Source organism: Cimex lectularius, unplaced genomic scaffold (genome assembly GCF_000648675.2).
Source record: "Cimex lectularius strain Harlan isolate CLEC.00 unplaced genomic scaffold, Clec_2.1 scaffold256, whole genome shotgun sequence".
Classification (NCBI taxonomy): Eukaryota; Metazoa; Arthropoda; class Insecta; order Hemiptera; family Cimicidae; genus Cimex; species Cimex lectularius.
In genome coordinates, this window is record NW_019392862.1 from 116,172 (window position 1) to 188,260 (window position 72,089).

Here is a 72,089-nt window from a genome sequence, read left to right on the forward strand (position 1 = left end):
TCAAAACGTGATTATTCAGAAATCGTGAGATGCGGTCTGGTGTGATGTAGATTTCAGAAAAACAGTTTCTTTATCGTGCCAACGTTTCGACCGTTATTGAGATCATCTTCAAAGCCTGGGATTTACAAACATGAATGGCCCTGAAGATGTTCTCTATAAAGATCGAAATGTTGGCACGATAAAGAAAATATTTTTCTGAAACCTACATCACACCAGACCGCATCTCACGATTTCTGAATAATCATGGACTAAAGGTCACTAATCACCACACGATCATAACATGTTTCAATAGTTTTAAGCAATCGTAACGTTTGCACTTTTATGAACATCACCTAGCTTACATACATGCTGTGAAATACTGAAAATGTCTGACAAATAAAACAGCCGAGGGTAGGTGGGCCAGGATGATCGGAAGAGACCAAAGATTAAAAACAAAAGGATCATCCCATAGACCTCAACAAAAAATTTCAATATTTAATTTTCTACAATGGACGATTGGAAACTATGGAAATTAAATTTCACTAAAAATATATCTTCTCTCATTTGAAATCTTCTTAATACTCAATTTGTCTTTTTGAATGTATTTTATTAAGATTATGTCAAATTGTAAAAAAAATTTGTTTCAGGCCAATCTTATCTCGAGACAAACATCTCGGAAAGGTTGATGAAGTAAAAAAAATCCCACAATCAATTTTGAAGTACGATTTTGATATTTAATACCTTCGATAAAGATAAATTAAAAAAATAATGTCACTTTTCAATAGAGGTTATTTAAGTAATGTCATGGTCATTTTCGATAATCATCGTTTGCCTATAATCAGGTTTATCCAGACGCATTTCGGCATTTCCTCATATTTTGGAAAGAAAGACAAAAACAAACACTTCTACTAAAACGATCAAATAACATATAATAATAAAAACGACTGAAAGTTCTGGCATACTATTCAAGAAATTATGTAAAAAAAAGAATCTAAAGAATATCAAACAAAGAAATGTCATTAGTTCATTACATACCTATTATTGAACATATCTTTCTGCAGATTCATAACAACAGAAATACTAGCAAAACAAGGCGTTCTCTTTGGAAAATGAATTTATCGTCTTTTATTAAATTCTTATCTTTCTTCTAGCAGAAAATACAAAAAGTTAATTGTAATTGCCATATTCGTCAAGAATGTAAGTAATATTGGCAGAGCACAGTTGTGAGAAGAATGTGTGGTGATTAGTGACCGTTTGTCGATGATTATTCAGAAATCGTTAGATGCGATCTGGTGTGATGTAGGTTTCAGAAAAACATTTTCTTTATCGTGCCAACGTTTCGATCTTTATAGAGATCATCTTCAGGGCTCAAAGTGTTTGTTATCTGCGTAATTGTGCCATTCTTGCGTGTCGTCATTGGCACTCTCAACACGACAGAAAACAAGCACTGAGCCCTGAAGATGATCTCAATAAAGATCGAAACGTTGGCACGATAAAGAAAATGTTTTTCTGAATCCTACATCACACCAGATCGCATCTCACCATTTCTGAATAATGTGAAAAGAATATTCCATATTTAAATCTCTATTTTTAGCGAAAAACTATGTACAGAATCGTTAATTGAAATACATAAACAAAAAACATTAATATTTCACTAATCCTCTCAACACAACCTTGACACATCTACACAGAAAATTCACACTTTGAGTTAGTACAAATACTTTGATTAAACCTAAAATTTCTGTATTGTGTACATCATTGTATAAATCTATATACACATCTTACAGGTATTTCTATAATTTAAACAATATTTATAAATCCCGGGACCTGAAGATGATCACATTAAAGGTCGAAACGTTGGAACGATAATGAAAGTGTTTTTCTAAGCCTACATCACATCAGACCGCATCTCACGATCTCTAAATAATCGTTAATAGAAATGAGGACGCCGAGAAACGAATCGCTTATAAATTTATTCAATTTAAATTAATTTTAGTTATGTAAATTTACACGGTTTATCTAATTAGGTAAAACGTTTACAATTCTTAATACTGATAATGATTTGTTAATAATGTTAATGATTAGTTAACGAGGCAATAATGGTCAGTTTCGCCGATTAAGAACAACTGTTAGAGACTGACCTCAGCCCGTAGTTAAGAATTGAAGGAACTTCTAGAAATGGTGAATGATGGAGTGAGTGCGGTGTTCAATGATTCATTTGGTTTCCGTTGTGTGCCATACATTGGTGAATTATCGGAAAAAGCAAAATTTTTAAACAAGAAGATTTTAGAATAGCTTTTACAAGTACGGGTTCTCTTAAAAACATCCTCTCAAAACCTAAAGACAAGGTAGACAACTTGGCAAAAAGCGGGGTTTACCAACTCAATTGTAATGATTGTGATATTAAATATAAAGGACAATGCGGTAGAAAAATAAAAACGAGAGTAAAAGAACACCTACCTAAATAAAACAAATTTTCGGAATTTAAGGACCATCTAAAAGAAACAAAACATAATTTCAATTCAAATTTAAATACAACAGTGTTACATAGTTTCAACAAAGAGAGAACTGGATTGGTTTGAGAAATTTAAAATTAAAAAATGTCAAATTGAACGTGGAGATAAATGCATTAATAATATAATAGATTTTGATCCACCTCCCATTTTAAATATGTACATAAATAATATTAAATGTCCAAATAATTAAATTAATTATTTTAATTGGTATTATTTTTATAATAATTTAATAATATTAAGGTATTATTCTAATTTTTTATCTTTTATCTCTTAATTTATAATTAATTTCTTACAGTATTTACTATTATTATATTTTTTGTGTTATAATTCCCGTTTTTCGCACGTTTAAATTGAGCGCCATTAAAAAACCAGCTCCTCATTGGAACGTCGCGTTGGCGGGGGTATCAGCGGGTTCACTTGTGCAGTTCATGTCGAGAGATGTGGTTGTAGAAATCCTTCAACTTGATGATGAGCTAAGGGGCTCGAAATCCGGATTGTTGAAAAACAACTTACTATAAGCAGGAACTATCTTTTTTAAAAAAAGGATTGAAGGAACTTCTTCCAATTGACTTAGTTTTAGCACCCTATATAAACCCGTGTTTTCGTGCACCTCGCTCTCTTCAGCCTGCTCACTCTCCGGAATCGGACGTTCGTCATTCGTCAACACCTTCAGACTTTGTACTCTATTCTTCTAGGTTTCAAAATAATTGAGTTTTTTGTTAAAGGTCTTTAGTGTTCTGAACGTATAACTCGCGACAAGTACGTCGATCATCTAGTTGTGCTCTTGTTGAAGAAATACCATGAGCTGGAGCTTCTCGGCAAATGGTGGTTGTTTCTGTGTACCAGGATACATAAGTAGGGTAACTAAAAGGCGGACAAAGCGGCTAAGGCCAGGACGTCTCAACCTCCGGACTTAGCCACCGCCATCCGGCTCTCGGACGCTAAAATTGCAATTAAAAATACGATTAAAAAATGTGACAGCGAAATATAAATCAATAACAGAAACGCTTGAATGATTCTTTTGAAACTTGATAAATTTAAGTTCACTTTTTAATTTGTCACGTTTAGTCTTCTTCAAGGGATACAGCAAAAATACACTGTCAAAATATTTAAATAATAGACAATCTGGAAAAAAAAACATTCATGTTTACTAACGATGACACACAGATGAAAACAGCAAGGGTAGGCGGACCTGAAATTTCGGAAACGACGAAGCTACGGTTTCATCATCCCGCATACCTCAAGAAGAAATGTCATAAAGATGAAGACATGGTAAAACGCCTCCTCCTCAGTGCATTTTTATTTTGAGTGTCAACAGACGACTCCGTCTTCACTCAAAATAAAAATTTCACCTAAATTATTTTCAGAAAAGTTTCTACTTTTTTTTTCTCAGGCAATCCTTCAAAAATAGCATGAAATTTTACCATGTCTTCATCTTTATGACATTTCTTCTTGAGGTATGCGGGATGGTGAAACCGTAGCTTCGTCGTTTCAGAAATTTCAGATCCGCCTACCCTTGCTGTTTTCATCTGTGTGTCATTTTGTCGGTATTACCTTTGGCTTCTCGTCATTTCCAGTGCGGGATTTCTGTTAAGACGATAGAAGTGTGTCTTTATTCATTTGTGACTAACTTTCAGGGAAATCTTGATTTTTTTATTGTTTATATTCTGCCCTTGTGATTTTCAGTGCTTCTTCTCTTTTTAATAGTGTAAATAAATTGTGTATTGATGAGGCTGTTAGTGTTGAATGTTTGTAAACGTGTAAGTGTTCAAATATGTGCATTTTTCGTCATTTTTGTCCGCGGTTGAGTAATCCTAAGCTTGTCTTTCATGTGAGATTTGTCCTTGTGTTCTGAGGAATGACGAACTTGTGCTTTGTCTTTAGCAATCATTTTGGTTTGCCTATCCTCGCTGGGTTGATCGTTGATAATTCAAAAGCGTTTCTGCATTTCGCCATCTTCAGTGTTGTGCTTGGCTATCAGACTTCATAACAATCACCAAGAACCAGAGTATAAGAAGACTAAAACGATCGCAAATGACCAAAAGACATTATTTTCTGAAAAGTAAAAAAGAAATGTAATGTGATTTTTTAAAATTTGTCTTACTTCTCTGTTCGTTGAATCTATTTATCTGGATTATAAAAACTTTGAAAGCTTTTCTATCGTTTTATTTTTAGGTTGATGCATTGCCAAGCTTTTTCCGCCTCCTCCTCAGTGCATTTTTATTTTGAGTGACAACAGACGACTCCGTCTTCACTCAAAATAAAAATACACAGAAGAGCTTACGAAGTTTTTATAATTTTTTAAATTATGTTCTGACCTACCACATTTACATAAAAACTTTTCTCGTAAATAAAATTTGTCCAGTGTTTTTTGATGTTTCCTAGGAAGGACCCAGACACTTTGTAAAAAAGTAAAATGTATTTTTCACAAAATCTTATTTTGTGTTGTACCTACACTGATTTCACCCCTGAAACCTTGGATTGTACTTCGTTTGTGTCTCTTTTATTTCGGTTTGAAGCAAAAATTATTAATAGCACCTTTTTATTTTATTTTTAGATAGTAGCATTTCCAGGTTTTTTCCGCCTCGTCTTCAGTACATTTTTATTTTTTGTGTCAACTGACGATACCGTCTACACTTAAAATAAAAATAAACAGTAGAACTTACGAAGTTTTTATAATGTGTGGTGATTAGTGACCGTTAATCGATATTTATTTAGAAATCGTGAGGTGCGGTCTGGTGAGATGTAGGTTTCAGAAAAACATTTTCTTTATCGTACCAATATTTCGATCTTTATTGAGATCATCTTCAGGGCTCAAAGTGTTTGTTTTCTGTGTAATTGTGCCAAGTGTTTTTTGCTTTTTTTAAGAGGGAGTCTCCTTTTATCTTTTATTTTGAGTTCACTTAGGTTATGGAGTAAAAAAAGAACGAAGAAACGAAGAGTAAAGAAAGAAAAAAAGAAAAGAAGAAGAGTAATTGGGCACTATCAACACGACACACTAGAATGGCGCAATTACACAGAAAACAAACACTGAGCCCTGAAGATGATTTCAATAAAGATCGAAACGTTGGCACGATAAAGAAAAATTTTTTCTGAAACCTACATCATACCAGACCGCATCTCACGATTTCTGAATAATCAGTATTTATAATTTTTTTAAATATGTTTTGACCTACCACATTTACATAAAAACTTTTCTCGTAAATAAAATTTGTCCAGTGTTTTTTTATGTCTCCTAGGAAGGACCCAGACACGTTGTAAAAAGGTAAAATGTATTTTTCACAATATCTTATTTCGTGTTGTACCTACACTGATTTCACCCCTGAACCCTTCGGTTGTTGTTCATTTGTCTTTCTTTTCTTTCGGTTTGAAGCAAAAATTATTAATAGCAGGCGAAATGTTTTCAGCGGTGAAAAAAGAAGGTTCATAAGTCTTTTGAAAGAATCACAAGGGTGAACGACTCCGTTTAACCCTCGAGTTGAACCGGTGGTAAGCAATCTTTTTCAAGAAATCAAAACTGATTTCGATCTTGATTCGCCCTCATTGTCCTCTCCTGACAATCGTCCTTTTTTTCTCTCCACATAGAAACATGTTTGATGTATGGTTTCTAATTTGATTTTCTCGTTATGTCGCTCGACTGGGCATGAAATAAAAAGGGTGGGTTTGTTTTACAAATAGACGCCGTTGATTCCTCGAGGGTCGATCGGCCGAGCCATGCCCATTTTTACCATAGAACCATCCGCCATTGGGCGATGGGCGTGCCGGAGGCGGTCCCTCAACCCCTTCTTTAATACATGGATTATCAGCCGTTTATTAAATATTTCCAGGGTTAGTCCTCCAAGTTTCCAATGCGTTTCTGATTGTCCTGTTATTAAAAAAAAGGACACAGCCGAGCCCCTCGGTTATGTTAATTCCCTCTGGCTATGGATGGAATCCTAATATACGACAGTTTGACATATTAGAAACGACAACAAAGGCCCTTTGACAGTGGGATCTCATAGGGAAACTACTTGAAATTCTAATAGTCGACCGCAATGAGCAATCAAAATTGGATTTTACTGACTGTACACTGCTATTTTAAGATGACATCATTCGTCATTAAGAAGGAATTCCAAGCTTTTGAGCTAAAGGAGGAGTACAACTGGAATTATCTTCAACCTCATCAATCAATAACGTCGAATAAATACTAGCTGAACTGATCGAGCTAAATTTTTTGTGAAGTGCGCAATTCACGTCAACTTTATCCATCTGCAAATTCCAGCTCAACTGTATAAATTGAAATAATAAACTTTCTAAATAATTGTTTAGATATCGTGAGATGCGGTCTGGTGTGATGTAGGTTTCAGAAAAATATTTTCTTTATCGTGCCCACGTTTCGATCTTTATTGAGAACATCTTCAGGGCCTGGGATTTACAAACATTGTTTACATATTACAATTACATTTTGGATGTGGAAAAGTGAATTTATACAATTCAAAATATATTTTATATATTCAAACAAAGTATTTCTACTCACTCAAAGTGTTTGTCTGGCCCTTTTTTCACGATAACCCCCCCCCACCCAAATATGAACACATATAAGAATTCGTCACCATGGTTAATATGCATAGATCATAAAGAAAAAAATTGTTATTGTAATCTTTATGTAGGGTATTGATTGAGATAAAAAAGTCAGTGTCACGAGCGGGATTCGAACCCACGACCTTCGGCTAGATACGCTGCAGCTCTACCACTTGAACTATCGTGACTTAGATCGACTCGGTATGGAAGTACCAGCCTTCTCAATCCAACTTTTTGAATTTTCCCTCCTTTTTGCCATTTTTTTTACCTCAGCCAATACCTTACATAAAGATTAATTAATTGAAAGAGGTTATTTGGTCAATCGGACCACGAAATCTAATGGATTGTTATTATATTTAATTTTGGAATCATTTCAACTCCTTTGTTACAAGACTCAATATATTTTAAAAAATAAATAATGTTTCTATATTGATCTAATTTCTCAAAACAAGCCAACCAGGACAATTTGAAATATGAGTACATCGCAATCATTAATAACGATAAAAAATTTAGGAAGCCAGTTGTTTGGTTTTTAACACTTTTAAAATCAGAACGAGTAAATATTATTTTTGAGATTTGAAATATAATAAGTAATTGTTCCTGAGCGTGTTTTTTTTTTTTTTAAATAGACTCAAGTTGAAAGTGTTGATATGTCTTGGGGCCACTCAAAAAAATCGAAACTATTTTAAATCTCGGTGTGATTCATTAAACAAACTACACCGAGGGCTTCTTTTCACAAAAGAGGCCGATAATCCGAACACGACACCGGTCGCAATTTGTGGATTTGGCCCATGAAGGTGAGACGGAGCGTCGCGTTACGGACCCCTGTAAACGGCACGTGCATCGCGCTAATGCTTCAAATGTGACGTCGGTGAGCAACATCTAAAGTTACCTGGGCCCTTTCATACGACAAATCCCCTGCATTACTAGACAACGGGGCTGCGGGGGATTAGAGGTAATGGATACCCGGGGACAACTTTTTGCACCACTTTCGTTTGAATTGCTCTGGTGGGATTTTCCCTAAAAGAGGGGTGGTGTTGGTTTAATGTAGTGCCCAAACCAGCACGACATGCTTAATGCATCATTGGTTAACCGTATACCTTTTACACAGCTGAAAAGACGAAACTAACTTAAATCCTAAAATCAACAGAGTTTTAAGTTTTATTTAAAATAAACTTTACGTTTTTCATTTAAAAAAAGCCTGAAGTAACTAGAATCATACAGTTTAGATTAAACAACCTTTGTTTATGACTGGAATACTTTTAAGCATGTCTGTAGGCTTTCGCAGTGGTTTTATTTCATGGGTGATGGTTTGATTATCTGATTGTGATGATTGTTCGTTGTTTCTGTCTTTTATTTTCTAGCCAGTCTGTACTATGTTTTTTCTTCCCATTCGCAAGTTATTGTACAAATAAAAATAGGCATGTGATTATTTGTTTTAAATATTTTTCGAGAAATAATCCAAATTACTTTGTTAGAAAAGAACTGAACTTGGTGAAAATAAAATTTAAGATCTTGCAGGATACTCTTTCATAGTGGAGTAGAACTTTGAGTTCAACACTTGCTTAGTGCTAGTTACTTTCTGATAATACATAACATAAATGCAAAGTGCGTTAAACTGGGCTTTAAAGCTAAAAAAATTATTAAACGATTTTGGTTTTTGAGATGTTTGGTACCGTGACTGTCCTTAACGAGTTCCATAAAATTCAGGATAACCGACATTTACATCTCTATCAATTGAAAATAATAATTAATAATTAACACATAACTAATTAAATAATATTAAATATTTATTCCTTTTCCTAGGAACTAGGAAATTTATTTTACTTAATATCTCACATAATAGATCCTATTTCACAACTTTCATTAAAACATATGCCAAGGCACAAACTACGATTTTCAAGAGTCATAAGCTGGCACTCCTGAGTCCAAGCACACTATTTCTTACCCATCTGAGCTCCAGTTTGAATATCATGTATAAAGAACAGTTTTTGGACCTTTTCCAATTTAACTGAATAAATCTGCATGTTCAAACGAAACCAAATAGAAGTGAAGTAGTCAAAAATACTTCTAATGATACCAAAAAAGATAATTTTAATGGTCAAAAGTTTTCATTAGAACTTTTCATATATATGATTTTCATTATAACCGCATTTTATAGCTTTCGAATTGTGTTTATGCGGTTCAGCCAAAGGGCCAGTTGTATATAGTTAATGTGGCTTAATTGAAGGAAAGATGTATTATGTTGCTGTATTTCTAGCTATTTCTGCTTGTTTGTAAATAAAACATCTAAATATTTTAATATTGTTACACCAAAAATATACATTCTTGGGAATCGGGATTCATGAAAATTTGTACGAATTGTAAAATGTTAACCATAAAATAATCAATTTGGTAGATTTATTCCGTTTTTTCAAAAGTTGTTCCTGTAATGAGTGGGGTATAAGCATTTATGCAAGAAAATTATTTTTTTATATTCAATCAAAGTATTTCTACTCACTCAAAGTGTTTGTTTTCTGCGTAACACGAATATAAAAAAAATAATTTTCTGGCATTGTATAAATTCACTTTTTCCACATCCTACATGTTTTTGTTAAATTTACACAATGTTTGTAAATCTCAGGCCCTGAAGATGATCTCAATAAAGATCGAAACGTTGGCACGACAAAAGAAAATGTTTTTCTGAAACCTACATCACACCAGATCGCATCTCACGATTTCTGAATAATCATCGATAAACGGTCACTAATCACCACACATAAAATGAGAATGTTTCACGAACCAGGGAGGATGTATTATGGTGCATTGTGGGATGGTTTTTATCAATAACTAGGGTGATCTTGACTTTTTTCGTCATCCAATTGTGAATACGTCAACTATAGTTACATTTTTTTATTCTATATATACAAATACAAGATATTCCCATATTGTTTGCCTATTCTTTCTTTATCTTGCTATAAATTTGTATTGTTTTATTCTAAATTAATAAAAACATTTTCAATTTTGTTAGGGGAGTTGTCCCTTGCAACTACTTCCACTTCATCAAATTTGAATATATGATTTTTTTTACAGCATGTTGAGATAACACTGTTGGTAATTTTTTTTTTATTAATTCTATCAACATGTCGTTTAATTCTGATTTTCAAATTGTATGGTCTTACTAATATATAATTTATTGCATGAGCATATAATGATATATACTACGATTATTTAGAAATCGTGAGATGCGGTCTGGTGGTTTCAGAAAAACATTTTGAGCCCTGAAGATGAACTCAATAAAGATCGAAACGTTGGCACGATAAAGAAAATGTTTTTCTACAACCTACATTACGCCAGATTGCATCTCACGATTTCCAAATAATCATCGACTAACGGTCACTTATCACCACATACGATATATGCTACATTTTCTATTTATTTTTTTTAATTCCAGAAATCAACTTAACATTTTTACTCATTTTGCAATAATATTTGTTGTATTTCATCTCCTATTGTTTTTAAAGATTATTTTTATTATGCTTTCGGTAAGACGTGGTATATTTATAAAACCAAAATAGTCACAGTATTCTTCTATTTCCTTATCTCTAATGTCCTTGTTTTCAAATGTTACTTTATCGTACAAAATAGTTTTTTGATCTGTAATGATATTTTTAACCAAATTATCCGGATAGTAGTGTAGATAGTTCTTATAATTTATGGAGAATTTATTGTTTTCCTTGTTGTATATTAATAAATCTAGAAAAAGGTATGCACCTAATATGTTCATATTGAAATGTAAATTTATCAAATTCACTAGTTTCGTGGTCCGCTTGACCAATTAATATCTTACAATTAATTAAGGTTTTTAGTAGAGATAAAAAAGTCAATGGCACGAGCGGGATTCGAACCCACGATCTTCGGCTAGATACGCCGCTGCTCTACCATTTGAGCTATCGCGACCTCGATCCACTCGGACACTAACTTCCCACCTCAACCACACCTTTTGAATTTTGGCAAAATGGAGGGAAAATTGCATTTCAACGTATTGCATTTCAAATCAGAATTACTTTTTATAATTATAATTGTACACTATTGTAGTATGTGTTTTTTAATTTGTTGATGTTATCAGGTCAGGACCTTTCGATATTTCGACCTTTATTCGAGTCATCTTCAGGGCATAATGTCATATATTTGTTAACCGTTGAAATCATTAGAAATTACTCAAAATCCAGATGAAAGGGATATAGTTTGACGAAGGAACTGATTGTGAGTGTTTTTCTATCTTTCAAATTTGCCATGATCTTTTCGACATAAATATAATGTTAAGGCTGTGCTCTATCACATCAAGATTACCTCCATTTCTTGGAAATATTCGCCCTGACAATTGATCCCACATTCGCTTGTTTCATTAAATCAAAAAATTATTTATGAGAGATAAACAAGGCATTCGCCAACAACTAGAAACAACTAGAACAAGTTAGTTTAGAAACTCATGTTAACGTAACCGATCAACCCTGATCAAATCTGTCCTGCACGTTATGTTTATATGAAAAGTATAACAATTATAAACTACTAATAATAACGGTTTAACAAAGAGTTGGTTTTTCCCCCTGTACTTTCCAATTGTCCTATTTATGCCTTCGTCTGCTTTATATTGGCGTGTTGACATGTTTGGATAACTGATATTTGATAGGAACTGAAGAACAGAAATTTATTTTGTACAAAATAGTCTCTCATTCAAATTTGTATCAAAACAGTCAGGAATAGTAAAACTAGCACTGTTAGGATAGTTATGAATAACTGTGATGTATCATTTCGCATCTTCTTACAAATTAGATATGGAGTGAGTATAAATTTTGTTACTCCCTTATATTTTTTATTGGGGCTTTTCTCGGCTTTTGGCTTTTTGTGAAAATTTTCATTGAGTTTCTAATAGCTTAACTATTACAAATTGCAAAATACTCATCAATCAACATTTCGGAAAGATTTTATCGACATTGAATTCTGATATGCAAATGGTTTTTCATTTTTTTTCATTTCTTAAGCTGTTCGAATAAAAATATTTCCGAGCATAGTGTTTTCGGGAATTTTTGGAATTTTTCCCCAACTATTTCAAGACCCTATTTGTTTATGATTTTAATCTGTACAAAATTAATTGTTTCAAATTTTTTCAAACTATATCGACTAACAGGACGCTTTGGAGTAGCTTATTAAAGCACGATGCTGCTGGTGCTTTCAGTGGCGCATTGCGCAACAGCAGAATCAGCTCAACTTTTTTTTGTATATGAGACATTTTTATGTATGTATAGTAAATCTAATAACGTAAAAACTAAACTTTGATATGATGGTTTTAAAGATATGTGTTACCTATTACATTAATCTATATATGTTTAAGAGTCATAATTGAATTTATTATTACCTTATTAGCTAAGTCCAAGGGGTAAGCCGAAGGTTGTTGGTTCGAATCCAGCTCGTGACACTACCTTTTTCATCTTAACCAAAGACTTAGATAAAAAGTATAATTAATTGAAAATTTAACTTTTGATTGAAACATTTCAATTTTTTTTGGGGGGGGATTACTCAAAAGCCTCAATGATTGGCACAATAAAACAATTTGTATATTGTTTGTAAAATTCCTTTAAATTTTTATTTGTACACCAAAATTTTCGGTTTTCCAAAAATGCCCCTCCCAAAAAAAATTTTTTTTACTTCATTTATTTGAATTTACAACTGTACATGTTTTATATACAACCAGTAGATTGTATATTTTATATTTGCGGCTTTACGGGCGTTATAGAAACCTACCCATTGGCAGCCGCTCTGGATTATTAAAATGACAGTAATTTATTATTATTTATTATTAATCATAATCAAGATAAAACAGAAAGTTATTCAGATATCGTGAGATGTGGTCGGGTGTGATGTAGGTTTCAGAAAAACATTTTCTTTATCGTGCCAACGTTTCGATCTTTTATTAAAATAATCTTCAGGAAAGCTACATCACACCCGACCGCATCTCACGATATCTGAACAATTATCGATTAACGGTCACTAATCTCTACACATAAAACAGAAATTAAACTCATCTTGCATATCCTTTTTAAAACGATGTACTAAATAATTTAAAAATAATTTAACCAGCCGATCATCATTCGTACGTTGTTATCAATTTGTAATAATAAAAAGTGCTAAAACTTTATTTAAAAATGTGTGATGATTAGGGGCCGTTATTCGATGATTATTCGGAAATCGTGAGATGCGGTCTGGTGTGACGTAGGTTTTAGAAAAACATTTTCTTTGTCGTGCCAACGTTTCTTTAGTGAGATCACTGGCACTCTCAACACAATACAAGAATAGCGCAATTATGCAAAAAACAAACACTTTGAGTGAGTAGAAATACTTTGATTGAATATAAAAAATATTTTTTTACATTGTATAAATTCACTTTTTTCCACATCCTACATGTTTTTGTTAAATATAAACTATGTTTGTAAATCCCAGGCCCTGAAGATGATCTCAATAAAAATCGAAACGTTGGCACGATAAAGAAAATGATTTATTTAAAAAAATCTAATTTTTGTGTAATTTGTACTTTTTGATATTTTCTAATGTTCCATGCTTAGAAATAGACTTGTTCATTTTAAATATATATAAAATAAAAAAGTTTCTAATTATTTCGTTTAAAAGCAATTATCAATTGAGAAGCGTTTTACGAACACAATTGTTTACCCTTTTTTCTATTAAAAAATAGTACATTAATTTATTTATACTCAATAACGATATTTTATTATTTAAAGTTAACTGTCTTGCAATGAAAATTATTTGCTTTGAATTTACAGATTTTTAAGTTTACGGTAAACTATTATTTTCTATTTATAATGTTTATGTCTCTTTGTAATGGGATAATAATTCATATAGTTGTCGTTTTTCATATTGTAATTAATAAACAAAAAATTTATTAGGATTTTATAAATTAACTAAATTCCAAAATGGTTTAGTTTTATTTCTATCGGTTAAGTTATATCTCGGTTGATTTGTCTACCATTTTGAAGTCCATGGAAGACACGAGGGGGAAACCTCAAACGGCTAACATATGTCGGATCGTAATTAAAGTCACAAACGTGGCGTTATAAAAGGGTCAATTTGAATGATTAGGTTGAATTCATTGGATTTTGTTAGCTTACAATTAGGTTTTATTGGGCCGTCGACTAGAAAGTGATGACTGTTGGCGGTCGCCGAGGGGCAGGAAACCCACTGGGGAATGGAAGATTAGAAAAACAACCATGAAAAGGGGGTGGCTCTTCAATCTCAATCGGTCATACTTTAGTCAATAAAAATATTCTCGATTAACAGAACTTTTAGCTGCGATCAGATTATAAATTGAATCCGATCAGAGTATAAATTTCCAGTATAACTGGTAAAATATAATGGCAAAAAGGAGGGAAAATTCAAAAAGGTGGGTTGAGAAGGCACCAACTTCCCACCCCTAGTGGATCTAAGTCACGATCTAGCCGAAGATCTTGGGTTCGAATCCCGCTCGTGACACTGACTTTTTTATCTCAACCAAAACCTTAATTAATTGAAAAGAATAAATTTTTTTTTTGGCCTTGAACTAGTGTTCATCTAGCAGAATAAATAGAATAAATTTTAATTCACGAGTTTTCGTAGGTTGGTCAATTAATATTGCCACTTCCAAATTGTAAAGTATTTTGGATTGACTAATACTTAAAAAAACGATAGAAATGTTTAATTACTATTTTGGAGGTGTATATCGCCAAGTCGTAAGTTCTAGTTACCAGAGTGACTGACTTTGATGTTTACACGATACTTTAATCCAATTTAAAAAAATTGCAGGAAAATAGTAGAACCAGGTCACTCAATTTACAAAATAAATATATTTATTTGGACATATATTCATTGTATTGTACCTATGAATGAAAAATTGTTATAAATAATTGTTTTTCATAATAAATTAATATAGGCTCTGATCATGACTTTAAAAATAGGTCGAAAGCTTGGCAGTAAGAATTGAATTTGCTTTTTTCTTCAAGAACAGGCCTTGATCCAGAGTTATCGTGTATTCTTTTTGTTTCATTTTTTTAAAATTTTAATTACATTCTTAATTATAATTGAAAAATGGCAAAAAAGAGGGCAAATTGAAAAGGTGGGGTTGAGATGGGAAGTTAGTGTCCGAGTGGATCGAGGTCACGATAGCTCAAGTGGTAGAGCAGCGGCGTATCTAGCCGAAGATTAAAACCTTGAAGATTGAATTCTGACCAAATAATTGAAAAGAATTTATTTGGCCAAGCGGACCAAGAAACCTGATAAAATTAGTTAATAAACTTATTTTTTGAGATTACTTTAAATAGTTAGCAATTATCTTTACGTCAAATTTAACTGAGAGGGATTGTTTTGTTGGATTTTTGTTATATGAATCGGTAGCGTTATATTTGTACTGTAACAAAAAGAGCAGTTTTAATGGTGACCCGTTCCTTTGTCGCAAGATACTTTTTTTTGTTTTACACTGGCATATTATCCATGAAGTTTTCTATTTTCATTTTACTGTCGAGCGGGATCGGCCGACCAGGACCAGGTCCCCGCCGNTGTTGAGAGTGCCAGTGAGATTTTGCTGTTTCATGTTTATATATGTTTGGTTTTGAGGGGGTGGGGAAGGAAGTCGGTATATAAAAGACAATTTTGTGCAAGGCGTCGGCTCCTTTGAAGTGAAAAAAGCCGACAAAGGGGAACAATGTGTTGGTAATAGTTCGGCCAGATTAAATAACAGAAGAGAAGACTGTATTTTATTAATTAAGGTTTTTAGTTGAGATAAAAAAGTCAGTATCACGAGCGGGATTCGAACCCACGATCTTTGGCTTAATACGCCGCTACTTTACCACTTGAGCTATCGTGACTCGTGACACTGACTTTTTTATCTCAACTAAAAACCTTAATTAACTGAATGGTATTAATTGGTCAAGCGGACCACGAAAAATAGTGAATTTAACTGTATTTTATGTTTATTTATATGTAACACACATAGTGTACAAAAAGAACAGATCACGGCCTAAGACAGTTGTCGTTGTTTTGTAAGTTATCAGCTGGTTATTGAGAGTTTTTCAGAATATTTGCATATATTTAAAGACTACTTGAAAAATCTGTAGTATGGCCATTTTTCCTAATTTTGGCATACCCTCGCTGGTTTTTCCTGTTCTCGCCATCTTTAGATTATGCTGAAATGACCAAAAACGACCAAATCATCGATCATCAGGTCATCTCTTGGGATGCCTACAGAAGAAATCTCACTATTTAAGAAAAGTTATCCTTTGAATTTATTGCAATTAAGAGAGCAACGCCTGGTCTTTCAGGTTGTTGTAAAATTTTGAAATATGTTTAAATAAGTAATTTTTGTTGTTTCAGTATGTCAGAATTCGATTTAAATAAAACATATGTACATTGCCGGTAAAAACTGAAAATTGTGTCACTGAACGGGTTGATTAAATTAAACATGATTAAATAAAGATTTAAAGGAAAAGCCTACTTTACTTTCTGATCAACCCAGTAGTAACTGTTATAAAATTACGGCCTTTCTAAGCCTTCACTAAGTAATTAAATAGTAATTGTTTTTCTATATTTGGCATTGCTTGTCGCATGTTTGTTTAGCGTAATTATTCAGTTAATTAGACTTAATTTGACGTAACGGACAATCATGGAAAATCATGTAAAATTCTCAATGACATTATATCTTGGTCGGCTGTTGAAGTCTCTGCGGAGATGTGAATCCCATGAAAGATATTAACCATGCGAGGGTTTAACTCTGGTGAAAGGCCACCCCCGTCCTCTGAAGTATGGCCTAATCGGGATTTAATAGGAAGAGGTGTTAATGGACGGTGAGTTTATTAAACTGCTGTTGCCCGAAAGTTTCCCATGGTGTTTCTTTTTTAAAACGAGAGTCGCCCTACCATTAAATTATAGGTGATGATAGTTCCCCTCGGGGATGATTCACACCTCGGGCAATAAGGTGCCAGGAGGGGCACGCGGCCGGAAGTCGTAGGCGTGCCACCGTTCCTATTTTAAACTGTTGCCAAACAATGGCTTCCCTATTTTATTAGGCGGATTGTCACGGGAAGACAATAACGGAAGTGGCTCCCTATTTAGGCATGACGCGGCCACAATCAGCCTAACAAGGACGCGTGCCAGATCAAACTCTTATTTATAGCGTTTTATTCTCCCCCATGACTCTTCAAAAAGCAAGTCTCGAACTGTAATTTTCCTCTCAAACTGTTCGACAATCCTTCATTGCCTTTCTATTGAAACCGTCCACTGTCTAACAGTTCTTTTCATTTAGTCGTTGAACGTGGGAATCATTTGGAATTTCTTGTTTAAATGCGATTAAACCAACCCCCATAGAAATATGATTTGGCTGACTCTAACGAATCATCAGAAGTTATGAATCAAAAGACAAAACGTGTGCCTAATTTTTCAAAATAACCAAAACCGAAAGCTTTTTACAATTCAATTACTTAAGCTTGTTCACACTCCAACAGGTAGTGGCCAATCAATAAAGAAACTGCATTCAAATGAAAAAGAGTGATACCGATTGATCATTATATTGAAATAAATGAATAACCGGTTGATCAGTAAAACCCATTGTAAATAATTATTTAGAAATCGTGATATGCGGTCTGGTGTGACGTAGGTTTTAGAAAAACATTTTCTTTAACGTGACAACGTTTCGATCTTTAATGAGATCGTCTTCAGGGCCTGGGATTTACAAACATTTTTTAAATAAAACAAATACATGTAGGATGTGGAAAAAAGTGAATCTATATGCAAAAAAAATATTTTTATATTCAAAGTATTTTTACTCACTCCAAGTGTTTGTATTGTCAATGTGGGTACTTTAATTAAACAAAGCAATAGCTAGCAGAGACGATGTTCAGTTTTAGTGGAAAATTTAATCATTATACAAAATAACTCAAGGTTAAAGTTGTCTCTCTTTTAACTACTTAAGGTTTGCAGACATTGGGTAGCAGGTAATCAAGCAAGTCCACTGACAACAGAAAAAAATTTAAGCATTAGAGTACTAGGAGCAAACATTATTAAACAAACAATTATGATATTCATGATTACTGATTATCACTAAACTGATTTATTAATAGAGTGGTAGTACAGCTTCAATGAAATATCATAAACAATATTATTAGGTTTCGTGGTCCGCTTGACCAAATACATTTTTTTCAATTAATTAAGGTTTTGGTCGAGATAAAAAAGTAAGTGTCACAAGCGGATTCGAACCCACTGCCACTGAAAAATGGCAAAAAGGAGGAAAAATTCAAAAGGTGGGGTTGAGATGGGAAGTTAGTGTCCGAGTGGATCGAGGTCGCGATAGCTCAAGTGGTAGAGCAGCAGCGTATCTAGCCGAAGATCGTGGGTTCGAATCCCGCTTGTGACACTGACTTTTATATCTCAACCAAAACCTTAACTAATTGAAAATTATAAACAATAACGAAACATGAACTTTTTAATTTAAATGATTAATATTAACTTAAAGATATTTTTCCCTTCTCCACTCTCTCTCTCTCTCTCTCTCTCTCTCTCTCTCTCTCTCTCTCTCAGTTTTACTCTCACTCACTTTTCTTATCTTCACCCTCATTGCGCAAGTAACTAACCATGATAAAGGTTTTTCTCCTCGCTTTGACTCCCTTTATTTTTCTTTCGTCTTTCACTCTCTCTTTCTCCCTTTCTTTCTCCCTCTCACCCTATCTCTGTCCTTACCTCTCTCTCACTCACTCACTCTCTCCTTTTTCTTCAACTTTATACCATATATGAAATGAGGAAACATATTTTTCAATAAAATTTAACCGAAAAGATTTTTCTCCTCGTTTTCACTCCCTTTATATTTATTTCGTATTCTCTTTCTCGTTCTCTCTCACTCTCTCTCCGTCTCTCTCTCTCTCTCTCTCTCTCATTCTCAATCTCTCTCTTACTATCTCACTCCCCTTCTCACACATATTCGCTCACTCACTTTTCTTATTTTCACACTCTTTCCGCAACTAACTAATCATCATATTATATATATATCATACAGTATGCGAAATGATGAAATATATTTTTCAATGAAATTTATCCGAAAAGGTTTTTCTCCTCGTTTTCACCCCCTTTATTTTTCTTTCGTCTTATCGCTCTCTCTCTCTCTCTCTCTCTCTCTCTCTCTCTCTCTCTCTCGCCATATATCTCTCCCTACCTTTCTCTCTCTCTTTCTCTCTCACTCACTCTCTGATTTTTCTTCACCTTCATACCATATATGAAATCATGAAATATATTTTTCAATAAAATTTAACCGAAAAGATTTTTCCCCTCGTTTTGACTCCCTTTATTTTTCTTTCGTCTTACACTTTCTCTTTCTCTCTTTCTTTCTCTCTCTCACCCTATCTCTCTTCCCCGATCTCACTCACTAACTCACTCACTCTTTGATTTTTCTTCAATTTCATACTATATATGATGAAATATATTTTTAAATAAAATTTAATCAAAAAGATTTTTCTCCTCGTTTTGACTCTCTTTATTTTTCTTTAGTCTTATCACTCTCTCTCTCTCTCTCTCTTTCTCTCTGTCTCTGTGCGTGAGCTTTCCTAAGAGAGTTCTCTTCTCTTCCACTCCTACTTTTTTTCATCTCTTTTTCTTTCACTAACACTCTCGCATTTGGGGTATAGCTGGATCAGAGACGAACGATTTCGAACAAAACCTTAATTGTTGGGCGCGACGCTTAGATGAAAAAAGTGAAACGTTTTAATGAAGGGTGTGTAAATGCTGCTTGTTACAGTGGCTGGTATTGGTACAGGCCACCTGTGTGTACCTACAGCTGATCCTCCCTTCGCCTGCTCACATCCCAAAAGCATTCTTCGCCAACATGTTAAATATTAATTCGCCACGGGTCTCCCTAGTTGCCGCTGAAGCACCCGGGTGTTTATTACAATAAGGGGTCCCCCTTCGTTCTTCAAAGACTCCTTTTCAACGGGATTTCACGCACTCTAGTGGCCTCCTAATGAATTGCCGGGACGACAATGGGGTACAGATTCAATATTGGCCTGCCCCTCCGCATCCCCTTGCATTGCACATTTATCGCCAATCTATTGTCGCTGGAAATTAAATTATGGACGACATTAATTGCTACACGTCATTCTCATTTTTTCCACTTCTGTCTCACCGCCGATCCCCCTTGCACTGCATTTTTCAGATGTCCCTGTCTTTTATTCATGAAACTAATTCAGTGTACGTAACAGGGGGTTCTTAATTTAATTAGGAAGTCTTAAAAAAACGTTAAAATTGATGCCTATAATAAAAGATTATATAATTTCATTGTAACAAAAACTCTCTGAGACACCACACACTCAAGCCAGGAGGCTGTTCAAACCTCATCTTTATCGTTATGCCTATATTGTTTGTAAACATTTTTTATTGAAATAACTACATTACAAAAACAACGATTTTAAAAAAAAAGCGCTTTTGCCAGGAAGCCAAATGGGATAAAACCTATGCGAAAATCAATAGGGAACTACAATCTAACGCCAAGTTTTGGCGAGTTAGGAAAGTGATAGCTACAAAACCTGTTCATAAATGACAAGTATCCATTGTATTTCGTGGTCCGATTGTCCAAATAACTTCTTTGAATTAATCAATCTTTATGCGGTCTGGTGTGATGTAGGTTTCAGAAAAACATTTTCTTTATCCTGCCAACGTTTCGATCTTTATTGAGATCATCTTCAGGGCCTGGGATTGACAAACGTTGTTTAAATTTAACAAATACATGTAAGATGTGGAAAAAAGTGAATTTATACAATGCAAAAATTATTTTTTATATTCAATCAAAATAGTTACGCAGAAAACAAACATTTTGAGTGAGTAGAAATACTTTGATTGAATATAAAAAATATTTTTTTACATTGTATAAATTCACTTTTTTCCACATCTTACATGTATTTGGTAAATTTAAACAACGTTTTTAAATCCCAGGCCCTGAAGATGATCTCACTAAAGGTCGAAATTCGCACGATAAAGAAAATGTTTTTCTGAAACCTACATCACACCAGACCGCATTTCCCGATTTCCGAATAATCGTTTATGTAAGGTATTGGTTGAATTGAAAAAGCCAGTGTTACGAGCGGGATTCGAACCCACGACCTTTGGTCTGACTTTTCCATTTCAACCAATAAAGATTAATTAATTGAATGACATGTATGTTGATCATGATCTACTACATCTGTATGTTTATGGCAAAAGCATTAAACAATTATTTGTGGCAATTACCATGGAAACTTATCAATACGCTGTTTAATTGTTTATTAGTTTATTAGTTTCTGTTGATTTTTTCGTACTTACACAAGCATTTCTCTTTTTTTCCAGTTATATGATTAACATGCATATAAAAATGCATTAAAATTTAAATGTAGCAAAATTTTCTTTAACAGTGGTAAATTTCACCTGATTAAGCACCGTCTGGTACGTTTATGACAAAAATACTACACAAAACTCTTGTGGTCTATTTTATTTTTAGCTTCTGCGAGATTAGCTGTTAGAGTGTTTAGTAACCGATTACATGCATTTTTTTTTTACTGACCCAATCACAAGTTCGAATGGGCTGGTTTTCGTTGTAGCTCTTGACCAGAGCCCAATGTGTATTCAATTGCGTACTACTTTTACTAACATTACGACCATGGTATTCAGATATTTATCCGAATCATACCTTCGTGGTACTGTGTCTCAAATTTGAATCGGCATATTTGGAGAATATTACATAACTTTGCAAATTTGGGGAATATCGCAAATTTGATACATTTCGTAGACCTAAAAAAATGCCAAAAGTGGGTGATTCAACTTCTAAAATAGAAGGTTGGATTTTTTTTCTTTAAACGCAAATCAGAAACCCCCGGCGAAGCAGGAATTATATTACAAAAGATGATTATTCAGAAATCGTGAGATGCGGTCTGGTGTGATGTAGGTTTCAGAAAAACATTTTCTTTATCCTGCCAACGTTTCGATCTTTATTGAGATCATCTTCAGGGCTTAAGAAAGATCGAAACGTTGGCACGATAAAGAAAATGTTTTTCTAAAACCTACATCACACCAGACCGCATCTCACGATTTCTGAATAATCATCGACAAACGTCACTAATCACCACACATTATTACAAAAGATATTAAAAAATAAAAAACCTCACCAAAAATACCGGATTGATTATGTTATGACTGAACGGAGGTTAATTAATGAAATCTTAAATGGAAACAATTAACTTGTTATGCAGAGAATCTTTGGAATTCAATATTTTTATGTTCCTACAAGTATGCTCCCTTCACTTCTGTTGAAATTGGAAGAACATATACAAATATATTTTGAGCGATAAACGCTGTAGTTTTACAGAAACTAACCGTGAAATGTATATAATTATCAATAGTAATTGAAACTTAATTAATTTTAATTATTTATTTCGCATAACATTTTAAATTTTATAATTTTTGTGTGTCTGGAATTTTTTGTTTTATTTCTTTTCAAATTGAATAACTATTAGACCAAAAGAAAAAAAATATATATATCTGAATTTAAAAAATTGGTCAATTTTTAGTGTGATGTCTCCCACATTCACGCTGCTTATTTTAATATTTTAGTGTATATTATACTGCATATTTGAGGGTTTAGTGTATATTATAGGACATATTTGATGATTTTTAATGAACATAAAAGCCGGGCTCAAGCCTTTTACATTTTTGGAAAAATGTCCTGGGGTTGACAGGATTTTTCTGGACATACCCGGTAAGTGAACCCCGGTTCAATAAAAGTTTCAATTGTACGCTTCCGTTGTCAATCGTGGCTTGTCTCAGTAATTAAAAAACATTATTTTTCTTCTTTACCGATAATTTCGGATTACCAGTGAGTTGAGTTCAAAAATAAACAGTCAACAAAAGAACATGATAGCTGCATTTCTACTCTTTCAGCAGGTCCTTGATAGGTGTAGCTTCATAGATTAATATATAAAAAATAAAAAACTGAATTCCCAACGTACCTGTTTGAAATAATATGCTCCCATTTAATTGGCAGTTCATTTAAAGCGACAATAAATTTCTACTCTTTACACCAAGAGCTATGAAGGACTTAAAAGATTTGTCCTCCAATTATTCAACATCCAACACCGTGGTATCTTTTTCAATATCCAGATGATACAGCAACACAATAACTTCCTAGCAGTTCAAAAATCTTCGAAGAAAGTCTCCAACTTTGACTCTTAATTTGCAAGGGTATAAGTTACGTTGTTACAAGTGTATTTGAGCCGAATGAAATTATGCTTCTATGAATATAAACAATTGTAACTTAAGAAATACCATACATAACAATTATCGATCTGGTAATAAAAATAATTTAGAAAAATAAGTCAGTAAAAGTAATCCAACCAAAAGCTAACCGTGAAAAAAGGACCAAGTTCCAGACCCCTTAAAAAAAAATACCCTATCAATGTAATGATATCTAAACTGTCGCCAAGTCCGTTCTTTTTTTATTCCATAACCTGAGTGAACTCAAAATAAAAGGTAAAAGGAGACTCTCTCCTAAAAAAGCAAAAAGTCAGCCATCAAACTAGTGATTCACTCCCGGAGGCCGTTTGGGGCACCGAAACCCATTTTAATCAAAAATTTAAAGGTGAAACGTAGTAATGAAATCCATTATATTTAGTAGTCTGATTGACCAAATTACTTCTTCCAATTAATTAATCTTTTTACGTAAGGTCTTAGTCGAAATGAAAAAGGTTAGTGTCACGAGCTGGATTCGAACCCACGACCTTCGGCTAAATACGCAGCTATTTTATATCGTGACTTCACGTGAGGTTGAAGCATCAAAGTCACGATAACTCAAGTGGTTAAAGCAGCGGCGTATTGAGCCGAAGGTCGTGGGTTCGAATCCAGCTCGTGACACTAACTTTTTTCATTTTAACTAAGACCCTAAATCAATGGATGCACGTGACTTCAAGCATTTAGAACTATCCTCCCCTATGAAATGGCACTAATTTTTGAAAAATTGCTATTTTCAGATTCTTATATTTTCTTGTAATATCTCTGTACCAAATTTCATGTTTCTACCTGTGCGGGAAGTACTTTAAAATTTTGATGGTGAGACTACACTCTCCCTCCCCCCATGTAGCGACACTAATTTTGAGAAAATTGCAACTTTCAAACTTTTTTCTTTACTTGCTTTATAAACCCTACCTTTTTACGTAATTTTACGTTTTTACTTATTCGGGCAGTGCCTTATAATTTTGATGAATAGACAGATGATGAGTCAGACAGTAACAAAAGTGTAGATTTTAAAATTCACCCCATTCAAAAAGGCTTAATATCAAGTGGTCAAATTTTTACAACGACCTAAGGTGCATAAGCTTAATTTATGTTTCGAATTTCAAAAGCCTCTCTTAAGCGGAAGCAGGGATATAAGGGTGAGAAAAACCGGGTGAATTTGTTCGTATAAAAATACACATGTCCCCATGTTCCAACTACAAAAAAAAAAAAATAAATAAATAAACCACTTAATTTTTCAATATATACATCCTTACAGCATTGTTTTTCTTTCAGAAAATAATGAACGGACAAGAAGAAGAAGACAACGTAACAAGGACACGAAAACACCAGCCAGGTCTTGAAGGACAGCCAAAGGCCAAGAGGATGGCCGGCAACATTAATTGTTAGATTCCATAATTACCTAAATATTTGGAATAGTTATTTTTTTATTTTTCTTTACAGAATGATTAATGAAATTTTGATTACAATCCATTATTTATGTTGAGAAATATGGTTTCAATTTTTTTTATTGTCCATCTAATGTAAATACATTTATGCAGTGTGCACATGATAGAACAAATGAGTTTAATCGAGATTTTTCAACATAACAGGTGTTTTTTCAATGATTGATCAACGTGCTGACGAAAATAACTTGCATGGAATAAGCGTAAAATTATGAATTTGACTCAAAAATATGAAAGACGTAAACCAAGGGTTTTCACGGAAGGGATGAAATGTCAAAACATTGTAAACATCATCAATGGGAATTTTCATCAAGACGAATTCGCCACGGTCGCATCGATGATCCGTGCACGGCAATAATCATCCGGGCTGCCGTTCTGAATGGAGCGTGACTTATCCGGGGGGACCAGGGAAAGATTAACCGGCATTGAGGCTCAGTGGATTTAATCAATTGATTCCTGGACATTTAGGATTCCACTTACATCAGCATAGTCATTTATCGTCCATTGAGTTCCTTTTTCTAAATGTGTTCTCGCCTCTTAATGTCCTTCCCTTGAAGGTATTAGGAAAAAACCATGGTACAGTCGATCTGCCGATTTCATTATCTAAAACCATTAAGCAAAGTACAAGGCAGATGTTCTATCTGGGATAACATTGCATCAACAACCGATTAACTATCAACCATAAAAAGATTAACAGTACTTTTAACTACAATTAATTAAGGTTTTTAGTTGAGATAAAAAAGTCAATGGCACGAGCGGGATTCGAACCAACGATCTTCGGCTAGATACGCCGCTGCTCTACCACTTGAGCTATCGTGACCTCGATCCACTCGGACACTAACTTCCCATCTCAACCCCACCTTTTGAATTTTTCCTCCTTTTTGCCATTTTTCAAATGTACTCGGATTGGATTCTCGACGACAAATGAAATGGCCACGGAGAGCTTTAGTACAGTATGCTTCATTTTAAATCATTAAATTCACTAATTTCGTTTAACCGCTTGACCAATTAATATATTACAATTAATTAAGGTTTTTAGTCGAGATAAAAAAGTCAATGGCACGAGCGGGATTCGAACCCACGATCATCGGCTAGATATGCCGCTGCTCTATCACTTGAGCTATCGTGACCTCGATCCACTTGGACACTAACTTTCAATCTCAACCCCACCTTTTGAATTTTCCCTCCTTTTTGCCATTTTTCAAATGTCGTGAACAAATAATAAATGATAGACCAAAAAATAATACGAAAAAAAATGGATAGAAAATCCGTCTGCTGAATGCAGGCAAAATAAATTACTCGTCCTTGAAATGATAGCAAAATTAGGTAGATTTATATATATTCATAAAATTTTTGAACGATTATAATTTATTTAAAAAATCTCGCAAATTTAGGTCACAAACGACTTATGTTACAACAACGATAAATCGATTGGGAGCGAGGATGGATAGAAAATAAAAAATTTGGCAAAAGAGAGGCCATATAGGGAAAGAATGAAAGAGAAAGTGAGAGGGGGAGAATGAAAAAACGATTTTTCGATTTAAAAAAAGGGAAGAAAGTGGGAAGGGGATGGAAATAAAATAAAAATTGGTCGAGAGGCATTATAGCGAAAGGAAGAAAGATAGAGAAAGTGAGAGAGAGCGCGTGTGAAAAAAGTGAGTATGAGGGGGAGAGAGAGACAGAGACAGAAAGTTTTATGTTTTAGTGAACTGTGTGTGAAGAATTTGAAGACTAAAAATTCCAATCCGCGCAAAATATTATTTTGGTATAATACAAAATATTTCCTATACTTTGTATTATAAATCTCCATGTTGTTTATATTACATCTCCTTGAATTCCTATCAAATTTTTTTTTTATCAAATGCTTAAATGTACAAAAAAAACTGGAATTTCAATGGTACAAGAACACAATGCACGGCATGGCCAATCAAAAATCATATGTACGAAACAACTGTTGTAAATGTAATAATTCATTTTTTATTAGTAGTTGTTCATACTTTCAGATCAAATGTTAGTTTAAAATTACTTCAACGTTTAAAAGTTATACGTAAGTAAATTTTGTTACTGTTTCAAATAGGGTTTAGTGTTTATTTTGTGTATCGTTTTCATTTATTTTTAATTCCGAACTATTTATTGATTTTTTTTGTTTTAGTTAGTTTAGTTTTTAATTTTTTGCGAATCATTTTTAAAGTCCTTATCATTAAGTTTTTAAAATTTTATTTTTTGAAATGTTCAGCATTTTTAAATCTAAACTGATTCATAACGATGTCTAAGACAAATTTCAACATTGATCAATATTGGTAAATCTTTCAAATCATGAGTTGTATTTTACAAAACAGGGCGTAGAGACAGTTATACAATATGTGCAACAAAAAACCGGCATCAAAATGTTACGTTCTTATTGTTTCCAAAGACCGTAAAAAAACGAATATATTATAGATAAATTTTCTCTCGTCAGAGGTACAAGCAGGACGTGGAAAGACGCTTATGCAATTTATTTCTACGTACGATTGAACTCCATTCCCTAAATTCAGTTGTTTCTTATATATACGAGAATAGCAAATAACTTCATGGATCCATTAAAAGCAAAGTACACACAGAAGAACGCAGCTTATGGCTGGTTGTATTTTTCGTAAATTTTAGGGGTATTCACGATGTTTGTAAGATGTCAACTCGAATAGAGAAATGTCCAGTAAGATTGTGAACGCCCCTTCTTTTCTTACCATGTTAAACGTTAGTGTCGACTTAGAACCAAAAGTAAAGCTATAGCAGTCCTTGAGCTTGTTGTTGTTTGTTTTGGTTTCCTTTTGGGTTAAATTGTTAATAGAAGTTAATAAAAATGGAAAATGATCAACTCTTTCATTCAAAATGCTTTGCATCTATCATGCATTCGAAAAGTACTAACAAATGACACACTTCAATTCGAGCCGAATACCTAACTTGTTTCCTAACGTCTAACAGCCTACAACTTTTATGATATGGGATGTATCTTTTATAAAAGAGTACCAGGACAGGTCAGAAATTAACTAAAGAAACGTATGGTGTGATTTAATTATTGCGTATTTAAGAATAAAAATACTGGTAAACAAAAAAACAGCTGTTAAATTCATGGCTGCCATGTTGGTTACCTAAGCTCTAACGGATAGCAACATGACTGTATTTTCGACATAACATTGGCCCTGGCCTGTTAGATCGAGCAATATTAACTAGCCGATTCTTACAAAACTACATCATTTTTCTCGATCTAACAGGACCAACACAAAGATCGTGAATACCCCTTATTTGGAGATCGTGGGATGCGGCCTGGTGTGACGTAGGTTTTAGAAAAACATTTTCTTTATCGTGCCAACGTTTCGATCTTTATAAAGATCATCTTCAGGGCATGGGATTTATAAACGTTGTTTAAATTATAGGAATGCATATAGGATGTGAAAAAATGAATTTATACAATAATAGAAATTTTCGACTCACTCAAAGTGTTTTGAAAACTGAAATCTCAATAAAGATGTTTTTGTTGTTTTTCTAAACCTTTGTCACACCAGACCGCATCTCACGATCTCCAAATAATCATTCATTAACAGTCATTAAACACCACATTTTTCATAAAATGTATCACTTATGACAACGATTTTCCAAGCTTTTTTTAAATTATTAACATGCACAGTTCGATTCGGCCTGGACGTAATAAACATTGCATTTTTTTGAATGATTGAAATCGATTGTGCCTTTTAAATTTGAACAGTTTTGACTGGTTAAATTATTTTATGGATTACTTAAGGAATTAATTTTGCAATAAAATAAAAAACACTCTCAACACTTTACTTAATGTGTGGTGATTAGTGACCGTTAATCGATATTTATTTAGAAATCGTGAGATGCGGTCTGGTGTGATGTAGGTTTCAGAAAAACATTTTCTTTATCGTGCTAACGTTTCGATCTTTATTGAGATCATCTTTAGGGCCTGGGATTTACTATCTAATATAATTTAAAAAATATATTTCATTGTATAAATTCACTTTTTTCCACATCCAAAATGTAATTGTTATATGTAAACAATGTTTGTAAATCCCAGGCCCTGAAGATGATCGCAATAAAGATCGAAACGTTGGCACGATTAAGAAAATGTTTTTCTGAAACCTACATCACACCAGACCGCATCTCACGATTTCTAGATAAATCAACTTTACTTAATATTCAAAATATCAAACGGATGTATTCTAACAGTATTATTTTCCTTTCAGAAAATTATGAACGGACAAGAAGAACAGGACAACGTTAGAAAACGCCTTCCAGGCGATCTAGAGAATGCGGTGATCGAACTTTACTCCATTCCCGGGACGACGATACAAGAAGTCGCTAAAGTCGTCAGCGCGGTTTACGACATTAACAAAAATGACATCAAAGGAGTTGTGACTCTGGCGCTAAAGAAAGGACTGAGAAGAGCCGGGAGAGGATGCGTGAAGAAGCATTCAAAGAGGATGAATTCCAGGGCGGTCAGTAGGTCAAAGAAGAAGGGCGACAACCGAAAATCACACCTTAGATCCGTGATGATGGCTAACAGAAGAAGGAATTCAAAATTCAGGCATCATCGGGCTGAGTGTCTACCTAAAAGAAGACAAGTCTGCCACAGCAGCAGTCGAAAACACCAAATGAAAAAAACGCCGAAAAAGAAAAGCAGGAGTGAAAGACGAAGTTCACGTTTGTGTCGTCCTTCTAGAAAAATGCGCTCGTCTTCAAGGAGGCACTCATCTTCGAAGAGAAGGCACTCATCTTCAAAGAGAAGGCACTCATCTTCAAAGAGAAGGCACTCATCTTCAAAGAGAAGACACTTGTCTTCAATGAAACGGTACTGTTCTTCAAAAAAACGGCACTCATCTTCTAAGAAAAGGCACTCGTTATCAAAGAAGAGACGTTGTTCGTCAAAGGAAAGGCGTTCATCTTCAAGGAAAAGGCACTCATCTTCAAGGAAAAGGCACTCATCTTCAAAGGGAAGGCACTCATCTTCAAAGGGAAGGCAATCTGACTCAAAAACAAAGCGTCCGCCGTGTCGCACTGCCCACAAGAAGCGCAAAGACACAAGCCCGTTGGTTCTTCCCGACCACCCAAGTTGCTAAATCATATATGAGTGCAATTTATCCTATTCTGTTGTCTGTGTCTTAAGCAAATAAAAAAATTATTTTGAGTCGTTTAAAGTATTAATATTATTAATAAAAATATGTCTTAGGGCTTACTAACAAATCTGGTCTCCAGCTCTCTGACAACCAGGAGACGGAGTGACTAGACGACTTGTGTCAACTATAGTGCCAAGTTGTGTGTGGTTTGAACAGAAACTTGAACAATTTCGTTTGGCTGTTGGCAAAATACGTATCTAGTGTAATTCATTGAAAAGTCTAGTGATTTTTACTATTGCCGGTACAGAACGAGAAAAGAGAGTACTACCGTCTGAGTGGCCCATCCTATTTATGCATGACGGGTCTTTTGATCACCAAGTATCTTAGTCTTGAATACTTGAGTATCCCCGTGTGATAGGAGCTTAAACGCTTTTCAGTGCACTTTGAACCAATTGCCACGGGACGTCGGGTCGGTGGCCGTAAAGCTTAGAGGATCTGCATCAAGCCTCCCCCCGTGGGGTAGATATGACCTGTTGACAACGCTTGAGGAAAAAACCAAGTCTTGAATTGCAGTTTGGTCGTTGCCGATCATTTTAGACTGTATGTGTGAAACCACCGAAAATGAAGATAACCAAAACACAGACCAAAACAACAAAGGTAAGCCGGTCAAAATGGTGGGTAACGGCAAAATTACGAGGTCGAAAAAGGTCCTGTACAACGGTAGGTATGAAAATACCCAAAGAAAATAGGAATATACAAAAATGTATATGCCTGGGAACATAAGGGAATATTCACTTTTTAAATTATTTTGGTGTTTAAACATTATATCAGCGATGGTGTTATAAAACTTGAGTTATGTTGTTTTCAGATTTCGACCGTCCAAGTTTTAGTAGAAAGATTTTTCGAAAATTAGAACGGAATTCAAAAAGTAACAGGTACTTGAGGAAATTGACCTTTCAACTCTATTTTTCTTATTTTTACCACCTTTTTTGTAAAAACGCTGTCCGAGGCAACATTTACTCTTTGGTACTCGAGATGATATATCCCTCTTTTTCGCTTCCCTAAGTGGTAGGCGTTGTGCGACAAAAGGGTCCACCTGGCCCTTTCAACAGGGCCGAATCTTTAACGCCTTGTTAACAAAGCTACCTAGGACTTCAATGGACTACTCATGCGGCAAAACACCTTTGAACCTTCGGAGTCATTCAAGAATCCCGCTTTCGTGATGACACGGTCTGGTTAAATTAGAGCTTCTCAGGGGCAATAAAATACTAAAATAACCAAGTAATTCAAGCTTTCCCGTACGTTATTCTTTCCCATTGGCTAATGACAGCACTCAAAGAAACTAAAACATGGATATTTAACAAAAATAATTTTAAAAATGTTGAGTATGAATGAACCTTATAAGTATGCAGATGTATGCCGAGTCGAAAAAAATATAAAAATTTGTCAAATAGCAGTAAACATGGACATAAACAAACAGCCAAAGCCAACTCTCCCACTCTTTCTCTCTCTCTCTCTCTCTCNTCTCTCTCTCTCTCGTTCGCTCAATTATCTCTCTGTCATTGAAAAAGCTTTTAGCAGAAAACATTACATTGTATATCAATTTAAAAAAATATATTTAAAATTAATTTATTCATCCATGAAGATAAAGCTTTTTGATGCACTAATACTTCCAAATATAACTTATGGCCTTGCAGTAATTTCTAATATTTCTAATAAAAATATTCTTTCTTACATATATGTACTATGATTCTAGGATTTATGACAAATATTATCATTTATCCATTTTAAAAATTGATGATTTGTTAGAATACAAAATTTTGACTATTTCCCATGATTAATTTAAAAAAAAATCGTTATACCAACAGTTTGTCATTTTAAAGCTAAAAAACCGCTACTTTTTCACGTTCTCAAACTGCATCTAAAATGGCATTCTTTCGAACAAACTGTTTTTATAATTCATTTTTTCCTAAATCCATAAAACTTTACAATAATTTACCCAATGATTATTCGGAAATCGTGAAATGCGGTCTGGTGTGACGTAGGTTTTAGAAAAATATTTTTTTAACGTGCCAACGTTTCGATCTTTATTGTGATCATCTTCAGGGCCTGAGTTTACAAACATTCTTTAAATTTAACAAATACATATAGGATGTGGATAAAAGTGAATTTTTACAATGCAACAATTTAAACAATGATTGTAAATCCCAGGCCCTGAAGATGACCTCAAAAAAGATCGAAACGTTGGCACGATAAAGAAAATGTTTTACTTAAACCTACGTCACACCAGATCGCATCTCACGATTTCTGAATAATCATCCACAAACTGTCACTAATCACCACATATTAAAGATTATGCTGAACTATCTACACATTTAAATGTTTGCTCTAATACCAGATTTTGAATAAGTTATTTGGTTGTATACTTTTATTTTCCTGTGTAAGTAGTTAAAAAGTTAAATAAATCAAATCGTAAGTGCAGAGTTTATAATTAATTTATCTTGTCATTTTGTTAATTTTTTTCTATATATACATAAATTTACGTTTTGCAGAAGGTCATTTAGGTTGGAGAATAGTTTATTTAACAATATAGTTGCTCTGTAATTTGATGAATTTTGGCAAATATGTTTTATTTTTTATCACCGGTAATTTGACTCTACATTGAATTCCTCTTGTAACATATTTCTTCTGAAATAGTTTACTGATTTTTTGAATTAAACTTTATTTGTATGTTCGAATGCTTGTTAAATGTAAAAAAGGTCCATGAGGCCTAATTTTGCGAGCTTTTATAAATAAAATGGTAAATTAAATTCAATTCTCACACAAAACACACACACACACACACTCTCTCTCTCACTCTCTCTCTCTCGCTCTCGCTCTCTCGAATGAACGCACCTTTGTGCAAAATAGATTTATCAGTATGTACCACAAATGTATGTAGCTTTGCATAACACATATTTTACTTTTCAGATAAAAACACTTTACCTCCTTTTTTTCCCATTTTGGTATGTATATATATATATATATATATATATAAAACAATTTACAAGTTATATGAAGGAATCATTCGTTTGTTAAATTTAAAATAAATAAGACAAAGTAAGTGTTCTTTTTTTAATATTACAAACGAAAATTATTTTTACATACATAAGCAAAAATTTTATATAGAAAATTATACTTTCACCAAATGTACTGTAAGAAAATTAAAAATATTTGGCAACTTACGTAGAGTTAACTTTTACGTAGAGTTTGTATAAAATTATCCACTTATATGGAATATTGAATAAAATTTATACAGTAAAACAAGAAAGAGATATAAGACAATAGATACATTCAAACCTGTCTAACTCTTGCCTAAACTTGTATACAACAAACGTTTTAAAAATAAAATAAATACATTTAACATGTGATGATGTGTGTATATTCATTCTTCAGTTGTGTATGGCAAAATAACAAATTTTTGGCGAATATAATAATTTATTCAATTCACTAGGTTCGTGGTCCGCTTGACCAATTAATATATTACAATTAATTAAGGTTTTCAGTTGAGATAAAAAAGAGATAAAAAATTCAAAAGGTGTGGTTGAGATGGGAAGTTGATGTCCGAGTGCATCGAGGTCATGATAGCTCAAGTGGTAGAGCAGCGGCGTATCTAGCCGAAGATCGTGGGTTCGAATCCCGNGCCGAAGGTCGTGGGTTCGAATCCCGCTCGTGACACTAACTTTTTCATTTCAACCAATACCTTACATAAAGATTAATTAATTGAAAGAAGTTATTTGGTGAATCGTACCACGAAATATAATGGATTTAATAATAATTTATTCTCTGTGTGATCAGCGGGGTTGCCGATCACTTTAGTCTACCTGTCGTCGCTGGGTTGATCTTCAGATGTCAATTCGGCGTATTCAGTTTGTCCTTTAAATACGTTTGTAACAATTACAATAATATTCAGAACAGCTACAAAATTTGTTGTTAACCGAATTGTTTTAGACAGACCAGACCAGCGAAGGTTGGAAGATTTGGACAACGAGGACGACCTATATACAAGTTCGTTTCGCGGATCTCAACAAAAAATCAAACAGTTCAAATTTATTTTGTTAAATTTCAATTGGACAAGATGGCCACTGGTTGTACCTGTATATGATACAGATCTGATGCAAATAATATTGGTTGTAAATGTGTGTTTTGTGCCATTGCTACCTGGTGCTGTGGTCATTTCACGCTCTGACGGTCTCGAGGAGTTTTCATTCAGCAGAGCCGACAAAAGGCAGGCCTAATGTCAAGAGGTTTCATTCTCTCCTCCCATTCATCCCCTAAGCCCATTGATCTCTTTTTCCCGTAGTAAAGTTATGAAATGATGTTCAGAAGCCGGCGTTTTCTCGGAGCTGCACCTGGCCTGTGAATGTGCCGGAAAGTTTTGACTCCAGGGACAGATCTCATGAGATTTTCGCCTGGGATAGTAACAAATCCGGGTTACCAACGGATTAGAGGCGTTTGAAGTGGCCGCTTTAAATACATATTTCCCAATGGGGGACACAATCCTTGAAAGGCTTATCCGACTATCGGCAGCGTCATCCTTTACTAATCATCAGGGTGTAAATTCAGAACTTTGCAGACTATAAATTAACGTGAAAAATAGTTACACAGATAGATAGCAGTTTTAATAGCTACATACTGAAAAAACTATAACATCAAAACAAGAAAAGGAACAATATCAACATTAAACAAATCTGGCTGTTATATTTATCGTTAAAAAAATCATAAATTATAGAACATACATGTATGTAAATAGCTGAAATAAAATATATTTCACACTTGTGAATCGATTATCTCAGATTTGCTTAGACTTTAATCAATAAACATTGAAACCTAGACTTGTTGGGAAAATGTTCAGATTTCTCCTCTCCAATAAATTCTCCACAATCCGGTCTAAATAATAATAATAATAAATCTATATCTAAGTCTAAACAATAAAAATAAATTTGTTGAAGGCCCCCCGAGAATGAGGTAGTTTAGAAAAACCTTTTTAATTGATTCTCTAGTTTTCGTGGTCCGCTTGACCAAGTAATATCATACAATTAATTAAGGTTTTTAGTTGAGATAAAAAAATCAATGGCACGAGCGGGATTCGAACTCACGATCTTCGGCTTGATACGCCGCTGCTCTACCACTTGAGCTATCGTGACCTCGATCCACTCGGACACCAACATCCCATCTCAACCCCACCTTTTGAATTTTCCCTCCTTTTTGCCATTTTTCAAATGTCGTGTAATCGGATTGGATTCTCGACGACAAATAAAATGGCCACGGAGAGCTTTAATGAAGTATACTTCATTTTAATTAATTAAATTCACTAGTTTTCGTGGCCCGCTTGACCAATTAATATCTTTTAATTAACTAAGGTTTTTAGTTGAGGGAAAAATTTTTTAATTGTTTTGCTGACGTTTTGACCTTTATTTTTGGTCAGCTTCATGGCTGGGTAAATCACAAAACATATGTTGAATCAGGGAAGGTCCTCTTTTTGTGACTTTGACCGATCTAAGGATAAATTAAAAGTTTTGAAAAATTCAAATGTTCTCAAGGGAACAGGTTTCTACATACAATAGGACCTCCCAGGCGGAACAGAGCAAAACTCCTCGCCCTCAGGAAGGCTATCATCAAGGTGAAGAGTTGCGGACAGCTTGAAACTTGAGAATCACACCTTCAGGTGGTGTCCCAAGGTTGGTTTGAAATGTGGTGCTAAAAACGGTGTACCGATCCTTACTACCCACAGGGACATGTTCCCTGTGGGCCCAGGCAAAGTCAGACCATCCACCCTGGAGCCTGGGGGTAACCAATGATGGAGGCATTATCCCTATTACCTTCCTTACATTTCCTAACCCTTTCCTTTTCCCTCCCTCCCCCCCTTTGCTTTGGCAGAGGAATCCTGAGTTACTGAACCCGCACCCCTCAGGCAACGATTGCACCAGTAGGGAGTTCGTATGACCTCCCGGGTGGGCGATCAGCCCCACCTTAAAAAAAGTACTGAACCACGGGAGTGGAGTATCCAAGCGGCTCCACTAATTGAGGTTGGACTCGTGGTGGTCGTGGTTTGTAAACAAATTGTACCTTAGCTGGAGGGTACCGGCTAACTGGAGCTGGAGAGAGTGCCTACTCCATCTCTCCGGGAGTGGTGAAAGGCATGGCCAAAAGGCTGTGCTGGAACCCACAAAACTGTCTTTTTTAAGGGTCATGTATGGATGTGCCCTTTTCAGGGCACTTCTGAACTTGGCTAGTATTGCACCACCTCGCTGGCCAAGGGATGTGATAAGTCCATGCCTGTAAAATCTTTCTGGTGTTCTTTCGAGAACACTAGGTTCTGAGAAGTCCCCTTGGAGATAAGTCCGGACGTTAAAGATCCGTCTCGACGCCCATGAGTAAAGATGGGAACATCTGTACCAAACCTTAATAAACGTGTGAATAGTAACTTTTCGATAACTGTTCAAAATTTGTTGACAAATTCTTCTACAATGGACCCGAAAGCCGGCGAGACTGATTCCTGAGATCTATTTGTCTGTCACCGGGCATTAATCCAGAAAAAGATTTATGTTTCGTCTTAATGTAATGTGTTATAACATTATTGGTCTTGGTTCTAAATTTAATAACTTATTATTTTTAAATTTTCTAAAATTCTTTGATATTTTCATTTTATTAAAAACATTTGTTATGGATACAATTCCAAAGACTTTGTGGAATTTTTTGAAAATTATAATTTAAAGTTGCTACCAGCACAAAAAAGTTCTAACTTTGGGAGACCTAAGCTTTCAAGAGAAATATCATAGGTCACAAAATTGATTTTATTTATGTTTCTGGTCCCGTTACGATTTATGTACATACAGTCCTCAGCCAAATATTCGTTCTTCCAGTTTATTTAAACCCGTCTTCCTGGGATGTAGATTTCTTTAATTTAAATAATTTTCTTTCAGAAAATCAAAAGCTAGTCCTGATTGGAGACTTCAATGCCAGGGTGGGCACCTCCCATTCATTCCCGTTCCCCGTTGGAATCAAGTCCTTATTTAAGTAAACTTGTCGCAAATACATCATCAAAAGATTTAACTCTGAATAAACATGGTAGGAATTTTTTGAATTGTGCTATGAGTGTGATTTGTTGATTTTAAATGGCCGATCTCCTGGAGACATAGAAGGGGGGGTTTACTTTTATTGGGCCAACAGGTAATTCTCGTATTGATTTGTGTCGTGTCTGAAGTTCAGTGATTCCTTTTTTTGTCTGATTTTCATGTAATTCCAGAGTTATTGTCAGATCGCTTACCTATCCTCAATTACCAATTAGATTTGCAAACCAATAGCCAAAGTGACACGTTTCTCCCTCTCCTCCCTCCGAAAAGGAGTAATCTTATTCAAGAAGCCTATAAAAATAAAATTTTGAATAACCTTTCCTAATTGTAGGGTGTCCCAGTCTTAGGTGATCCTCAGCAAGTCTTGATTCGTTGTTGTGAGTAATACATAATGCTTCTGGAAATCGTAAAACGTACAGTTCCTTTATTGGGCATATTCAGAAAAACCCTAGTTTTGATTTACAATGTGCTAAGGGAAGAATCAGATGTTTCTCACTGTTGAATCTTTTTTGTAAGTCCGGATCTGAAATAGCTAAACTTCTTATTTGCGTGCAAAGTCGTTCTTTAAAAACGTGTGCTCTTAAGAAAAGTTCTTATCTCGTCGAGACGGCCGAGCGGCTTTCACATTAGTAAAGGACTCAAAGGAGTTTTGTTGGCTTGTAAACAGGTTTAAAAAGAAAAATTTTATCTCAGGAAATAACATAGATTTAAACCGTTGGCGTGAACACTTTGAAACTCTTCTGAATTCCTCCCCTCACAATATGTCTGTTATTCATTCATCAGCCAATTCTTGATGAAGAATTTTCTTACGTTGAGCTATACAATGATCTTATGAAATGACAAGATAATAAGTCTCCTGGCCCAGACGGTATTCCTTATGAATTTTACAAGTTTGCCTCACAAGAATTTCTTGATCGTCTCCTTTCATTTTTCAATTATATCTTTGTCCCTGGTCTAGTGACACCTTCTTTCGGTAAATCCATCATTTCTCCGTTATTTAAGCAAGGGGATCTAAATATGTACCCCAAAATTATAGAGGCATCTCTTGCCTGGACGCTTTTTCAAAAGGATTCTCCAGTCTACTCCTTAAACGCCTGGAGTCCTTCATTTGCAATAACAATTTGCTTAGTGACTTTCAGATGGGTTTCCGCAAAGGCTTTTCAACATGTGATAATTTATTTGAATTATCAAACATTATAAATTACAGATTAGCCAAACATAAACATAAGTTCACTAATTTCGTGGTCCGCTTGACCAATTAATATATTACAATTAATTAAGGTTTTTAGTTAAGATAAAAAAGCCAATGGCACGAGCGAGATAAAACCTTAATTAATTGTAATATATTAATTGGTCAAGCGGACCACGAAATTAGTGAATTTAATTAAGTAAAATGAAGTATACTTCACTAAAGCTCTCCGTGGCCATTTCATTTGTAGCCAAGAATCCAATCAGATTACACATTGAAAAATGGCAAAAAGGAGGTAAAATTCAAAAGGTGGATTTGAGATTGGAAGTTAGTGTCCAAGTGGATCGAGGTCACGATAGTTCAGGTGGTAGAGCAGCGACGTATCTTGCCGAAGGTCGTGAGTTCGAATCCCGCTCGTGCCATTGACTTTTTTATCTCAACTAAAAACCTTAATTAATTGTAATATATTAATTGGTCAAGCGGACCACGAAATTAGTGGATTTAAGTCAAACATTTTCGTAATCGTGCCACCGTTTCGACCTTTAGTGAGATCATATTCAGGGCCTGGGATTTACAAACGTTGTTTAAATTTAACAAATACATGTAAGATGTGGAAAAAAGTTTATTTATACAATGCAAATAAATATTTTTTTATATTCAATCAAAGTATTTCAGAAAACAAACACTTTGAGTGAGTAGAAATACTTTGACTGAATAAAAAAAAATATTTATTTGCATGGAATAAATTCACTTTTTCTACATCCTACATGTTTTTGTTAAATTATACAATGTTTGTAAGTCCCAGGTCCTGAAGATGATCTCAATAAAGATCGAAACGTTGGCACGATAAAGAAAATGTTTTTTTGAAACCTACATCTCACCAGACCGCATCTCACGATTTCTGAACAATCATAATCTATAATTAACATAAGGAAATAATATCAATCAAAAAAATTAATAAAAATATATTAGCTATACAACCCCATGCAAGTAACTTATGGTCCAAACTAGAAATAAACATCTAATAAATTAAAAACAAAACAAAAATATAAATATTTCAATGTATTGTAGAATTTAAAACATCGTACAAAAAAATGGACAATAAATATTATAATTTCTACGTAGTTTGGTCGTAATGGTCTATGTTTTGGTCTCCCCTGTGGCTCATATTGATACGAAATGAAGGAAAGTAAATATAAGTATTCAAGATTCTACTAACAGAGATGCATCGAGAAAACATATCATTCAATTCAAACGCCTTATTATGTGGCTATGTGGAATGATAGGAAAGGAAGAAAAAATATGTTTTTCACACAAAATCATTCAAACTAGTGGATTGACTGTATTTTTTGTTTGTCCGTTTTCCGCATAAACATAAAGACCCGAACACAGACGAGAATCAACTGGAAAGAAATTAATTCGATTTTCGAAAACGCGCTTATTCGAATGCAAACTTGGGTCAAAATTTGAAGTCAATGACTGGCTACTTTTTGAGTGCTGCGAGCATAAATATACGCAGGGTAAATTTTTACCTATGTGTATAGGTAACGAACTTTCTTTTTGGAGGTGTGGAGATTATTCAATAGAAATGTTAATATATTTATCTTTAATAACTCTTGATTTTTATTTTTTAGTATAGTGTTCAAAACTTACAGGTAAAATATAAGTAATTATGCATTTTCATATAAGTTAAAAATGTCAGTTATGTGTATGATAAGTTTTAAAGCATTGTATAAGTTGGCAAGAGGGTCAAAACATAAAATAACGCCTTGTCGTTAAGTCTTGCTTACTTATTATTTTATTGTCAGTATTGTCACATTAAGTCGACATTACCAGATTTCCAGGTCATTGTAATTGTGACATATATCTCTCGGCCCATTCAGATGTCCTGCTCTTAAAATTCCAAACATTGGTCTCTTGACAATGGGCCGACGTCGAAAATGGGAGAAAATCGGATAATATTATAATTGAGGGTATCAGCTGCCCGTGCCGACTGTGAGAGGAGTTTTGGGGTTAAAAATCCCCGAAATGCAGCGGCAGCTGCGCTGATTCGGCCGGGGTTCGAGTTAATGGCGGGGAAACGCGTGCTATAATGTTTGTCCTTTTCTGTTTTTTACATAACTGCGATTCTCACCCCTCGGACCAGGTCTTATTGAGGGCTAAATTAGCTGTGAGTGATTGTTGTGGGATTAATTCGGCAAAAGGAGGGGCATATGCAGCGGATATGGCGATTATAATAGCGCCTGCGGTGAACATTGAAATTGATATTTACCGCCAAATATACGTTTTTATGTAAAGATAGATTTTTTTAAACTTTTAAGATTGATTGAATCTTTTATGCAGCTCAATCATGTCTTAGTATGGTTTGAAAAGGAATCTGAAAATCCACTTAAAGAAATATTTTTAAAAACTTCATTAAATTCACTAATTTCGTGGTCCGCTTGACCAATTAATATATTATAATTAATTAAGGTTTTTAGTTGAGATAAAAAAAGTCAATGGCACGAGCGAGATTTGAAAAATGGCAAAAAGGAGGGAAAATTCAAAAGGTGGGGTTGAGATGGGAAGTTGGTGTCCGAGTGGTTCGAGGTCACGATAGCTCAAGTGGTAGAACAGCGCCGTATCAAGCCGAAGATCGTGGGTTCGAATCCCGCTCGTGCCATTGACTTTTTATCTCAACTAAAAACCTTAATTAATTATAATTTTTAAAAACATTATTGACTAAGCATCTTTATAAACTGTTTTGATGTAACATTTAAAAACAAATCTAAATAAGTATGTAGAAAGAGAAAGAGACAGAATGGGAATGAAAAATTATGAGTGATAAGAAGAATCATAATGACAGAGAAAAAGAGGGAAGGAAAATAATGTAATTAAGAGATAGAGAGAAAGAAAGATATATGCATGAATACATAGGGAGAGGGGAGGGAGAGATAGAGAAAGAAATAATGAATGATTATAGTTTTAGTTAAAAAACCTCGAAATTTAGGTCACAGATGACGTCTCTAACAATTATCGTGGGGAGAGAGAGAGAGAGAGAGAGAGAGAGAGAGAGAGAGAGAGAGAGAGACAGAGATTGATTGATTGATTAATGATTTATTTATTCTCGCAAAATTTGGTTTACATAAAACATTCTTAGATTTAACGAGACAGATTTTTAGTAGAACTTATTATTTAGCACGCACAGACACGAAGTTGAGACTTGAGTTATTTTTATTTTTATAATTATTTTTTTTAAATATACTTTCTATGGCTATATATGTAATACTTTCTTTCAAATTCACATATACACATTTTATGTCACAATAATACATCACAATCCATATTATGGATTATTTCACACGATTGGACTTCTTAAATTAATAAACTAAATGAACCATGAACAACTATTTGTATTTTTAGAAAAAGGTACTCTTATCAGTATTTGTCTAACAACCTTAGTCTATATTTATTTATAAATTTACTTTGGCTTGATAAAAATATATTTTCGTTTAATTGATTATACAGACTTATGGATTTCAGACAGAATGAGTTATGATACATCTTTGTTTTACATAAAGGAATAACTATTTTTGAATCAGAGTGCCTGCTTTCATTTCTGAAAAATATATATTTATTATAAAAACTTTCAGATAGCTTTAATCTCAAAATACTAGATAACATGTTTAATATTTTGAATTCTTGCAAGTCTTTAACTTTTAATACAGACAATTTCTTATACTTTTCGTACACACGATCATCAAATTTTAGATTAAGTATGTATCTTACTCTTGTACACATATTTTGCGTGACTTGGACATGTTTAATGTTTTTATAATTCAGGTTCGACATTACTTGTAAGCCATAGTTTAAGTAAGGAAAATACTTTTACAATATATTTTTTATTTTTTTAGAGTAATAGTTAATTAATTTTTTTAGCCTATACACTTTAGAATAGATAATATTACAAATCTTCTTTACTTAGCAATCCCATTATTAATTATCTTGTACAAGTAGACCTAATATATTAACATTTTCGGCATAAGGGATTTTTTCATTATTAGCTCTGACCTCGGGCAATAAGTCACATACTTAACCCTAGATATAGTCTTTGATTACCAAAAATGGTAGAATTTTGTTCTTTCTTGTGTGTGGTGATTAGTGACCGTTAATCGATATTTATTTAGAAATCGTGAGATGCGGGCTGGCAGGTTTCAGAAAAACATTTTCTTTATAGTGCCAACGTTTCGATCTTTATTGAGATCATTTTCAGGGCCTGGGATTTACAAACATTGTTTATATTTAACAATTACATTTTGGATGTGGAAAAGTGAATTTATACAATGCAAAATATAATTTTTATATATTCAATCAAAGTATTTCTACTCACTCAAAGTGTTTGTCTTCTGTGTAAACCCCAACCATTCTGTTCTTCCTTGGATTCAGACAAAGACTATGGTTTTTACTCCAAGTATCAATTCTTTCTAAATCCTCAACAATTTTTCTAAAATTTTTCTCCAAGGAACCCAAACTAGAGCTTATATATATATATAAAAGTTNGAGAGAGAGAGAGAGAGAGAGAGAGAGAGAGAGAGAGAGAGCTAGAAGAGAGCTAGAAGAGAGTAATTGGCGCAGTGAGAAAGTTTCAGTTAGGTGTTTGGAGAAAATATAGAGAGAGAAGAAAAGATTGATTGATTGATCAATTTTGATGATATATTTATAGCTGCAATGGTTTGAGAAACTTTAACCTCTCTTTAAGTGAGAAAACTAGATTAGAAAATAATGAGGGATAGAGACAATGAGAACGAGAGAAAGACAGAGTGAGAAAAGGATGTATTTGAGAGTGATTATTTATACGAAAAAGTAAAGAAATGTACTAATAGGGAGAGAGACAGACAGAAAGATGTAAGTGAGGTAGTAAAAATGCGTTCTTGTTCGAACTTGTAGTTTTTGGAATGTACCCGCTGAGTGAAAGAGAGAAACGATAAAGAGGGAAAGAAAGAGAGAGAAAGCGTGAGAGGGGAAGAATGAGGAGCGAACTTGAGACTTAGAAATTACAACATAGAAGTTGAACAACAGTATAAATATTGTGTGGCTTGTAATTGTTCCATTTATACATAATTTATATCAAAAGTGTTGGGAATAATGTATATACTGTTGAGATGTTCCTATAAGAAGGATGACCTCACAAGATTATTTTCGAAGTTGTTTTCTCATTTGAATAACAAAGATTATTAGTAAGTTACATTTGACTTACGTTTGTATGCAAGCTTTATTGAAATACTATTTTACTTTTTAAAAAAATCTTCGTTGTGTTTGTTTATCAACATTCTGCTGTCAGGACGGTTTCACCTGTAGGATTTAAACTGTGCCCCAGGATCATCCTCAGGTAGCCATTTGAGCGAAAGCGTTATCTGGTTAAATCACGTCAAACCGTTTTGTTAACTGGAAAAAGAGACCCTATTCTCCTTCGCCTCCTCTACAATAGCGGACAATGCCACGGAGAAGTTCGATAGGGAAAAAACTCCTGGACAAATAAAGTTAAATATATTTATTGGACCGGGAGGTTTGTTCTTGTTACAAAAGAACAGGAGGATCCCCTGGGAAGAGTTTACCTGGTCGAAATTCGCCCGTTTTCCTAAGTACACACTAATAAATATCACGTCTAACTGATCTCATGAGCAAACAACACTTGATTATCATAATGCTCGAGTTATGTCTCTATTTAAACCTATGGGCTTATTATGCGAGCACAATGGTTTCCCCTTTTCCCAGTCAGAGGATTACGGATAACACAATAGCCGACAAATAGCCCTGACAGTTATGCTATATTTTATAGTTTTAGGCATCTGTAACGTTTATCAATTGCTTTAGGATTGTCTGTTGATGAAAGTCGTAACGCACGCATAGTGAAATATAATAATTATTTTTTAAATATACTGAAATCGTCGTATTAATTTTCAGTAGGAAAGATTTTTGTTAATTGTTCAAATAGGAGATACATATCAGGTCAATTTAAACTTTCATTAAAAATCGCTTCTTCAGTATTGTACTGAAATAATTAAACTACTGATTTACGATTTTTTTCAATGTGTGATGATTAGTGACCGTTAGTCGATGATTATTCAGAAATCATGAGATGCGGTGTGGTGTGATGTAGCTTTCAGAAAAACATTTTCTTTATGGTGCCAAAGTTTCGATCTTTATTGAGATCATCTTCAGGGCCTGGAATTTACAAACATTGTTTAAATTTAGCAAATACATATAGGATGTGGACAAAATGAATTTATATAATGCAAAAAATATTTTTTATATTCAATCATTTTTTCTGCGTAATTGTGCCATTCTTGCGTATCGTGTTGAGAGTGCCAGTGAGATATTGAATGGCACAATTACGCAGAAAACATATACTTTGAGTGAGTAAAAATACTTTGATTGAATATTAAAAAAAATATTTTTGCCATTGTATAAATCCCAGGCCCTGAAGATGATCTCAATAATGATCGAAACGTTGGCACGATAAAGAAAATGTTTTTTTGAAACCGCATCTCACAATTTCCGAATAATCATAAACTGCTATTATTCCATCCCAGCACCTCTTAACATGCGCTGATGGCACTGCCAATCTATATTCCAACTCCGACCCCGGCAACGCTCGCCGAACTCTCCAGACTCGGATATTCCTGATATTCCATTGAGCAATGATCACAAAATGACCATTTAACTAAACACCACAAAGACCCAAAATATATCCTTCGCCCAACGTCGTATCAATATCTTCAATCTATTATAACCTCACGCCCAATCCGCTACCAGGGCTGTATATATACAAAGGACTCCTAGAATCCCCATACTACTTAAAAAATATAACTGAACTGACGGTAATGATACTTAAAAGATTACTAGAAAACTAAAGTCTAAAGTCTCCCTTGAAAGCAAAATACTCATATACAAATCAATACTGAAAACAATATGGGCATACTCCACAGAAATACGGGTTCAACCATACCTTCCAATCCAGACCCTACAATCCGAATCCTCAGATACACTATTAACGTTTAAAGTTTTATGTTTCAAATCGCACCATCCACAACGTCCTGAAAGTTCCCTTATAAATGAAGTTGCAAATTCCAGCTACAAAAAAATTCATATCAACTTTCCCCCCGATCTCTTCCCGGCAATCCTCTTCTAAAAAGTTATTTGTGGTGATTAGTGACCGTTAATCCATAATTATTCAGATATCGTGAGATGCGGTCTGGTGTGATGTAGGTTTCAGAAAAACATTTTCTTTATCGTGCCAATGTTTCGGTCTTCATTAAGATCATCTTCAGGGCCTGATATTTACAAACATTGTTTAAATTTAACAAATACAATGTGGAAAAAAGTGAATTTATTAAAAATATATTTTTTATATTCAATGAATGAGTAGAAATACTTTGATTGAATATAAAAATATATTTATTTGCATTGTATAAATTCACTTTTCCACATCCTACATGTATTTGTTAAATTTAAACAATGTTTGTAAATCCCAGGCCCTGAAGATGATCTCAATAAAGATCGAAACGTTGGCACGATAAAGAAAATGTTTTTCTGAAACCTACAACACATCAGACCGCATCTCATGATATCTGAATAATTATTCTAAAAAGATAGTTGCCCCGTTACTTGCTCTCAGTCAGTTCCAGTGATTAAGTGACGATTTCTAATTTAAAATTATTATCTTTGGATAGCTCGTCCACTCGATGTCTCTCCGTTTTTCTCTAAACATGAATTAAGAAATCTAGTTATACATGTAAATTATTGCGCTTCGCAGGGATTGATGATCTATTACTCAATTTATTTTTAACTATCTTAAAACCCAGAACGAAATCTGATTCTACCATCAGAAACATACTACGTAAATACATGTATGTATGTAGTACATCTTAATACTCGTTTTTTGAAAGCGCAACAAAAAACGACTCACAGTTTCTTCTTTATTTTTTGTATAAGAAAACCTCTCAATTGTTCAACTCAATGCCACATGACAGATTAAACAAGAATCTGTTTTTATCGCTTGTCGATCTTTAATAGACCGGCTAAAAAGAGGCAGTTTATCGCCAATTTTAAAGCATTAGTCATAATTTCAAGCAGCTGTGAAATAATAAATAGACTGATCAAACTTTGATATTGTTGATAAACTCTGAAATCACCAGGAATAGTATTTAACAACAAAAAGGAGAGAAGAAAGAAAAACGCCGTCAATGATAAGATTTCTTTTAGCAGTTTACATCAGATCGAAGATGATGCACAAACCCCCAGCCGAACTTGAACACGGCCATAGTTGATCGATTCTGGTAAGCTTTTAAATTTTAAATTCACTAAGATTCACTTTATCACTTTGGGCGCAATTTTCTTCTATGTCCAAGGACCTTTTAAATCAGAATAGTGATAATGATTTATGAATTAAAATACCTTCGACTCTCTTCACTTTCAGCTGTGTATTTCTACAAATTATTTTGAAAGATCTTTATTTTCACAGTCGCCAGAAAATATTTTTCCCCTTAGTGCAATATCCGATGGGATAATCAGAACTTTAATGTACATTTATTTAGAGTTCTTTGGATTAAAATAAAATGTAAACGTGTTTTTTGATTATCATCCACATCACCTTTCGAAAATAAACAATGGAAAAATAACTGGAATTATCTATTACGAAACGCTGACTTTATTTATTTTCGTTTGAATTTTTAAGTTTCAGTTTAGTTAGAATAATACATTTTTAACAAAGTTGTTCTAAATAAATGTTTTGTTATTGTCGTCTATGGCTAAATAATATTTATTTTTGCTTTTACAAATTCAAAATAATTTCTTTCTCTTTTATAGAATTTCTAATTTAAGTTTCGGTATTGACGTTGATTTAGTGGTTAAATTTCTCATTCAAAATTTCAGACTACAATCACTAACATTACGTTTCCTACCGGTCCAAGACAAACTTATCAACACTGAACACGACTTGTTCCAGGTTAAATGTTCCTACGTTTTCACGTAAATTCTGCGTTGCTGAAATGGTGCAAACATTTCATTGCATATCGTTGGCCTTACGTTCCACAACCAGCCTGACAGGACTTGAGACTATCGATGGATCATTACAGAACCAATGTAATTTGATATACGAAGAAATCATTAACACATCTTATCAGTTTAGATTAGTTTTGGAATATCAGGTGATGACTGATATGAACGTTAATAATTGAGAAAAATTATTCAGAAATCGTGAGCTGCGGTCTGGTGTGATGTAGGTTTCAGAAAAACATTTTCTTTATCGTGCCAACGTTTCGATCTTTATTGAGATCATCTTCAGGGCCTGGGATTTACAAACATTGTTTACATTTAACAATTTCATTTAGGATGTGGAAAAGTGAATTTATACAATGCAAAATATATATTTTTATATATTCAATCAAAGTGTTTGTTTTCTGCGTAAGTGTGTCATTCTTGGGTGTCGTGTTGAGAGTACCAGTGAGATTTGGCTGTTTAATGTTTATATACGTTGGATTTTGAAGGGGTGGGGAAGGAAATCGGTATAGAAAATATATAGGTTATTAATTCAAAAAACTGAACATTGGCATATGGAGTAAATTATCAAGACTAAAATTATAAATTTATTTAGTTAATGAAAACTTCTTCTTTTTCTTACATATCCATAATCAATAGTATACGCGCACTCCCGACCAGTATAAACATTTATCATTTTAGATTAGTCATTTTAAATAATTAATTGGAAACCAAGATCAAAATATTCTTATAAATTCACTAGATTTCGTAGTCCGCTTGACCAATTAATATCTTTTAATTAATTAAGGCTTTTAGTTGAAATAAAAACGTCAGTGTCACGTGCGGGATTCGAACCCACGACCTTCGGCTAGATACACCGCTGCTCTACCACTTGACTCGGTCTACTCGGCCACTAACTTCCAATCTCAACCCCACTTTTGAATTTTGCCTTCTTTTTATCTTCTTTTTGCCATTTTTCAATTTTTCATCTCAACTAAAAACCTTAATTAATTGAAAGAAATAAATTGGTCAAGCGGACCACGAAAATTAGTGAATTTAATGAGTTAAAATGTAGTATATATCAGTAAAGCTCTCCGTGGCCATTTTATTTGTCGCCGAGAATCAAATAGATTACACGACATTTGAAAAATTGCAAAAAGGAGGGAAAATTCAAAAGGTGGAAATGTGTGGTGATTAGTATACGCGATAGACCAGACCACACCTCACGATTTCTGAATAATAATCAAAAGGTGAGTTGAGATGGGAAGTTAGGCCCGAGGGGATCGAAGGCACGATAGCTCAAGTGGTAGAGTAGCGGCGTATCAAGCCGAAGGACATGGGTTCGAATCCCGCTCGTGACACTGACTTTTTTATCTCAACTAAAAATCTTAATTAATTGAAAGATATTCTTATAAAGTTGTATGGTAAACATTGTTTATATTTTGCATTATTATGCATATAAACAGTATAATATTTTCTTGTATATAATATTTCATGAATGATTAGGATAAGAATATGGGTTAGTCTCCCCTACTCTCACTTTGATTCTACCTCTCCATCTTTCTCCTCTTTCTCGGTTACACACTTTCTCTCTCTCTCTCTCTCTCTCTCTCTCTCTCTCTCTCTCTCTCTGTCTCTCTCTCTCTGTCTCTCTCACTGTCTCTCTCTTTCTCTCTGTTGCCCTGTTGCTCTCTATCTATCTTCGCCCTCTTTCTCGTCCTCTCGCACACCCTCTCTATCTATCATCCATTATCTCATCACTTTTTCTCAAACTCACTCACCCTTTTTACTCAACATCTGCTATCATTACTTACTTTTATACTAACTTAAGTGTTTTCTAATTAATGTCCTCAAAGAAAAAGTATTCCTTAAACTAAATGATAAACCACGCTTAAATTAGCACAATATTCTTCTAGTATGACCTTAAATGTCAAGTCCATTTGTCATCTATAGAATATTGCAAAAACCATAGTGTAAAAGTATAGTAATAAGTTTGTTTTATTTTTTCAGGGCAAAGAGAATTGAAACGTCTTTTGGGAACTACAACTGATCTTAAGGTATTATAAATCTTCGCTTAAAAGCATTCTTCAGCCTGATAAACAAGCTCTCCTAGTTGAAAAAATATAATATACTTCGTACGTACTAATAAATAACTACTTACAAAAGAAAAATTCCATTCAATTTTTTTTTCTCCAGCACTGAGCAAACCAAAGTCAGCGTCTTATGGCCGAACACTACCGGAAAAATGCCTCCACAATTCCTTCCAAGAATTATAAAATGGATCTTCCTTATGGAGGGCGTTATCTAAGACCGAGAGGACTAATCCCGTTGGATTTACCGGACGACTCACGGGATCCGAAGTTGTTCGTTGACGCCTACATCGAGACGAACGGAAGTCTATTTTCCCCTGACGACCTCCTGAAAATGGAATGGGACGTGGAACAATACGTCGGCTTTCTCCTCCAAACCACGGACGCCGACGACGGCGAAACGGCCGAAGACGATTCAGCGTTGGAGCATCGGTCGGACGACGAGTGCGACCCAGCCAGCGAAGATGGCTACCACGAGTTGATGCAGAAGTTCAAAACGTGCCAAGAAATCAGGTTCAGGAACGAACGCCTGCCCGACATACAGACGGAGGTGAAAAGGGAAAGGCGAAGCCGCAGGGCGGCCAAAGTCTGCAGGCTCCCCGTACAAGAGTACAAAAGCGTCCTGGAGAAATTCAACTTCATGCTCTCCGACGAAGAAATCGCTCACGATCTGGCAATCGTGAAAAACGCTCTCGATGAGACTGAAGAAGAAGATCAATGATGTAAAGTTTTTTAATATTGAAAAAACATCCTCATCAATGATTATCTGGAGATCACCACACATCTTCATCAATGTTCGAGCAAACTGGCGTGGATCGAAGAATAGTTGACATTATCGACCATTTTAAGATTTCGCCATTGTCTTTGTACAATCTTTTATATTATTAAATTATGATAATATATCAGGCAAACAGGCTTCCAAAGAAATTTATATTATATAATATTATATTGTTATATATACATTGATTTTAAACGAAAGAATCTAATTTGAAAGCTATAAAAAGAAAAGAAAAATATTTTAAATACCAAGTGACTAAAATTATATTTTCAATTGATTTAATTATATTGATCAACTGTAAGTCATAAATTTTACTTGGACATAACTGATCAGACAAGATCTTAGATTAAGGAATAAGAAATATGAAGAAAGAAGAACACAACATCAGTAAAAAAAATGTAGATGTATGATTTGTATGTAGATGAATTTTTTTAATAATTTGAGTTAAAAGATAATGCCATTTCAGTACATGATGTTTGCTTCAAATTATACATATTTGGTTAAGTTTTTTATTATTGTTTTTATTGAATTATTTTTACAATATGTAGTGCGTATTGGGTTGGTGCAAAATTAATGCAGGTTTTTACAATTACCATGTAAACACAGCTCCTCAAATTTAATTTATGAATATAATAAAAAGTTTAACCTATTATCTTTTATACAAAACATTTTAGTTTATGAAATCCATTAGATTTCGCCGTCCGATTGACCAAATAACCTTTTTCAATTAATATTTTAAATAAAGGTTAATCCAATTAATTAAGGTTTTTAGTTGAGTTAAAAAAGTCAGTGTCACGGGCGGGATTCGAACCCACGACCTTCGGGTTGAAACGCCGCTACTCTACCACTTGAGCTATCGTGACTTCGATCTACTCGGACACTAACTTCCCATCTCAACCACACCTTTTGAATTCTCCCTCCTTTTTGCCATTTTTTAAATATCGTGTAATCTATTTGATTTTCATCGACAAATGAAATGGTCACGGAGAGCTTTAGTGAAACATACTACATTTTAACTCATTAAATTCACTAATTTTCGTGGTCCACTTGACCAAGTAATATCATACAATTAATTAATGTTTTTAGATGAGATAAAAAGTCAGTGTCACGAGGGGGATTCGAACCCACGACCTTCAGCTTGAAAAGCCGCTGCTCCACCACTTGAGCACTAACTTTTTTATCTCAACTAAAAACCTTAATGAATTGAATGATATTAATTGGTCAAGCGGACCACGAAAAATAGTGAATTTAATAAAGATTAATTAATTTTAGTTCATATCGACTGCTATAAGAGTGATGACCTGCAACCACTTATGACCTCAAATATGCCCAAACTTGATTTGTGAAATTTTTTGTACGAATTTAAATTTGGGCAAAGAGCGGCCCAACCGCAGTAACTTCAATACATTTTAGGGGAAGGGAAACATTAACGAATGCTCGGTACAGCGATCGTTTCAGAGATAATGTCTTGGAGATTTCGATCTCGAAGACAGGGAAGGACAATTTTCGTAAGACAACACGGGAAATTGCGGAAGAGCTTAGTGTTGAGCACTCAACCGTTCTTCTCTATCTGGAGCAAATTGGTAAAGTAAACAAGCTCGAGAAGTGGTTACAGCACGAACTGGCCAAGGCCCAAAGAAATCGATGCTTTGAAATTTCCATTTTTTTCTGTTGCACTACCAATCTTATCTATTTCTCGATGGAATCATCACGTGCGATGAGAAATGGATTCTGTACGATAACAGGAAGCGTACGGGTCAGTGGTTGGTAAGGATGAAGAGCCAAAGCACTTACCGAAACCAATATGCACCCAAAAAAGGTTATTATGATTGTTTGGTGGTTGATCTGCTGGGGTTGTTAACGATAATTTCCTGAATTGTGGTGACACTATGACAGCAAAGAAATATTGCCAAGAAATTGACAAAATGCACGGGAAAAAGAAACGTCTTTGTCAAGCATTGGTAAACCTAAGAGGTCGATTCCTCTTCACGATAACGCCAAGCTATATGTCGCAATGCCAACCCTGAGGAAATTTAGGGACTTAAATTTTAAAATCTTTTGTAGAAATGTGTGGTGATGAGTGAACGTTAATCGATATTTATTTAGAAATCGTGAGATGCGGTCTGGTGTGATGTAGGTTTCAGAAAAACATTTTCTTTATCGTGGCAACGGTTCGATCTTTATTTAGATCATCTTCAGGGCCTGGGATTTACAAACATTGTTTACTTTTAACAAATACATGTAGGATGTGGAAAAAAGTGAATTTATATAAAGCAAAAAACATTTTTTATATTCAATCAAAGTATTTCTACTCACTCAAAGTGTTTGTCTTCTGTGTAATTGTGCCATTATTGCGTGTCGTGTTGTGAGTGCCAGTGAGATATTGCTGTTTTGTGTTTATATATGTTGGAATTTGAAGGGGTGGGGATTTGGTCGTACTTCATGTTGGTTTGCCTACCGCGGCTGTGTCAGGCCACAGAACAACACGGCAAACTAGATAGGCAAACTAGCATGACCGGACGAACACGCTGTGCCATAAAAATTAATCTTTTCAGGGTTCAAATAAATTAATAGGTAAAAACTTTGGAACAGTAAAAACAATTGGATTTATAAAGTTAAAAAAATATATATTTGGTGAAAGCATATCACAGGTCGTTAGCATTCTATAGTATAAAATATATTGCACTATTTTTCATCGGATTTTAGAGCTTGATTTATTACTGCCAGGTCTTCTTCGATTTCCTCTTCAGTCAATAAGAAATTGTACTCATAAATGCTGGTGAATCCGGTGTCATTGTGTATGCTGGATGTACTCGTCGACTCGGGGGAGGCCATCTCCCTCCTAGTCGGAGGTGCGTAAACCTCATAATTTAATCGCATTTTATTGAACATGACCTAGAAAAAAGTTAATAAATTAATTTAATAGTACACTACATTTTAAAATGTTATAAATAGCCCTAAAACTAAATATTATTAATTACCTTCGGTGAAATCGGGCAATGTGCTCGACACGAATCATTTTCAATTTTAACTCTATCGCATCTAGGCATTTTATGTGAAATGTTCTGAAAAATAAGAAAAACAAAAGAAATTATTTAATGAATATCATATTTACAAAAATTAAATTTGAATTTAAAGCCGTTGTCTTACCTTTTTTCGAAAACGGTCTATGTGGTCGGTCCGAAGCCCGTATTGTTAATAAAATAAACAGAAGGGCAAAATCGCCTTTTATAGCCGCTGGGTAAGTCCTAAAGGGGTGGGGGTTCAAATTGTTGTTAAACTCAAGAAAGAAAACTTGGCCAAATAGCGAAATTTATCTCTATTTATTTTTATATGCAATTTCATTCAATATTTTTATAATCTACGATAATGTTTTTACCTACATTGTTGTAGTTTTGTAATTTTTACATGTTCCAACTGATATTGGCTAACATTTTATGTCATTCAGATTATTGCAAAGAAGTATCTTACAGCAAATTTAGCGTTCTTTCAAATGGTGTAATTAGATTTGTTGTACTCCCAACATTTTGGAAGTTGTAAGGGTTTTATGTGGTAAGGTAGTGAAAAGTTGAAAAAACTTAAATTGACGAATATTTAGTCAGAAATCGTGAGATGCGGTCTGGTGTGATGTAGGTTTCAGAAACACATTTTCTTTATCGTGCCAACGTTTCGATCTTTACTGAGATCATCTTCAGGGCCTGAGATTTACAAACATTGTTTACATTTATCAAATACATTTAAGACGTGAAAAAGTGAGTTAGTAGAAATACTTTGATTGAATATAAAAAAAATATTTTGCATTGTATAAATTCACTTTTTCACATCCTAAATTTATTTGTTAAATGTAAACAATGTTTGTAAATCCCAGGCCTGAAGATGATCTCAGTAAAGATCGAAACGTTGGCACGATAAAGAAAACGTTTATCTGAAACCTACATCACACCGGACCGCATCTCAGGATTTCTGACTAATTATCGTTTAACGGTCACTAATCACCACACATTTGTACACGAGATTGACGAATATCTTCAAAATAAAGAACTTTCCGAAAATTTTCTCCTGAGCATTTTTTGCTCCAAACGAAGAGTAGAATCGATTCCCTGAGTTTCGTCAGAAGGAACTTGGACACCCTGTATATTACTTTAAGAAGGAAGTATTAAGTCGAGTAGTTAACCCATAACATAATTCATAAGATAACATGCCGGGTGATGAACAAGTAATTTGGTCATTACCGATTATTTTGTTTTGGTTATCCTGGGTCGGGTTAAAAAGTATTTTTAGTTTCTATATAAGGATAGGCGTAGCAAGAGTTTCGGAGACTGCCAAACTTCAAAGTGGATTTTGATAAGAGCGAAATATGTAATATATTAATGTACGATTAAGTTAAAATTTTACAAAAATGAACCTGCGTTCAAAGTCCGATATCGGGCGGCACACCTACTCGCTCGATGTATGAAGCCAAGGGAAAAACTATCAGACGGTACCATAAATTGAATGTACTATTTTTTAAATAACATTTTTAATTTGGTCGTCACGATCATGTTGGTTTCTATGGTGGCTGTGTCAGGCCACAGAGAAACACGGCGAAGATAGGCAAACCAGAATGACCGGACGAACACGCTAGCCATAAAAAATTAATGTTTTCAAGGTTCAAATAAATCTGTGGGTAAAAACTTTGGAACAGTAAAAACAATTGGATTTATAAAGTTAAAAAAATATATATTTGGTGAAAGCATATCACAGGTCGTTAACATTCTATAGTATAAAATATATTGCACTATTTCTCCACGGATTTCAGAGCTTGATTTATTACTGCCAGGTCTTCTTCGATTTCCTCTTCAGTCAATAAGAAATTGTACTCATAAATGCTGGTGAATCCGGTGTCATTGTGTATGCTGGATGTACTCGTCGACTCGGGGGAGGCCATCTCCCTCCTAGTCGGAGGTGCGTAAACCTCATAATTTAATCGCATTTTATTGAACATGACCTAGAAAAAAGTTAATAAATTAATTTAATAGTACACTACATTTTAAAATGTTATAAATAGCCCTAAAACTAAATATTATTAATTACCTTCGGTGAAATCGGGCAATGTGCTCGACACGAATCATTTTCAATTTTAACTCTATCGCATCTAGGCATTTTATGTGAAATGTTCTGAAAAATAAGAAAAACAAAAGAAATTATTTAATGAATATAATTTTTACAAAAATTAAATTTGAATTTAAAGCCGTTGTCTTACCTTTTTTCGAAAACGGTCGATGTGGTCGGTCCGAAGCCTGTATTGTTAATAAAATAAACAGAAGGACAAAATCGCCTTTTATAGCCGCTGGGTAAGTCCTAAAGGGGTGGGGGTTGAAATTGTTGTTAAACACAAGAAATAAAACGTGGGCAGATAGCGAAATTTATGGTCTATTTATTTTTATATGCAATTTCATTCAATATTTTTATAATCTACGATAATTTTTTTACCTACATTGTTTACAATTTTAATGAGGTGTTGAATAGGTCAATGGATAACTGTTTGATGGAAAATATACTAGGATTGAAATGAGAAAATTCAAAAGATCCCGGTTTCAAATCCATTGGCCTGCATTCGAAACCGACATCTCACTTTTTTTTTTAAAAATACCTCGAGGGTTGATATAACCTCTCCTGTTGCGCACCCTCGAGAAAAAAAAAACAATCTTGGGATATTCTGCGTTTCTCGTCAATTCCACTTTAACAGATTTTGACATAGTTAGTTTGAACAAGATGGTTCACGAGATTTTAACAAGTTTTGCCAAAAATCAAAAGTAATGTCTACATTTTTCACCAATTCAGTTCAGGAAATAAATATTCTGAACCGGAGAAAAAAATCAACCGACCAATCTTACCCAGTTACCGTTCATAAATCGCGAGCAAAACATTGCAAAGTATCCTTAAAGAAAAAATCCAATCAGTGAGCAAATTATTCGTCATCAAGAATTTTAGTTGCCACCGAGGTCCAAATAACTCATAGAAACTGAAGAAACGAGTTGAGCTTTGGAAATAACAGTCTACACTTCTTGAGCTAACATTAGATAAATACACTTTACTCACTATTTTTATCATATCATAGAATCTATTTTGATTGATATTATTTTTCTCTCTTTCAACTATCTAGTAATATTCACTAATTTCGTGGTCCGCTTGACCAATTAATATATTACAATTAATTAAGGTTTTTAGTTGAGATAAAAATGTATCTTATCTAGTAATATTTCATTTTTCAAAATTACAATTCAGCTACAATTTATTTGCATTTTTGAGTAGATAGTATTAGTTTAATTTTTTTTTTATGTTGGTTTTTTACTACTTCAAGTTCCATATCATTCAGTTCAAAACAGAAAACAGTTAGAAGCTCAAATATGAGCTTTATGGTTTATTTTTTATTGTATTTAATTTTATACCATAACTTTATACTAAAAGAGCATGTTCTGCAACATCTCACACATTCATATAGTATACCATATTTTACCCATTTCTTCTATGAGAAGCCATACTTTATTTTTTTTAACTAGGGTTTGCAACAGCAGAGGTTATATCAACCTTTGGGGGTGTAGGTTTTTGATGAAAGCAGTATGTCGCGTTGAAATGCAGGGCCGCTGGATTCGAACCCGGGTCCTTTAACTTACAGCGATGAGCACCGTGTCAACGTCTAAGCCGTTGCGAGCACCAACGCCCCCTGAATTTAATTATGAATTGGTTAATTTATTTTATTTTCTTTGCAGTTTTTTAGTCAAAAGGACAATTTTATTTTACGTTTTCCACAAAAAAATTTAACCTGCAAATATTACCATAAGGTGGTGTTCAAAAATTGTCNGCAGCGGCGTATCTAGCCGAAGGTCGTGGGTTCGAATCCCACTTGTGACACTGACTTTGTTACCTCAATCAATACCTTAAATACAGATGTTCAATTAATATTGCACCTTAAATATATGTGCTAAATAAAAATCAGTTAAAATTAATTTACTAGAAACACTAAACCTGAAAATTTTAATGTATTAACTTATAAATGAAGTACAAAGAAAAAACTTCACAGATGCCCAATATATGAAAAAAGAGTGAGCCCTTGTTAAATTAGTTCAAACGGAAGAAGCAATACGTATGTTTGAAGGATGGAAATAAGCGATAACATAATTCGGTCCGGTAAAAAAAAATATTAGTTGTTTGTTGTCAATTTTTTAAAAATCTAATTACATTCATTAGGGTGAAGTTTCATTAGGTGAAGTGAAGTAAAAACATAATAATGATTATTATTCATAAATCGTGAGATGCGGCCTGGTGTGATGTAGGTTTCAGAAAAACATTTTCTTTGTCGTGTCAACGTTTCGATCTTTATTGAGATCATCTTCAGACTCTCAACACGACACGCAAGAATGGCACACTTAGGCAGAAAACAAACACTTTGAGCCCTGAAGATGATCTTAATAAAGATCGAAACGTTGGCACCATAAAGAAAATATTTTTTCACACCAAACCGCATCTCACGATTTCTGAATAAACATTTTGTAGTATAAAATATATTACTTTTTTCAACGGATTTCAGTGCTTGATTTATTATTGCTAGTTCTTCTTCGATATCCTGTTCAGTCAATAAGAAATTGTACTCATGCTGGTGAGCAGCAGGTGGTGGTCCAAAGCACCAGGTTTGGACATGATCGAAAGGCCACTATTGATAGATATGCCTAGAAAATGTCTCGTACTGTTAACACAAATATACAATGGCATGCTTCGAACGGCATACTTTCCAAAAAAATGGAAAATTGCTAAAGTAGTACCTATACATAAAGCCAAAAAAGAATGGGATAAACCGACCAGTTATCGACCAATAAGTTTGTTGTCTACACTATCGAAAATCTTCGAGCCACTAATTTTTCCAAAGCTTCTAAGTTATTTAAGTCCTGTAATAGCGAACACACAATTTGGATTCAAAGCATCTCATTCTTGTCCGTGGCAACTCCACAGAGTAGGGGAAAAAATACTACAAACTTATGAGGAAAAAGTATTGTCTAGGTCTATTTATAGATACCGAAAAGGCCTTCGATCGCGTGTGGGGCCTGCTATATTATTAAAAGATTAAAAAGTTACATACTACCGGCTGGTGAAGTCTTATGTGATCGAAAGAATATTTTTTGTCAGCTATAAAGGAGCGAACTCGGATGTACACAGCATCTCAGCGGGTGTTCCTCAAGGAAGTGTTCTGGGACCCCTCCTTTACATTCTGTACGAGCATGACTTTCCAGCAGATAGCAACATCGAAATAGCCCAATTTGCCGATGACAAAGCAGTGCTGTCTCAAAGTATCACGCTCAGTGATGCAGAAACGAAGATGCAGAATTACTGCCAAAAAATTGATGATTGGGCATCCAAATGGAAAGTTAAACTGAATTCAACTAAGTCCAAACTTATTAACTTCATTTATAAGAAGACCTCAAGGCCCTCACATATAGTACTCAGTGGAACTAATGTACCTCAAGCGGACTCATATAAATACTTAGGGCTCCACTTGGACTCGCACCTCACCTGGAATAACCACATATCCTCATTCGTAACGAAAATTCGCTTGCGTATTCGCAGTATCAAACCAATTCTCTGTAGCAATTCTGTCCAAATTCCACTTAACCGACTCCTTTATCTAAGCCTAATAAAACCAATATGGTTTTATGGCTCGCCCATCTGGTGTTCTGCATCCGCCTCGCAAATAAAAAGATACAAACGCTGCAGAACCGTGTGTTACGGTTAATAACAAACGCGCCCTGGTTCGTAAGGGATGAACAGTTCCACCATGAAATATCGTTGACATCAGTAGAAGACGAACTAAAGAAGAGATACCCGATGCTGCTTGCCAAAGCTGACTCCCACCCGAATCCGGCAAGTGCACAGATTCCAGCGAATATGCCTCCACCCCGCCAACAAAGACGGCTAAAAAGAAAGCATCATACGGATTACAGATTGTAAATATGTGTTAATGTAAATAACTGCTAGTGTAAACGTGCGCCTGACGTTATATTATTATAGGTAAAAACAAAAAAGTAGGTTAATTTATTTATTAATGAGATATTTATTTATCTCAAATTATTATACTCCAGTGAATTATTGTGTGGACTGCCGTAGGGCAGGACCCACCCTCAAATGCCACGTTAATCACACTTTTTAAGTCTGCTGTATATCAGTATTTATTAGCAAAACATAATGTGTATGTGCACAAGAGTTAAATAAAATAATTTTAAAAAAAATAAATACTGGTGAATCCGGTGTCATTGTGTATGCTGGATGTATGTATCCAAGGGTAGAAACCATCAGTCTGTATTATAAATTGAATGTACTATTTTTTAAATAACATTTTTAATTTGGTTGTTACGATCATGTTGGTTTGCTTGTCAGGCGACAGAACAACACGGCAAAGATAGGCAAACCAGGATGACCGAACGACTAAACTAAAGAATTTTGGATTTTATAAAAAAAAAATACCCGTATCGTTACCAACACGTTACAAATTCATCAATCCTTGACAATTCTTCGTTAATCGTCAATCCATATTAACAGATTCGGGCATAATTAGATAGCACAAGAGTGTTTAAAAAATATGTTTTAACGGGTTCTTTTTAGCCTGTTTCGTCAAAAATTAAATGAAATATTTGGATTCTTCGCCAGTTCAGTTTAACTGGTATAAATCCAGATCTATCAAAAATAAAAATAAATAAATCAGCAGACCGTTAATTCAATATGTCATGTACATTTGGTGTATATTTTGAAAACTATAAAGGTATCTTCTATAAAATGTGAAATTGGCAAACGAAAATGAATAGATAATGAATTAATTATAAATATTTTAATGTGAAGTCTAAAATTGTCCAATAAAAATTTAAATGGATATTCTTGAAAGACCAATTTTAATTTTTTTTTTTAATTTTCTCATTTAATTCCTCGGATTTTTTTCATCTAAATTCTTCCTTGATCTTTCTGAAATCTACAAAATTACGAACTTTGTAAACAGTTTATTTTATTTATTATTTACATACATTATTAACAGTTATTGTACATTAAAAACATATTCAATGAAAATTTTTATAAAAGTAGACAATTTCAACCCCCACCCCTTTCTGACTTACCTGCGGCTATAAAAGGCGATTTTGTCCTTCTGTTTATTTTATTAACAATACAGGCTTCGGACCGACCACATCGACCGTTTTCGAAAAAAGTAAGAATACGACTTTAAATTCAATTTTAATTTTTTAATATTATATTCATTAACTAATTTACTTTGTACTCATTTTTTCAGAAAATTTCACATAAAATGCCTAGATGCGATAGAGTTAAAATTGAAAATGATTCGTGTCGAGCACATTGCCCGATTTCCCCGAAGGTAATTAATAATATGTACTTAGTTTTAGGGCTATTTATAACAACATTTTAAAATGTACTGTACTATTAAATTAATTTATTAACTTTTTTCTAGGTCATGTTCAATAAAATGCGATTAAATTATGAGGTTTACGCACCTCCGACTAGGAGGGAGATGGCCTCCCCCGAGTCGACGAGTACATCCAGCATACACAATGACACCGGATTCACCAGCATTTATGAGTACAATTTCTTATTGACTGAAGAGGAAATCGAAGAAGACCTGGCAGTAATAAATCAAGCTCTAAAATCCGAGAAAAAATAGTGCAATATATTTTATACTATAGAATGTTAACGACCTGTGATATGCTTTCACCAAATATATATTTTTTTAACTTTATAAATCCAATTGTTTTTACTGTTCCAAAGTTTTTACCCACAGATTTATTTGAACCTTGAAAACATTAATTTTTTATGGCTAGCGTGTTCGTCCGGTCATTCTGGTTTGCCTATCTTCGCCGTGTTTCTCTGTGGCCTGACACAGCCACCATAGAAACCAACATGATCGTGACGACCAAATTAAAAATGTTATTTAAAAAATAGTACATTCAATTTATAGTACCTTCTGATAGTTTTTCCCTTGGCTTCATACATCGAGCGAGTAGGTGTGCCGCCCGATATCGGACTTTGAACGCAGGTTCATTTTTGTAAAATTTTAACTTAATCGTACGTACATTAATATATCACATATTTCGCTCTCATAAAAATCCACTTTGAAGTTTGGCAGTCTCCGAAAATCTTGCTACGCCTATCCTTATATAGAAACTAAAAATACTTTTTAACCCGACCCAGGATAACCAAAACAAAATAATCGGTAATGACCAAATTACTTGTTCATCACCCGGCATGTTATCTTATGAATTATGTTATGGGTTAACTACTCGACTTAATACTTCCTTCTTAAAGTAATATACAGGGTGTCCAAGTTCCTTCTGACGAAACTCAGGGAATCGATTCTACTCATCGTTTGGAGCAAAAAATGCTCAGGAGAAAATTTTCGGAAAGTTCTTTATTTTGAAGATATTCGTCAATCTCGTGTAGAAACGTGTGGTGATTAGTGACCGTTAATCGATAATTAGTCAGAAATCGTGAGATGCGATCTGGTGTGATATAGGTTTCAAAAAAACATTTTCTTTATCGTGCCAACGTTTCGATTTATTGAGATCATCTTCAGGCCTGGGATTACAAACATTGTTTACATTTATCAAATACATTTAGGATGTGAAAAAGTGAATTTATACAAATATTTTTTTGATATTCAATCAACGTATTTCTACTCACTCACTTTTACACATCCTAAATGTATATGCTAAATGTAAACAATGTTTATAAATCCCAGGCCCTGAAGATGATCTCAGTAAAGATCAAAACGTTGGCACGATAAAGAAAATGTTGCAAATGCACGTTCTACTGAGGTTACAAAAAATTACCTACAACTTGTCAAATTTCACAAAAACTTCATCTAATATGCTTTACTTTGATATATCCAGGTTTTTAAATAACATTCTAGTAGAGTTGAAAAATAACAATTGAATGTTCGAAAACGTGAGCTAAGGTAAATTTGAAGCGGGGGGGGGTAGAAATAAATCAATTAGAACTCGCTTTGTAAAAAGAAAAGGAAAACACTTTGAGCCTTTCCTCTGAAAAGTTCCTCCTTTGTTGTCAGGTGCTTGCTACAAGAAGAACCATTGCATTTTATTGTATGAAGGTTCTGGTATGGTTTTTGTGAGATTACAGATTTGTCATTTTTATTTTACAAAGCGAGTTCTAATTGATTTATTTCTACCCCCCTTCAAATCTACCTTAGCTCACGTTTTCGAACATTCAATTGTTATTTTTCAACTCTACTGAAACGTTATTTAAAAACCTGGATATATCAACGTAAAGCATATTAGATGAAGAAGTTTTTGTGAAATTTGAAAGTTGTAGGTACTTTTTTGTAACCTCAGTAGAACGTGCAATCATGATTAATATTTTAAATTTTGTAATTTCGACATGTTCCAACTGATATTGGCTAACATTTTATGTCATTCAGATTATTGCAAAGAAGTATCTTACAGCAAATTTAGCGTTCTTTTAAATGTTGTAATTGGATTTGTTGTACTCTCCAAATTTTGGAAGTTGTAAGCGTTTTTACGTGGTAAGGTAGTGAAAAGTTGAAAAAACCTAAATTGACGAATATCTTCAAAATAGAGAACTTTCCGAAAATCCTGGGTATTTTTTGCTCCAAACGAAGAGTAGAATCGATTCCCTGAGTTTCGTCAGAAGGAACCCTGTATATAAAATTTTAAAACTGATAGAATTGTATGTAAAGTTTTATTAATCCCGGTAGAGTAGGTTTCATAATGATAGGATTTGTTGCCTTGGCTTCATACAAGGAGCAAGTAGGCGCTCCACCCGATGTGAAAACNATTCGAACCCACGACCTTCGGCTAGATACGCCGCTGCTCTACCACTTGAGCTATCGTGACCTCGATCCACTAGGACACTAACTTCCCATCTCAACCTCACCTTTTGAATTTTCCCTCCTTTTTGCCAATTTTTAAATGTCGTGTAATCTATTTGATTCTCGGAGACAAATGAAATGGCCACGGTACCTTAAATATAGATTAATTGATCGAAAGATATTATTTGTTCAATGGGACCACGAAAACTATTGAATTAAATTAACAATCCAATTTTTATAATGTTCACTTTTACTTTCCGCAAGATAAATTGAATGTATGATATTGAAGATATTGGGAAATTTCCATCAAAGGGCAAGTAGGCATGACAATGGATATAGTATTCTTGGTCACCTTCGGAAAGCGGCATCAGTGGAAAGGGATTAAAAGTTGAATAACAAAGCCTACCCTTTGCCCGAGGTAAAGGGTTAAGAAAAAGTCTACCTGTCTTAATCGCGGTTTAATCCCTTTTTCGTTGCGCATCAATGGCGTGTTTCCCGTCCAGGTAATCTGGTTGGAAGGTATTCATCTTCTATCTACACTGTATTACTTGCACCTTATAAACGTACGTATGCAATATACATATGTGGGTACTACAAATGTATTATAACGACTTATGCTGAAAACGAAAGAATTTTTTGATCTGATACATTGTAAGAAAAATTTTAAATCATAATATATAATTACCAAAGGGAGGATGAATGGACAGTCAGGAGATCAATAGTAGGTTCGAGATCAAAGATGTGGTCATCTAAGACAATTAAGTTTTGTAACTTACCCCAAGCTTTCAAAATATATTGAGGTCTTCATCATGCTATAATATTATTATTAACATTGTATTATTTTATTTTTAATATTGTGACGTTATCCATTGTTATCTGAGAAATGTTGTATTACTTATTATTTATTAATGATAAACGTTTATTTGAGCTCTGATGAAGATCTCAATAAAGGCTGAAATCTTGACGTAAGCTACAAAACTTTCTTGTTTTTGATGACTGCATCCCTGATCTCGAACATACTATAAAATATAATTGCTATTGAGAAAAATTTATCTAAATTTATTTAATGTTACATATCTTTTATAAATACAATTATATACTATAAAGACAATATTTATTTNCGATAAAGAAAATGTTTTTCTGAAACCTACATCACACCAGACCGCATCTCACGATTTCTAAATAAATATCGATTAACGGTCACTAATCACCACACATAAATGTGAGCGTTAACGTCACATGTGATAGACAATTATTAAAAAATAAATTGTAAATTGAAGAGCATTGATCGGTGATATATTTTTGTTAAATTTTAATTTGATTTGAACATTGAAGCGACAAAAATTTAAATTTTTTAAATGATTCTATACATGTACATCAAACTATCTTGTTTGTTTTATTCTTAAATCAAGATCATTTGGATTGCAAAGGAATAAATATAAGTCTAGGAATTGAAGGTAAATTTGTGTTTAGATATCAAAAAATTTACTTAGTCGGAAAATAATGTTATATCCTTTGTATTAAAAACTTTTAACTTATTATTTTACATATGTATATTAGATCATTTTGACCATTAAAACTCTTTTATAATCAAATAATTATTAATCAACCCACGAAATAGCAGTTATTTAATTGTATTTTACTTACGGGAGTACAAATGCTTCGGGTTTTTTTCTTCTATCTTTATACCAAACTGGTTATTCAGATATCGTGAGATGCGGTCGGGTGTGATGTAGGTTTCAGAAAAATATTTTCTTTATCGTGCCAACGTTTCGATCTTTTATTGAGATCATCTTCAGGGCCCAAAGTGTTTGTCTTCTTTGTAATTGTGCCATCCTTGCGTGTCGTGTTGAGAGTGGATCCGACACCCAAGGATGGCACAATTACACAGAAGACAAACACTTTGAGTGAGTAGAAATACTTTGTTTGAATATAAAATATATTTTGCATTGTATAAATTCACTTTTCCACATCCTAAATATAATTGTTAAATGTAAACATTGTTTGTAAATCCCAGGCCCTGAAGATGATCTCAATAAAAGATCGAAACGTTGGCACGATAAAGAAAATGTTTTTCTGAAACCTACATTACACCCGACCGCATCTCACGATATCTGAATAACTATCGATTAACGGTCACTAATCTCTACACGTTTATACCAAACGAACGTTTGTAAACATAAAATAAAACTATTTTGCCTTTATTACCTCATTTGTAGGTGGTGTACGCAGTTTTTGAGAGAAAAAAGGCAAGTAGTCAATTAAAACAATGGTTAGTTTACAGTTTTTATTTACATGTCAGAATGTAAAATTCGCAATTTATCCACGTGATGATATTAACAGTTTTATTCAACACATCTGGATGCCCTCGGGGTTGATATTTATACGTTTTATTTTAACCCACAATTTTTCGATCTAGTAGAAATCCACTTTCCTTTTGTTTAAAAAAAAAACTCAAATAGAACAAATAAATATATTAGAGATGGTTATACATAACTAGCGTTTAGCTATCGTGTAACAGTTAAAACCACTTTGTACATGTTTCACTTTCATTTTTCCACCGCTTCCAAGGCTTTTCTTATCACAGCTAAATCCTCAGCGATTTCTTCGTCTGTAAGCATGAAGTTGTATTTGTAAATGTTGTTGTAATGGTCTTTTCTGTTCGGCCTGGAAGTCCTCCTCGTCCTGGAGGATGGCGTATCTTTGCCAGATGTCGATGGCGAGTCAATCTTGGTGATCTCCGGCATTTCGATCTGGCCTGTGGAAATGAGGAGGAACTGAAAAAAAATTGTAAAAATAAAATCGTAGAATTAATATTTATTTGAAATCGTGAGATGCGGTCTGGTGTGATGTAGATTTCAGAAAAACATTTTCTTTATCGTGCCAACGTTTCGATCTTTATTGAGATCATCTTCACAGAAGTCAAACACTTTGAGCCCTGAAGATGATCTCAATAAAGATCGAAACGTTGGCACGATAAAGAAAATGTTTTTCTGAAACCTACATCACACCAGACCGCATCTCACGATTTCTAAATAAACATCGATTAACGGTCACTAATCACCACACTCGTAGAATTAATTTTAATGTATGTACATTTCATATTAAAGTGTGTGTGGTGTTTAGTGACCGTTAATTAATGATTATTCGGAGATCTTGAGATGCCGTCTCGTGTGACGTAGGTTTTAGAAAAACAAAGATCTTTATTGAGATCATCTCCAGGGGTCAAAGTGTTTGTTTTCTGTGCATGTGTGTCAGTACTGTGTGTCGTGCTGAGAATGCACGATCTCCAAATTTGCATATTAAAATTGGCTTTATATTTTCCGATTTAAAGAAGCAGGGATCGAGAAGGAAACAAGATCCATTGACAACTTTGAACGAGTGACTTACAAAGGCGGAAGGGGATTTTTCTATGAAACCGTTTAAATTTAATAAACTAACATATGGAGTCGGCTTCTTTGAGGTGAAAACAAGAAGCCTTATACAAAAATGTTTTTTCTATACCAACTTCCTTCCGCGTCCCTTCAAAATCCAACGTATATAAACATAAAACAGCAATATCTCACTGGCACTCTCAACAACACACGCAAAAATGGCACACATACGATGAAAACAAACACTTTGAGTGAGTGAAATACTTTGATTGAATATAAAAAAATATTTGTTTGCATTGTATACATTCACTTTTTTTCGACATGTATTTGTTAAATTTAAACAATGTTTGTAAATCCCAGGTCCTAAAGATGATCTCAATAAAGATCGAAACAATTAATTAATTTACTTCATTTTAAATCATTAAATTCACTAATTTCGTGGTCCGCTTGACCAATTGATACATTACAATTAATTAAGGTTTTTTAGTTGAGATAAAATTTTGAAAAATGGCATAAAGGAGGGAAAATTCAAAAGGTGAGGTTGAGATGGGAAGTTGGTGTCCGAGTGGATCGAGGTCACGATACCTCAAATGGTAGAGCAGCGGCGTATCTAGCCGAAGATCGTGGGTTCGAATCCCGCTCGTGCCATTGACTTTTTTATCTCAACTAAAAACCTTAATTAATTGTATGATATTACTTGGTCAAGCGGACCACGAAACTAGTGAATTTTTAGAGAATGTTATTAATTGGAATCAGTGCGATACAATTTATTTTTGTTGTGGTTTAATCTGACTGGCATTGAACAAAGTGGGACCTCGCTTGGCGGGCATATGAGGTCCCTGGCTTCTGAGCCATCCAATAATTTATTTGTTTTCTTTAGGCAGGATGAAACTCCCAAAGTGTAGTTTACAAATTTCCCCCCAGGATCATGCATTCTGGTACAAAATGGAGAACCTCCACGGCACGTCCACAACGCGCTACCGGAAGCGATTCGAACAATGACAATCCCTCAAGGCTATCTTCGCTTAAATTAAACATACTTTTTTAAGGAGATTGTAAATCAACTAGATTTTTGTCACTACAAAACCTTCGCAACGGTGTTGGCTGATAACCTATAGATAAGAGCTTTTAGAATAAAACTAGTCCAACATCCGACGTTTTCCTTCCTGAAAGGTCAATATTTCCTCTAAAAAAAGACGCTGTAGGAACAAGGAAAAGTGTGAGTTAATAATCTCGGTGGCTGTGATTTTGGTTATTCTTATTTCATGGAAACAAACAGGGGCTTTGGACGACGAAAAATGAAGTTTTAGGGTAAAAATAAAGATCGGGTCTGCTGAGGTGCATCAAATTTCGTTTCCGCTTTCATACAATCTGTTTATAACTATTTAAATACTCAGCAAAGCACCAAGCACTATTTTTATCTGAACTTTCTCATCGCAACTTTTGAAATTCAAAACCGGTATAGATACGTAGCTGTATAAAAGGTTCAGTCAACGTAAACAATTATAAAAACAAAATATCAATAAAAGGATTAATATTGTTGAATAAGGATTTAAAAGTTTACATGCAAGGGGAATACCGTAGAAACAGTAACAAACCATCTTTCAAATTGATGAAATTCCATGGACCTACCTACGGCGAAGTGCCGGAACAAATCTGCCAGGCCGAACCGCGGCTCTCGGCAGATCAAAATGACCAGTAACACCAAATTGCAGGTTTATCACCCGGCGGACCGCACGGAAATATCCCACAAATTTCATAAAGTTCAAACAATTATGAAAATTTTACACCAAAACTAGTGTCGTGAGTAAAATGGCGTTTTTTTATAATTAGGGGGACTTTATTTTTGTTTTATTTATTTATTAAAAAAAAAACAAAAAAAACACGCGATTCAAAATTCCCTCTTTTTTTGGTTTTGCAAAACTGTGTGTAAAGCCCAAACCAAAACATCCGCTGTCGGTCAAAACGTTCCATTTATTTCTTTAAGATTCTTATGAAATGTTTTAACAAATTCTTTCCAAAATGTGCATCCGAACGGGACTCGAGTCAAATTTTGTTGGAATATTCAATTTATAATGAAGAATCGAACTCGTAAGTTTTATAACATAAAAAAACATTTAAAAAAGTTAGCGGGTTTTAATATTGTTTTACTACGATTTCAAACTAAAAACTATTCCTGTCGAAACACGGACGAACTTTATAATACATCATTTGATGTATTTATATAAAATTTCATTCACCCCCTCAAAAAAATCACATGATCAATCATGTAAAAGTGAAAATGATCTACTTACGTGGTTCCGTAGGCCGCACTGTGCGTGCGATTCCCCAGAACGGTCCTTAGACAATTCCTTTTTATGCCAGCAGATCCGTACCAGTTTCTGACAAAACGTCCGACATATTTTTATCAAAATTCAATTGAAATGAAAGGGCTGGATTTTTCGAGTCTAGTGGAAAAATGGAATTAAAAAAAAAATGTTTTCGAAACCTTACTTAACCCTTGACAGTCCCTTTGCGCAGGGCCAATGCCGGTATGAGCGCATTCATTCATCTCATGATTTCAGTAAATTTCCTCGGAGATCTTTTTTTTTCGGCTGTGAATTCCTAGAATGACGATATAAATTATGCGTCTGTTTATTTATTTATGTTTAATGCGAAGCGTTTCTCGTGATGTACTAAATGCCATAGAAAAGGCTTAAACTCCATTAATGTTACTCCTCCCAGTTCTCTCTTTTATGTCAACAATTTAACGAATGTTCCTGCCTTTTAATAAACATGCGTTTAATGATATTTTTAATACAAGTAATTAGCACGTATCCAAGGCGTATTATGTAAGGTATAAAATGAATTAAACTGGAATAAAATAAAGAAGCACGCAGCTTCCAGGCCGAAAGTAGAATTAACAAAGTTTAAACCAAATCAAGTACTAGAAATTCAACATATCCAACAATTTAGTCATAACTGTCATTAATAATTTTATTATCTAAGTTGATGAAGATCGTTTAAAGTTGTTTGGCTGGAAAGTTTTTTTATAACAATCCCTTACGCCTGGAAAAGAGACTAAATCCAAGATGGCGTAAAGCCGAAATATGGTTAACACTCGAGATTAAACGGATCAATCTGATTAGCTACGTCTAAATAAAAATTATTCAACTAAACAACACAAATTCTTTGTCGAGGTTTTCATTTCATGGTTAATATGAATAAATACTGTTGGAGAAAACGCCATCTTGTAGCAGACTTTTTCTTGTTATGTTTGACTGTTCATTTCTTTCTTATTTTTTGTTTTTCTAACGTAAATTATAGCTTTTTCACGTTTATATCTCACTAGAATAGACTAGCGTTCAATCGCAAAAGATGAACAAATGTCTGATGAACATATGAGCCGGTTTGAAATTGATAAAAATAAAACATGGTAAAAATTTTAAACTCTCATTAGTTAAATTGGATCGTATTTAGTAGTCTAATCTAGGGAAAATAAATTATTTTAAATGGATCCAAATGTAACGTTCGAGCAAGTGGCTCTGCTGGTCGCGGAGGCGGTCGACTGCATGCAGAAGCGAAAGGGTGTCACAATCAGGAAAGTAACCAACTATGTTGCGCAGAGGACTGGTCTGGAAAAGTCGAAAAAGCTTGTTTCCCTTACGAAAAAAGCACTCAAGTTATTTTTGAGAAGAGGTGGATTAGAAAAGAACGAACGGAGGTATCGTTACATGAAGGTGTCTCGTAACAGCATGTATCGAAAATATTGAAATCGTCTTGTACTTCTGTCCACCATTTTTCTGTGCGCTCATCTCTATGGATAATCCTTTTTTTTAACTTTGATGTTCTGATTTTACTATTTTATGTTCAATAAATATTTAATTTATTAAATCTGTTCGTAATGACTGAAACCCTTACAAGACCTAAACTGTGCTGATTTTTCTGTCAGACGACTTTGGAAATATTTATCGAAAAACATGGTTGTACAATGTAGCTAAGCTTGATGGATCCAAATATTAGGACCAATATTTTGAAATAAAGGACATGATTTTATGGTAATTATTGAAACTTGAAACTGACTCTCTCTCTCTCTCTCTCTCTTTCACTCACTCACTCACTCTCACTCTCTTCTATCTCTTTCCCTTTTCCTTTCATACTTTCTCTCTCTCACCCACTCACTCTCTCTCACTCTTTTCTATCTCTTTCCCTTTCACACTTTTCACTCACTCACTCACTCTCACTCTCTTCTATCTCTTTCCCTTTTCCTTTCATACTTTCTCTCTCTCACCCACTCACTCTCTCTCACTCTTTTCTATCTCTTTCCCTTTCACACTTTCTCTCTCTCCCCCTTCCTCTCACCCTCCTTCCTATCATTATTTTTTCTTCCTATGTCACATACTTGTTTTCTTTCTTACAATCTTTCTGATTTTTTCTTTCTATCTCTACCTTTCTATTGATTTAAGAGCTTCTGTTCCACATCCGTCCTCTTTTATTCTCTTTCCCTTTTATAATTATGCTTCATCTAACTACTTCCTTTCCGCCTAGCTTTCTTTTTCTCTCGTAATCGTTGTTTCTTCTTTTTAGCTTACATGCCCACTAGTTTTCTTTGCTTCTTAGTTTAGATCTTTCTTTAACTCTCTATACTTTTTTAACTTCTCCTAACTTCTTTTCTTCTACCTTAAAAAAAAGAAAAAGTAGAAGAAAAGGAAATAAAAACAAGTAAAAGGTAGAAGAAAAGGAAATAACGTGAAAAATGTAGAAATTTAAAGAAAGGTCTTTTAATAAGATAAACGACAAAGTTTCATAAAAAGGACGATATATAGGGGCCATTTTTTCAAAAAGTCCATTCATATTCCAACGTATACTGGAAATCCCGCAGGCTGCACCTGGTCGGGTATCTAAGAAGGGACAGCTCGGGCCTTTTTAATCCGGTGTTAAAGGATTACGGGATTTGTAACTGAGGCCCTTTTGAAGGCATCAGGTCAACGTTCTTAAACCTTTTTATGAAATTAGAAAGTGATATTAAACTTCGATTACAAAAGAAGTGACATCTACCTTTACACGAGCCTATTTATTTTTCGCTACGTTTTAAAAAAGTAGAACAATTAATAATGTAAATATAAATCAATAAAATTATGAGCAACTAAAATCTGATGTACCGACTAACCAGATTCAACTGCTTTCAACTACCGGAAAAGTCTTCTAGTTTAAACTTTCTATGTATTTATTTTTTTAGTGTTTTTTATCATTTTACAATTCGGAAGTACTTTTTACTGTATGAGCTAATAGACACAAACTAGGATGTTCGGAAACGATTCACCTACTCAAGACTGAAAAAGTCTTATAATTTAGACATTTTGCTTACTTTTTTATTTGATTTTTTCTAATAGTTTTTATTATTTTAAATTTCAAAAGTACTTTTTATTGTATATGCTAATAAACAGAAGCAAGGATGTTAAGGGGCAATTCACCTTTTTATTTTGTTTTTTCTAATTTTATTGTATAAGCTAATAAACAGAAGCTAGGATGTTAAGGGGCAATACACTTTTTTATTTTGTTTTTTCTATTTTTTATTATTTTAAATTTCAAAATTACTTTTTATTGTATATGCTAATAAACAGAAGCTAGGATGTTAAGGGGCAATTCACCTTTTTATTTTGTTTTTTCTAATTTTATTGTATAAGCTAATAAACAGAAGCTAGGATGTTAAGGGGCAATTCACCTTTTTATTTTGTTTTTTC

The 72,089-nt window shown here is 34.0% G+C and overlaps 3 protein-coding genes, 1 long non-coding RNA gene and 1 other non-coding gene across 9 annotated transcripts in view; 3 read left to right on the forward strand and 2 right to left on the reverse strand.

The window, feature by feature from the left end:
- Positions 1-26,725: 26,725 nt before the first annotated feature.
- LOC106662869 (protein SON-like) lies at positions 26,726-30,009 on the forward strand. The gene is made up of 2 exons (XM_014387290.1): positions 26,726-26,864; positions 29,059-30,009. The coding sequence occupies exon 2, from the start codon at positions 29,065-29,067 to the stop codon at positions 29,929-29,931; it is 867 nt and encodes a 288-aa protein (XP_014242776.1). The 5' UTR covers positions 26,726-26,864; positions 29,059-29,064; the 3' UTR covers positions 29,932-30,009.
- A 16,239-nt stretch (positions 30,010-46,248) lies between these two features.
- LOC106662701 lies at positions 46,249-50,253 on the forward strand. 2 transcript variants are annotated; one of them, XM_014386939.2, is made up of 3 exons: positions 46,249-46,550; positions 49,261-49,385; positions 49,447-50,253. In XM_014386939.2, exon 3 carries the CDS (start codon positions 49,474-49,476, stop codon positions 50,059-50,061), a length of 588 nt encoding a protein of 195 aa, XP_014242425.1. In that variant the 5' UTR covers positions 46,249-46,550; positions 49,261-49,385; positions 49,447-49,473; the 3' UTR covers positions 50,062-50,253. The 2 variants fall into 2 exon arrangements, with proteins under 2 accessions (XP_014242425.1, XP_024084592.1); XM_024228824.1 differs by lacking the exon at positions 46,249-46,550 and adding an exon at positions 47,224-47,355.
- Positions 50,254-50,908: 655 nt separating this feature from the next.
- Trnae-uuc lies at positions 50,909-50,981 on the reverse strand. Its single transcript has one exon. It is a non-coding gene; the product is annotated as a tRNA-Glu (tRNA).
- Positions 50,982-60,311: 9,330 nt separating this feature from the next.
- On the forward strand, positions 60,312-60,781 carry LOC112127613. The gene is made up of 3 exons (XR_002910653.1): positions 60,312-60,343; positions 60,425-60,508; positions 60,602-60,781. It is a non-coding gene; the product is annotated as an uncharacterized LOC112127613 (long non-coding RNA).
- Positions 60,782-65,451: 4,670 nt separating this feature from the next.
- Positions 65,452-72,089, reverse strand: part of LOC106662849 — an 8,164-nt gene continuing 1,526 nt past the window's right edge. For 2 of the 4 annotated variants that reach the window (XM_024228811.1, XM_024228810.1), the window contains exon 3: positions 65,452-65,769. In XM_024228811.1, coding sequence (XP_024084579.1) covers positions 65,580-65,769 — 190 coding nt within the window. In that variant the 3' untranslated portion in view covers positions 65,452-65,579. Of the gene's footprint in view, positions 65,770-68,660; positions 69,129-72,089 lie in introns of those variants that run through there. The other 2 variants (XR_001339968.2, XM_024228812.1) reach the window with 2 other exon arrangements.

Coding starts and splice junctions, on each gene's coding strand:
- LOC106662869 (XM_014387290.1), top strand. CDS start 29,065: ATGAACGGACAAGAAGAACAGGACAACGTTAGAAAACGCCTTCCAGGC.
- LOC106662701 (XM_014386939.2), top strand. CDS start 49,474: ATGGCCGAACACTACCGGAAAAATGCCTCCACAATTCCTTCCAAGAAT.